This window comes from Thermobia domestica, chromosome 9 (genome assembly GCF_964235325.1).
Source record: "Thermobia domestica chromosome 9, izTheDome1.hap1.1, whole genome shotgun sequence".
In the NCBI taxonomy this organism is placed as follows: domain Eukaryota; kingdom Metazoa; phylum Arthropoda; class Insecta; order Zygentoma; family Lepismatidae; genus Thermobia; species Thermobia domestica.
In genome coordinates, this window is record NC_137462.1 from 50,259,880 (window position 1) to 50,331,968 (window position 72,089).

A 72,089-nucleotide genomic window follows, 5' to 3' on the forward strand; every position below is an offset into this window, starting at 1 on the left:
ATGTTATGACACATACCCTATTCTTCTTCTGTTATTCTCAGACATTTTTTTACGTTTCCCTTAACTTTTTTATTTATTTTTACTAATGCCTTCCTTGTAAATGTAAAGCTTATCAAATGGACTTCAAAACAATCTCTTTCCCTATGAATAGTTATTTTGGTTTATTTCGTGAAACCTCCATCTTCAACTGCAGGCAATATTCATGATTCTATACCATAATACTATTACTACTGATGCAAATATCACTTTTACTACTACTACTACTACTACTACTACTACGACGACGACGACGACTACGACTACGACTACGACTACTACTATTACTACTACTACTACTACTACTACTACTAATACTAATAATAATAATAATAATAATAATAATAATAATAATAATAATATGAATGTGTGTATGAATGTATACACAATGAACTAGTAATGCTTTCATATACAAGTTCTTAAGTAACGCTTGTACTTTGCGTTTTGTACAATTAATATATGGCTCCCAATAGAGTCACATTAAATCTACATCGTTGATATAGCTGTCACACGTTTTCTTATCAATGTTGTCAAGTCGAGTTATTTACGTAAAAGAGGTATTCAGCATTCTATATTAAAGCTTTACTGCAATCAAATTATATATATACATATTCTATATACGATCGTGTTTATAGACTTCATTTTACTAAAAAAAGGAACCAGAAAGGCTTCACAATGTAATTGACAAATACATCATTTTTTTTTAAATACAAAGATTATAGATCAGATTAATTTTGAATAAGAATTCACTTATATTAACATAGATAACAGTTATAATGAAAATATGTCTTAGTTTATGGATACTCATCATCTCGAAACTACTTTTATAGTTTTCTTTCTATTTTATCAACTTCTTAGTGTAAATATTCTTTTCATTCTGAAGGTATAATTCATTATTTCTTATGTTCATATATTTTTATTTTGTTTTTCAGAGAAAGGGTGTTCGAGAGAATTTTGTCTAAACCATCCTGAAAAAATGTGCTGGTTTAAATGCTACTGCTTACCATTTAAAGATCAACTGAATCTTTCTAAACACTATGAGTGCCTACCTTAACAAGTAACTGGTACAACGAAATAATTATTTACTGGTCATACTATATGTACTTATTGATCACAGTTGTATGAATGCAATCAAATACAGAAATATAGTCTACATGGTACCATTTATTTACATTTCAAAGAGTACGCACATAAATAATTCCAGCAAGTATTGAATAATACTTCACTATGAATCTAATCGTTTTTTATGTAAATTGAGTTATACACGGTAGTCGAATTTACTTTGAAAACTTGATAGAAAATAAATGTATCATTTGAGTTATGGATTATTACTAATATGATTATAAAAGTGAAGAAATAAATAATTAGAAGTGATTAACTATTTATTAAACATTTATGTACATTGACTGGTTGTAATTTAGAACTACTTTAACACCAAGGTTAAAATAGACCCACACCTACAGTTTAAAATATCTCGTGAAACATTGTAATATCTTCAAATAGTAATGATCTATACCAGAAATGCACCTTGCAATCCTTGCTCTACCCAGGAAACCATTCTGGTTTCACTTATATATGCAAGCCAATATTACCATTAATATCAGAATGGGTTGAATATATTATTTTTTTAGTTTCGAAAAATATTATAAATTATCGTTCATATGCCTATCATTTTGATTTTTAAAATCCCGAAGAAAATGAATGGTAAATGTTCAGCAATCAAACTGAGGACATTTTATTTTTACTATCTTTATCTCTAACAATTATACATTTTTCACGAAGAATCATTTGCAATAATGATTCCATACAAAATGTGTGCTATAATCCTACCAACTACTTCAACCTTTAATTCTCCGATTACTGTCAATCGTTCTAAAAGACAATGGGCTGCACAGAACGGAAAAGACAATCAATGATGGTTTGAAGTTGTAGAAGGGGGAAGGAGAAAATTAACCTTAAGTAACGTTATTCACTCCCAGAAATATCAGGTCTATCTATTTATTGTTTGCTAAGGAATAGTATGTATTTGCGCTTAATTAAAATAAATTTGTTCTGAAACAGTAAAACCTTATGAATTGTTCATTTACTACCTTGTTTCGACAATTCGCTTTTTCTCACATAGTGTGTTTATAAGTGACTGTTACAGCTTTAAAATTTATAGAAATCAATTTATTACCTTACTTGGATGAAACATATACCGTAAGTAGTGGCCACTTTCACATTTCTCATGCTTTTAATGCTGGTTAGTTTGTCAATCTTAAGGTGGAGCTAGAGCGTCAGTTTACTAGATGGTGCCTCGAAAGGAAAAGACTTCCAGTGTTCTTCGTTTTGAGGTCTACAAATCTGTGGTAACTTTCCATGAAAGTGGCAAAGGTGAAAAATACAATGCACGTGTCTGGGGAAGATGAGAAGGCCCATACACAGATAAAGCATCATCGCGACTCTCGATAAGAGAACTCGATAAAAAGGGCACGGTTATCTTTCTTGTTGCAAGAAACTGATCGATCAACAATTTCTAGGCATGCTGGAAACTTGGTTGTTAGACCGGTACAATACCAATCACCCTGATTACATTTTGGAACTAGACGATGATCCACCATACTTTCTCAGTGATATACGCGAGCTTCTTAACTACATTCATCATCACAGCTGGATTGGACGTGTTGTAAGAGAAGACAACAAACCTCTCCAGTGGCCATCTCATTAGCCAGATTTAACACTAGGATTTTTTTGTTTCTTTGTTTCTTAAAAACAGATTTAGTATTCCCAATGTGATGGTCTCATGAGGAAGTGTGTATTTCGATAACACATGCACTGGACACAATCACGGCGAACGACCCACCCCAAGTATCTGAAGAATTTGATTAACGTGTAGGTGTGCGACATATGACCAGGAGTGCTATATTTGAGGATTCTATTTAATGCAACAGAAACTTCGAGGCTTGATCACAGTGCTGCTGGTTATGCTGAAAGGTTTGACCACATAAGGTAATAAATAGATTATTACAATTTTTATTTCGCAACATTCAATTATAAATATGCTGTATATATGTTTACAATTTTTGTGTAGATGCATCTGATTTTTGGGTGGTGTGGGAGAGAATTTTCACCTGTGTTGCGTTTGTCCCTATGTGGTTCCCAGCCAACGCTAAGCTTGTTTCGTGGTGAAAACCATTAGAGGATTTACTTGTTTTTTATTCTATCCCACTTTCTTCATTTTACCTTTAGCATATGCGTATAATTGTGTGCGGTTCTCGTATCTAGAGGCCCGGCATAAATACATTTGTGTAACCCATATTGACTAAAATTAACATGATACATATCCACAATCGTAGTAGTGATTGCAAGGTTTGCGTTACCAACACAACGCAGGAAGTGCGAAACTCTGTTATAATTGCTATGCGCACTACCGCAAACTGAAACGTCAATTTTGCATTGTAGGGACGTAAACCGTTAGAAAATGTGAACCTACACTGAGAAAAAAAATGTAGGTGGCATACTTAAAAACGTAGGTTACATTCGTAATTCCTGTAGTTTCTGGACTTAACGTACAACCGTATATAACATCCTGCAGCAAACGTATAGCTGAAAAAGTATGTATTATACGTACTGTCTGCACAAGTGCAATGACGTCATTCGTGTGACGTTATCTGCAGTAACAAGTATATACGGAGGTAATATCTAGCTTTGTGACGTCAGGGTCGTATGTAGCATGTGGGTTAATAATGACGACATACACTGACTATCAGGACGGAGCATGATTTCAAGAAGTATGCAATATACGTTCTGTACGTATATTTCTTGCGTTCAACCCCGAGACAGCATCTATATTGTACTTGTGCCCCATACGTACGACTAGATACAGTATACGTATTGTACGTATGTATTATACAGATTTTCCTTATGTCGCACACAGCTTGTCCAGATACAGCATACAGAATATCCGTATGCACCATACAGAGTGCATATATGTAGCTTACAGACTGTCTGCATGCAGCATATAGATTATACGTATGTCGCGTACAGGTTGACCATATGTAATGTATAGATTGGATGTATATAGCTAATAGGTTGTCCATATGAAATATACAGATTTTACCTGTATCGAATACGTATTGCCTTCTTGTAATGTATGGATCGGACATATGCAGGATCTAGAGTGTACGTATAGTGCACCATTATTAAAGTGCTGCAACATACTGCAAAGTGCATGATACATTCTTACTGTAATGTTGTCAAATATTGTTTTACTCTGTATGAAAACAAAAATAGCTTAAAACAGTGACGACGCTAGAGGGGGGGCAAGGGGGGCGAGCGCCCCCCTAGTAGCTACTTCTGCCCCCCTGACTGCCACCTAGACTGCCCCCCAGACTCCTACAATCTTTAAACATTCTACATGTAGTATTTTATATCAGTATCATAACCAATCTCATTGACAAATTGTAGTCTACTTTCCATGCATTTACTATGTGCCAGATTAGTCCTCAGGTTTCTTCTTTGCGCGTCTGGGTATGCACGCATATTTCTGTTTTCTAATTTAGCGCCTTTTGAGGTAAATTTTAGTTATACTTCTTTCTTATGATTTTTAATTATTGTGCCTAGCGAACAATAGTAGATTTGGTCGACTTGTTTTCTTCTCATTGGATCAACTTCGATTGGAAACAAAAGAAGGGTAAAACCAGTTACGTAACTTGTTTGCATTTATCCAAGGTTGAAGTTTTCAGTTTCATATTTTGTTTTATTTCAAGGTTCTATAGGCCCTACTTCTTTTTTCTGAAACATTATTCTCGGCTTTCAATATTCAGAGGATGTGCTTATAACACCTTAGTTTGCAACTACCAGGGCTTAATTTTTTGAAGAGGATAAAAAAAGTTGTGTTTTCCCTTCCTGCAAATGATAATAATAATTTATGGAATTAAATTGATTCCCAATAAAACGTATTGTCAGAGTGCTGATCTTTAGTTAGTAATTGGTTTATACTAGTGCTCCCTTACTTATTTTATTTGAAAGTTCTGACGTGACGTCTACCATATTGACTAGGAACTGCTGAAAAATTCGTAGCCCAACCCAGAAGGAGTGCACGTGGAATGGTGAAGTTTTACTTCTTCTACACTTCCCCCGAGAGTCAATATACTACCTTGTGCAGTGCTCCAATTTTTGCAGAAAAGTTTAAAAATCTGAAGATTTCCTCGCACCACTGTTCGTAGCACTACCCCTATCAGATCTAAAATGGTATCATTTCACGTGTTATTTAAGTTTGGGGAAATAAGTACACGTAATAGTTAGACGGAGCTAAATCTGCGGAATAAGAATAATGATCTAGACATTGAAATCCTAGATTATGCAATGTTAGTTGTGTTCGCAGGGGCTTGATGGACAGGTGTATTCTCCTGAAGGAACAGAATTCCTTTCTTTTCATTTTCCGCGGCGTTGAACTTTGAATTTTTCTTTCAGTTTTGTAAGTAATGTAGAGATTCTGGATTAAATATCTGACCATTGCGAAGGTAGTCTATGAGTAAGACTCCATACTTATCCCAGAAGAATGTTGAAAACAGTTTCTTAACCTACTTCTGTGTCTTGAACTTTTTGGGGCGATGGAGAAATGAGTGCTACTACTCCATTGACTGTTGTTTCGATTCAGGATGATAGTGGTACAGCCATATTTTATCTATGGTTACTATTCGTAAGCGAAATTGATCAGCATTACGGTCAAATTGGAAGAAGACTTCTGTTAATGCCGTCATTCTTTCATTCTCCTGACAGATATTTTGGGAACCCATTATGCCGAGAACTTACGCATACCCAAGCCATTCTGAATTATGCTACCGACGAGTTCCAAAGAAATGCCCAGAATCTCTGACACAAGTTTTGCTGAGAAGGTAAAAACTGAGAAAGCGGGGTGCAGCCAGACCTCAGACTATAATAAGTATATCGTGAGTTTACTGTACACTTTAAAACTATATAAATAATAGCTTAAATTATTTTTGTCACTCAAAAACTGGAGTGGCCTAGGCCCTCCGGCCCCGGGCTATATTCACCACTGGCTGAAATGCTGCAATTTTCAAGAATAATGTCACAAATTGCATCCATGATTTCGGGAAGAGTCATTGCTTTTATTCATCCTGGATGTAAAGCATAATTTATTGAGAAATCGCCACGTTTATACTAAGCCACTTACTTCTTCATTACTGTATAACGGAGGAGGGTCCCGTGGTGTTTCACTGATTTCCTAATTAATTTACTTCGGTGACTTTCCTTGGTGGAACAAAAATGTTATAACAGCTAGGATCTGGATGTTTGTGAAATTATCTGTTTGGGCACAAATGATCACTTCAGAGGCCTGAGAAACAATAAGAATTTCATTATTAATATGAAAATTTATATTTGTACATACAGAGATATGTTTTTCTAAACTACGGTTTCATTTTTCTACCTAGTATCTACACTCCAGTATTGGACTGCGACATTTTCAGCAGCTTCTCGTAAATTCTCTCTCTCTCTCTCTCTCTATATATATATATATATATATATATATATATAATATACAGGGGTGCCCACAAGGGGGGGCTATGACGCAAACTGCATCATTGAAATATTTGGGGGGGTTAAAAATCTATATAAATATGTTTGAGGGGGTGTAAAAATTAATCGAAAAGATTTTTTTTTCATGAAAGAACACCTACGGATAGACAATTGAGGGGGGTGCGTCATGGAGTTAAGGGGAGGTGGGCACCACTGATATATATATATATATATATATATATATATATATATAAAGAGAGAGAGATATATACGTAGCATATAGTACTAGACGAATGTGTTACTTGTAGCATACGCGAAAGTAATTCAATTTATGTTTAGGCTTCAAAAGTTTCATTGAAAAATATTTCATGTTCAGACGTTACTCACTTGTTATTTACAAATTTTACTTGGAATAAGTTTAATTTATAATCATATAGGTCTAATATGAAAACAGCAACGAAATACACAATGCGTAAAATAAGTCAAACGTAATTAATATGTCATTTTTGGTATGGCAAATAGCTGCCCCCCCGAAAATGTATCTGCCCCTCCTTTGCCCCCCTAAGAACTTAAAGCTGGCGTCGTCACTGGCTTAAAATATGGTTGATCTCCTTTGTGCCAATAATAATAAAATTAACAATACTACACTTTTCAAATCTTAGTTTGGAGCAGTGAAACTGTCCAAAGAAATGTATTTACCTGCAGGGTGTCCTATAAGTTTGGGCTTCCTGCTAATTCGTTGGAAAGCTACTGCAAAGTCAAGTGTTGAAAAGTGACACAAGCGTTAATTTTAAAATTATGGGCACAACCACAAAGGAGGTTAACCATATATTAAACTATTTTCGTTTCCATACAGAGTAAATCAATATGTGATATATTACTGTAAGAATTTATCATATGGTTTGCAGTTAGTTAGTTGCAGCACCTCAATAATAATGCAAAATGCACAGCCTTATACAATCCTATATTCAAACTCAAACAAGATTTACGTACAATCATTTATTAAGCTGTTATCATCCATTGCTTGTACGATATAAAGATTATTTTACCTCATTCTTTTCCTTAATAGTATCTTCTACTAAAATGCAGTTGTTACCACAAGAGGCCTGAATAGAATTTTCCAGAAATAACTTCTCTGTACACTTTAATTAACAGGTTTTTTTTTAAATGTCGCAATAATTAAAAGTGTGGTGTCAGCCGGAAACGCATTCGCTTACAATATTATTCCTACTCAGTACTCGCCATTAAAAATGAAACACCAAGAAGGAGACTGGGTAGATGCGCCAAAGTTCCCAGGCCGATACCTAATAGTAAGTGCAGAATACTCTTAAACGTTCGCTGTATTCGCTGTGTGACAACGTGGTGACAGCGGAGGCGTTGTGCAGCCATCGACTAAACATATTTATTCTTCCCTGCTATAGACATTCTGCAAATTTGGACTTTCCTGGATGCATCCTTCTTAGTGCAACATTTTAAGGAAAGAGCAATTTAACAGTCTCATACATTGCTTAAAGAAAGAGCAATGATTCTCAGAATTACTCGGAAGATATATATACACAATAATTTAAAACGGTTATTTCAAACTTTGCAATTCAAAGCACGAAAAGAACTATAGATAAAGGAACACTGATTTTAGCCAAATAGTAATTAGTAAACTCAATCACACTCAGTACCATTAGTTGCTTGGTGTTATCCGTAAGTCAGAGATCACGGTATCTCATTTCGTGTAGATTTTTGCATTTGTTTAACGCTAAAAATGTATTTTATCGCTAATTGAACCCAGTACCATATATATACCGACAGGACGTACCTTAGTCACAAGGTGACATGAGTGAAACACTAAACTATTCGATTGACACCTGAGCCTTTTTAACACTAGAGAAAGTTACAAAGTGATTAAGTAAATACGGAACATAGTTCATACAAAGTATAGCGATGTATGAAGTCTCCGTTTCATACGACTTGGATAAAGGATACATCTGAAATAGCAACAAAGAAATATATAATGATTTCTCTGGATAATTTGGATTAGTCCAGAATTCGAACACACACACGCTGGTAAGTCCAACATTTTTTTTTTTTTAACTTCTTTCTTCGGATTCCCAATAAAGTTGACTACTGAAAAGCTGAGTTATAGATTCTGTATTAAAACAACACCTTCGCTAGACATGTTCAGTATACACATTGTCTTACATACAGAACAATACATTAGTTCTTAATGCATGTCTGAAATAATAGTGCTTCGTATAGAATTTTACTTCATCCAATCGCAATAGCAGAAAGATAAAAAATATTGATAGGGATAATGTTCTTATTACAGAGAAAAAGAATTAAAATGACTTAACATTAACAATCATTTTCTTTAAACAGAGATAATATTTTATTATAATTTATGGAAGAAAGAAATAATTTGTAGTACAGTATCTTTATTAGGGTTATTTATTCGTACAAAATAATGTAAGTACAACTGAGTCTGTCTTCAGAAAGGGCGTACTTTTAGCCACAACCTACACTGCTTCTTTTGACTGTCTTTCAAGCAGAATCCTGGTTTGATGCACGAAATACCTGCAACAAAAATCAGAAAATATTTAAAATGTTATATTCAGTGTGCTTAATTTGGTTGTACTTAACAATACAAAGTTTCTTAACATTTTTGAGATTAAATGGACAAAATCTGTTCGGTCAGGTATGGACTTTTGGGTTGCACGTAGAAAAACTATGAAGTGTTTATTGATGCTGAACAACAACTCAAAATGTATTACCATTCAAAAGTAAGTGGGTACCTCAATGGTGTTCGGGCTACCATGGGGTACCTAATGTCTGTATTTTTTAGATATATGAAAATATATGTCTCTAAAATGTAAGGAACTGACATCTGTTTACCGAAAACCTCAACTTTGTAAGCCTTATGGATATCGAGATATGGGAAAATAAAGAGCGACACTACAGAACTGTGGAGTTTGCGTACTAGATGGTGCAGTTTCGGAAACGTAATTACGAGGGCTTACAACAACCTCAAAAGTAGTTTCAATTAAATACACTACACACACGCCCTGATGGGGGTTTTCGGGTACCATGATATTCCCAGAACTCTCATTTCTAAATATTCTAAAATATGTCTTAATAACGTTTTAAAGAACGTTAGAGGTGTGTGTTTACCGAAACCGCAAGTCGGTACGCCTAACAGTTACCGAAATATGGTGAAATAAAAAGCGACACCATAGGTACGTGGAGCTTGCATATTAGACAGTACAATTTAGAAAATTAATTAAAATATGACTATCAAGATATTGTCAAATAAAGGGAGGATCCATATAGTTATGGGGTTTTCTTGTTAGGTGGTAAAATTTCCGAAACCGGTCATGTAAAGTTAATAAGCATCAGTAGCAATTTCATCTTAAAATAATTAGGTATTTCCATGGAGTTTAAGAACATCATGGGGTCTACCAAGATTAAATTTTAAAAGTTTTGTAAAATATATTTTGACATTTGTAAAGAGTATTAGAAATATGTATTTACCTAAAAGTTCCAGCTAGTACATCTAGCAGCTAGAGAGACACCATACAATAAAAGCGTATTAGATCTTGAAATTTCAGAAAACAATTATTGATCCTAACAAAAGTTAAATAAGATGGTACTTATATGGGTTAAGTGAGAACCTCAGACTCGTCAGTACAATTTCGATCGAAAGATTAATTCAGCTCTAAATTTTCTTTGGACAATTCCAAGCGTTCATCGGGCTCTGAAATAAAGTGAACATTTTTTGTCAATATCTAATATAGCAAGCGAGATATAAGGAATTATGTATTTTATGACGTCGTAAAAATAGAGACCCACATGGATTTGTACTTTTGAGTATTTGCTGTAAGAAGAAGAAATTTCAGAAAACAACCGTATATACCTTAATAGACAATTAAATGGGCGGGGGCACAGTGGCTTAGTGGTAGAGTGCTTACCTCTGGTGTATTGGGTTCTTGGTTCGATCCACGGCCAAGTCAGTTTGTAGTGGACATCGTATTCGTGGGTTTTCTCGGGGTACTCTCCTCCCACCTTTGCATTCCATCAATTCTGTCAACAACATTCACTTGCTTTAATCATAATCTCCCTGAGACTAAAATGCATAATCGTGGGTCGCTACACTGAAATATTTCCTTTTATTTAATTTTAAAATTAAATAGGGAGTTAAGTATGATCGTATTTCTATGGGTTAAGTGAATACTCCAATAGTTTCTGCAAAAAAAAAAAAAGAAAAAGAAAAAAAAAGATTAGTTAAATACCCTACCACTAAGCTACTGTGTCCCCGCCCACTGAATTGTCTATTAAGGTATATACAGTAGTTTTCTGAATTTTTTTCTTTTAGGAAAGACCCAAAAGTACAAATCCATAAAGATCTCTATTTTCACGTCATAAAATATATAATTCCTTATATCTTATTTACTATCTTAGATATTGACAGCGAATTTTCATTCTTTTGCACAGCTCGATGAACCCTTGGAATTGCCTGAAGAAAACCTAGGACTGAACTAATCTTTCGATCGAAATTGTACTGAGGTACTGATTTAACCCATAGAAGTACCATCTTATTTAATTTTGTTGCGACCAATAATTGTTTCCGAAATTTCAAGCTTTTATTTCACAGTGTTTCTCCAGATGTTAGATGTACTAGCTGGAAGTTTTGGGTAAATACATATTTCAAATACTGTTTACAAATGTCAGATTATATTTTCAAAAGCTTTTAAAATTTAATTTTGGTAGACTCCATGATGTTCTAACACCCCATGAAGATATCTAATTACTTTAAGATGAAATTGCTACTGGTGTTTATTAACTTTCCATGACCGATTTCGGAAATTTTAGCATCTAACACGAAAACCCCTTAACTGTGTTGGTCCTCCCTTTATTTGACAACATCTTGATAGCCGTTAGTCATATTTTAATTCAATTTCCGAATTGTAGCGTCAAGTATGCAAGCCCCACATACCTATAGTTTATTCCCCCCCCCCCCTAAAAAAATCAGTTCTTTACATTTTAGAGACATGTATTTCCATATATCTAAAATGCAGAAATTAGGTACCGCATTGGAACCCCATTGGAGTACTCACTTACTTTTGCATAGCAAGGTAAAAACGCCAGTGGTTCTCACTTTAAGTTTGAAAACATACTATTTTGTCTCTTCTCTGAGCATCGTGAATCTGTCGGAGCTGTACCATAGTTGGAAAGACTCACTGATCCTTCCTATAGTGACCATGTAGTCAGAATTCAAAAAGGAGTAGCCCTTGAAGGAAAAACAATATTTTAAAATCCTTGCACCAGTAGTCGTCACCTTAAAATCAAAATGTTCCAGTACTAGTCAGGATTTTCTACCAGTGTTCATCACTCAAATAACTTGACAATTTATTCAAAAACGCACTGTGTATCATTTTAGGGTTGAGAATACAATATAAAGTAGTAAGCTTAATAACTTTGCATCACTTTTAGCACTCAAGAAAGAAAATAAAAACGTTTTTACATACTTTTTAAAGCAATTTCAGAAAGAAAAATGTTAACTGAATACAAAAGTTAACTGTATATCACTTCCACGTTAAGAGTACAATATTAAATACTATGTTTAATAACTATACGTCACTTTAAACTCTCGAGAATGAACATAAACAATTGTACATACATTTTAAAAACAATCTGAGAAACAAAATAAGTTAACTGAATTCAAAATTTAATTATACATCACCTTAAGCTTAAGAATACACTATAAAATGCTGAGATTAATAAAAAATGAAATCTTTAAGTTTAACGTCCCACGGTTATGCCGGTTAGGATAAGGAGACGGTGATAATGAGAAATGAGTGAAATGGTGGAATGAACAAAGTGGGAGGAAACGGGAGAATCCCGAGAAAACCCACGAGCAAGGTGTTTGTCCACCACAAAGTCCACACGGCGCGAGTTGGGATCGAACCAGGGACCCCAAGCACCGGAGGTGAACGCTCTACCACTGAGCCACCGCCCCCCCTGAGATTAATAACAATGCATTACTGAAGAATGAAAACAAAAATGTTTTAGCTACCTATATTGTATTTACATGTTATTTCTCATTAACATTTTTTTTTTTTTTTGATAACTCATGATCAAGTCTAGGGATGCGCAAGAGAAAAGATTTGAGGTTGTCTCCTCTCGAAAAGGTGCCGCGAAAGTTGTCTCGTCTCGAAAACTGGATCCGTTTCTATTGGAAAAGCTCTATCTTGTCTCGAATTTCGTAACAAAAATTGTCTCGTCTTGTCTCGTGCGCATCCCTAATCAGGTCCATAGCCAAAAACTTCATTTCGGAGGGTGCTCGATAGGGCTTTGGGATATCCGAATTTAGATATAGATAATCGATGTCGACAAACTATCGAAACTTGTTCGAAATATCGAAAAATACAGCAATATCGAAATATAAACAATATCAAAAATCGAAAATATAGAAATATGAAAGAGATCAAAAATATGGATATATCGAACAAAAATGGATATATGATCTTGGAATACGATTTGGTGGAATAATGAGGGAGAAAAATAATCATTGATTAAATATTAAATTGAAAAGAAATAAGAGCCTGACGCTCAAATACTTATCTATCCGGCACCCATCTTGATCCCCATAAAATATCATGAAGTGCTTCATTGATTCTAAACCCAATAATAGTAATTTAACAATAAACACAATAAATAATTTACTACGCACCTTGAAATGTAGAAATTAATGATTGTAATCCCCAGCTTTCCAATAGACCTTTGATTTCTCCAAATGAAGATTCGGATATCTTGTTTCTTCTCAAGCAATAATGGGTTACAATAATCAGTTGCAGTCCAAAGCCAAGTCACTAAGTTAAGCATAAAAATAAAAGAATTCATTAGTTAGATGCATACAAAATCCTACGCATGTAAATCCGAATCTACTTGTATTAAATTGTAAATTTAAACAAACTAAATTATACTACAGTTATAGTGACATCAAACATACATTAAATAAGGTATACAGGGTGTCTCAAAAGTCCCCTGACATAGGCAGAGCCGTAGCTAGAGATTTCGGCGCCCGGGGCGGAGCAGAATTCGGCGCCCCCTACACTAAGCAAAACAGCTTTTTTTGTTATGCTATGTTGAATTTTTATTAATCTTCTTGGAAAGACCATTGCAAGAACCAAACGCGATCATTATGTACCTTTTTCAAATAAGAGCTGTTTTCAAGAGTGTTATTTTGGACTTTTTTGTTAAACTTGTTAAAATTACCTTTGGTTGTATACAAATTCACTAGGAGAACAGTTATCGAAAGTTACTAGGCCTACTATTTACAACGCTTCGTACTAACGATAAGAAATGAAATTTCAATACATTTAGACTATGTTCTTTTAATTGTTCGAAATGAGTGACAGTATTAATTGCCAGTAATAATTGTAAACTATTTAATTTTATTCTGTATGTGACGACATCAATAGCATTTTAATTTCCATCTTTTTACGGTAAAAAATATTTTGTGAAATGTAATGAAAATTCAGAAGGAGCCTTCTTTGTGAATTTCTGAATATTGATCGATATAGGTGAAGAATATGTTCAATGTTTGTACTTAAAATCCAAAATACAGGGTTTTCATAAAGTCTGGACGGATTTAATTTGCTTATAATTTTCATAAAAATGCTCATATGCTCATAATGAAATCAAATAAAGTGCAAACGGTAGCGGAAGGATTAAATTTTTAGTTGGCAACACTGTTAGATAAGCGGCAACTCTGAACACGTTGAGAGAGAGAGAGGGAGGGCAAGGGTCAGTTTCTTACCAAATTCCATCCATTGTTGTTTCAATGTTGACTGTTAAAAGTAAGTTGTAAGCTGTATTGGTGTGTGTGTCTTTTGAAGAAATAAATAAATGAAAAACTCCTCTGAGATGACTATTTTTTTTACCGTATCAATGTGTGGACGTAAATGTACCGTAATATGTGGACGTAAATGGCGCCCAGTTGGAGGTGTGGCGGTGAATGAACTGAGCTGGTGCAGATTACAGGTAAAAATTTAATCCTTCCGCTACCGTTAGCACTTTATTTGATTCATATGAGAAAATTATAAGGAAATTAAATCCGTCCAGACTTTATGAAAACCCTGTATATATTTGACTACTACATATACCTGAAATTAAAGTAATTATTTAGTACTTAATTTCTTAATGAATGAAAGTTCCGAATTTAAGGTACTTATTATTAATTGACATATTAAAATACACTAACACGTACATATATAAAGAATGTGTGTATGTAGATAGATAAAAACATCACACAACTAGACACGTATGCACAAAATAATATGCTGGCCATACAAAAAGTTGATGGAAAAATGACCCCAATAAATTCCTCCAAATTGGAAGCATTGTCAATGGAATTTTAAAATAAATCATAGGTAGTGACTAGTGTCTGAAAAAGTCGAACTTCGTTGGGCTAAGTTCTGATCCCTTAAGCCCCTATTCTACAACTGCTTGAAGTTCGAAAATGTTATTGTTCCCCTTGTTTACCTTTATTTTTAATACTCCACGCAAACAGCATCTTGAATGTCCCTTCACTCTTCTCACTTTCATACCTTCGTTCTCACCGTCGCACCAAAGTGGGTCCAAACGCGGCAATTCTGAGCAAAAACTCGAAAACTGAAGTAAAAGATTGACTCGATATGATTTGTTATAATGAAAGCTTAATAGTGTACACATAAGATAGTGTGCAGGAAAAGAAGTGATAGCAGTTTATAATGAACTCATGGGACGTGTATATGTGGTTATCCGCCGAAGCCGGAGAGGCGCTGCTTAGTGACAGAAGATAGGAAATTGACTTTGAATGCGACTATTCCTACATTGCGTGTAGATATTCAGTGGCTGGTAAACATGGTGACACGACCGACATGTATGTATCGTTTTGTATATTTAGAATGTTGATGTGATGTGTAGTCAATAGTCATATTTGCAATGATGCTAATATCATTATCATATCCCTATGATAATCTCCTACTTAATATCATATTTGGAAAATGCTGTGATACTGAAAGCATATAAACTATGGTCAAACGATAGAATGGCATTTTAGTAGAAAATATGGCATAATAAGTATGTGATTTTTTAATATGTCGTAGCGGAAATATTGTTCTTACTGTATGCAAAGAGAAAACCTGCACATATTCGCACTTTTGGGAAATATAGCGCATGAAAATGTTTGAAGAAAACCGCATTCTGGATGCAATGATGCTTTTGAATTGAGCTGGGATGAATGTGAGAGTAAGTGTTAGATTATTAGACGTGTGATCCCCATGCACGCAGTGACTAAGTTGAATATAGGTCGATTCTGAGAATTTTGCCCCCAGACCTCGTTGGGGGTTTCGCCTCCAGGACCCATCTTGTTTCCAACATCTAGTCATACTTCTCTGGCATTCACCAACAGAACTAAACTCTAGTCAAATATATTTGATTAATGGTGGTGACATTTTGAAACGCCAATGCTAAACAATCTATGGACCATAACGTAGAATCATATTAAAAATGGTGTTGATCAATTTAGTATTGTGTTTTTTGTGATGCGTGCACAGAAATGACATTGGAATCAACTGTAATGAGCCTCCGCTCGCTCCAGCTGAGAATGTTCCAATCAAGCCCTGAAATGAGCTCACGTAATGCACGATGCAATATATAAAACAACCTGGACAGGTTACTGATGCTTGTAAATCATAATATGTTTAATATATCTGATAATATATTCATATCGAGAACTTCTGATGAGATAATTTTTATGTATTGAAGCGTCCTTGCATCTTCATTGTCATAACAAATCCTCCACAACTTTGAAATAATTTTGAGAAGCAAGAACTTTTCTTCAATTTTATTACTCTTCAGTTGTAAAATGAAGAAGTACACTTTTTCCTTTCATGCGTAAGAATATAAGCCAATCATAAATTGCCAAATGAAAGCATATTGCCCACGCGTTTCTTTATGCCAATCACATAATCTGTTATATAATTTAGGCGCGAATATAAGGAATAGACCTATTTCATTTTATGATGTAAAACTCTATGCTTTTGATGAAATAATGTCCAAATAACATTATTGTAGCCACTGCACACACCAAACTAATTTGTTTTCTTTCAATTTTCTGCTTCATATTGCGAATTCTTATTTTTTCCAAAAATTCAGTGCTTTGGCCACTGTGCCAAGAATTCAGTGCCCCACTGTGCGTCGTGATTAATTCGATTGGGTAGATAAAAAAAAAAACGTTTTGAACTAAGCAAACTCATCACTGTTTAAACGCCGACTTTGATCGTTTCTGATTTTAAAAATGCTCCTGCATCAGTGGCGTATTTAAGGGGGCTTCGGGGCTTAACCCCCCCGAAATCTTACTTACTATAGTAAAGTATATGAAATATCTTGCAGAATTTTCACATTTTCAGGCAAAGCCCTTCCCCCCGAAAGTTAGCAAAGCCCCTCCCGAAACAAAATCGTAAATACGCCACTATCCTGCATACACTATAAGTCATTACTCGGGACCTTGTATACCACATGTCATTAAGAAATCATCTATAATAAACTCTTTAAGTAATAAGTGAAAACTTGTTGTGACTTATTTAAACTCTTGGATTGCGAGCGAAGCGAGCAAGAAAATTTTTAAGAAATCTGCGTATTTCATTGATAACCGACAGCAATATTGATCTAATAGGGCGCCAATACTTTCTGGGGGCGACTCGTATTTTACTCATGTCCAACACCACTTTTTCTTTCTCCTTGCTCGTTCGGCGCCCCCTTGCTATCAGCGCCCGGGGCGGGCGCCCCGCTGCCCCCCCCTTAGCTACGGCTCTGGACATAGGGTAACTCTGTTATTATCAGAGTTACAACAGAATGTAGGAGGGAAAAGCATATCCAATTATGATGTTTTCAATCTAAAGTGAAGGAATTTTTAAAATCGGATGACCCGTTTGCGCTGTACACTCTCTATGCGCCCAATGTGAAATGAAAATGCAACGTTGCCATTTACCTGGACCCACAACAGAAGTGAGTGAAGTTACTGTCTTTTACGCTAACATGTCGATGGCCAGCCCCCGTTTCAAACAGTAACTTCATTCACTTATGTCGTGGGTCCAGGTAAATGACAACGTTGCATTTTCATTTAAAATTGGGTGCATAAAGAGTATACAGCACATTCATCTTGTCCGATTTTTTAAAAAAGTGTTCACTTTAGATTGAAAACGTCATATTTCGAGATGTTTTTCCTCTTACATTTGGTCGTAACTCTGATAATAACAGAGTTACCCTATGTCAGGGAACGTTTGAGACATCCTGTATACATCATAAGAGGTTCCTTTCTTAATTCTACACGGATGTGGTTTCATTGAATGTGAGGTGGGTGATACACATGAGGCCTTTTGGGAGTACGTCACACGGACGACCGTAATTTTGTGTTCAAAATTTTTATGAACTGGTGGGATATGTGATACATATGGTCACGGGCTAGAATTTTCTCAGTATGTCAAATATGCAATCAGATTTCATGCAGCTTAATTTGGTGAAAAGCTATTGCCAATTGAACGTTACATTTACCTCTTTCTTGCAGATGTTGAACCATGCCGTTAGCACGTGAGGAATGGATCGAAATAATCAAACTGTGGGGCGGGAGGAGTATATGTGCAGTGGTTGCCGATTGCAGAGTCATCCACAATGTGACTCTGTGTCACATGTTTCAGGGTCACAGTAATTAACTAAATTTGAGAAGACGGGCACATTCGTGAACATACATCGTAGCGGTTCAAACTCGCGGGACCTTATTCCTTCCCCATTTTGAACCGGTACATGAAAATGCCATTTACTCCATGTTTGCCTGCGCCGATTTTGAAAATTCCTTCACTAATCGATTTCTCCCGTTGAGTACTACAAGAACCAGTTAAAATCTCACGGGCCCTTTATTCTTCCCCATTTCGAACCGGTACATGAAAGTGCGATTTTTTTTTCATGCTTGCCTGCGCCGATTTTGAAAATTCCTTCACTAGTCGATTTCTCTCGACGAGTACTACAAGAATCAGTTAAAATCTCGCGGTCCTTTTTTCTTCCCATTTTGAACCGGTACCTGAAAATGCGATTTTCTTCATGTTTGCCTGTGCCGATTTTGAAAATTCTTTCAGTAATCTATTTCTGTCTTCGAGTACTACAAGAATCAGTTAAAATCTCGCGGGCCCTTTTTTCTTCCCCATTTTGAACCGGTACATGAAAATGCGATTTTCTTCATGCATGCCTGCGCCGATTTTGAACATTCCTTCACTAATCGATTTCTCTCGTCGAGTACTACAAGAATCAGTTAAAATCTCGCGGTCCTTTTTTCTTCCCCATTTTGAACCGGTACATGAAAATGCAATTTTCTTCATGCTTGCCTGCGCCGATTTTGAAAATTCCTTCACTAGTCGATTTCTCTCGACGAGTACTACAAGAATCAGTTAAAATCTCGCGGGCCCTATTTTCTTCCCATTTTGAACCGGTACCTGAAAATGCGATTTTCTTCATGTTTGCCTGTGCCGATTTTGAAAGTTCTTTCAGTAATCTATTTCTGTCGTCGAGTACTACAAGAATCAGTTAAAATCTCGCGGGCCCTTTTTTCTTCCCCATTTTGAACCGGTACATGAAAGTGGGATTTTTTTTCATGCTTGCCTGCGCCGATTTTGAACATTCCTTCACTAATCGATTTCTCTCGTCGAGTACTACAAGAATCAGTTAAAATCTCGCGGTCCTTTTTTCTTCTCATTTTGAACCGGTACCTGAAAATGCGATTTTCTTCATGTTTGCCTGTGCCGATTTTGAAAATTCTTTCAGTAATCTATTTCTGTCGTCGAGTACTACAAGAATCAGTTAAAATCTCGCGGACCCTTTTTTCTTCCCCATGCCAATATTTTTTTTGTATATTTTGAATGTATTCAAGTATGGAACAAAAGTATTATATAATTCCCTTAGTAGGCTTCTGAACTTAATATTTTTCAACTTAAATTTTATTTATTTTAATTATTTATTTTCTTGTGACTCAATATTTAATTGCAATCGTTCATTGGGGAGAAGGGTGGCCATTCTCAAATATATAAATATAGTATTCTTAAAATTTATATGTTCTCGTACTATTAGTTTCTTCCACTAGACCTGGAAATTGCAAAATTAATACCTGGAAAACCTGCAAAATTCAGGGAAATTGAGTTCCATATTTATGTATGAACACTGCTATTTACATTTTTTTTTTCGAATAGGGAGAACTGTACGAAAGGGTGGTTTGAGAATAGTATAACAGTAGGTTTCTGGGAGTGTTGTTCGAAATGAAATCTTTAAGTTTTACGTCCCACTATTATGCTGGCTAGGCTCAAGATGACGGGGTGTTGTTCGGTGGGGGTCAATGTTGCCAATTTTGGGTAAAGTCGCTAAATAAGGGGAATTCGACCTCAACGATAGCGCAGGGTGACCATAAAATTTTCAGTTAAAAACGGGACAGGTTCTTGCAACACTAGACTTTTAGATCTACCTTTGTTCTTATCAGTGCCTTGATATCAGAGTTCCCCCTCTCTCTCTTCGTTACAGAGCGGGTACTTATGAAAAAGGAAAGACACGTTGAAGTTTGTTTAACACACAACCAACTGCTAAAACCTCTGCTGCCTTTCGAGCAGTACTGCGAACTATAGAGTATGTTTAATATAGGGATTTTCAGTTCAATTTTTGCCGCTTTGTTATTATTAATACTTTTAAAAGGAGTAAAGGTACTGGGTTTGTTATTTACTTCTTTCATTTACATAAAACGGGACGAATACTACTTTTTTCCATCTACTGACGGGACGGCCCCGACACGCCCCTAAAACGGGACTGTCCCGGTCAAAACGGGACGTATGGTCGCCCTACGATAACGACAAAAAAAATTCCGATTGGAGACTTTTTTGGGTGATTTTTAAATAACGATTTACCTACTTACACATTTAGCGACTTTTTGCTGCAAACAAAATGTTCATCTGTAGAGAAGCATTATTAGTTCAAAACAGTTTTTACGTTCTTTTTTTCTGTTTGTTTGTTTTAATCAGCGCAAGTGATGAAGAGTTTGGAAATACAGCGTACTCACTACTCCACAATCCTGCATTGTTATGTTACCCTTGCCCTCTAACGAAGAATAACTACAAACTTGATGTCCTTTAGTTCGCAGAGTTTCCGTTGAGAGACACACGTAATACATCATTACCGATAGCAACAAGATTAGCTATAGATGCGTGAAAAAAGGCGAAGAAGGTGTTTGTTATATTTGTCCTCTGGGGTCTTTTAATTATTCTGCACTTTTTCTTTTACAAAAAATTGCTTAACGAAAGTACTGTAGTGTTAATTATTTCGGAACTATTTTGACCACAACATGAACAAAAGTACCCGAAACAACCTGAAATGATCCCTGAATTAAAGGATTGGTTGCGCCCTGTTTACAAAGATGTGAATAGAACCAGCGGCGCAAATCTGTCTTCAACATTGGGGGGGAGGGGGGTAAGACCGTTACCATACCTTTTTTGGCGATGTCCAAAATACTTATGAAGTTGAAAAACAATGTTGTGGAGGATCAGAGTTGTCTTTAGCGTTAGGAGGCTGCAGATTTGAGGCTTATTCTGGGGGACATCTCACGTTCCTTTGTAGCAATCGGACAAAAATCATCAAATTTCTCCCAAAAAACACATTTCAAATCGGATTATTTGGGAGAAGTCCCCCTCAGTTCCAAGATTGGAGGGGACATGTATCCGTCATCCCCCCCCTGGATTTGCGCCAGTGAGTAGAACATATTGTTTAGTTTACATCTACAACTTTTATAATGCTTATAGACAATGAATTTCTCGATTATTTCTTATAGCGACTTTTCACCCAAAATTGGAGTCGTCACCTCTCGTTTCGCAAACTTATTGCCAACATTTTAGAAACTGGTTGCGGGGAGAGCTACAATGGATGATTCAAGTTATTTCGTCGCTTCCGCTGTGAACCTAAGTACAAGATTCCAAAAGTCACATTTTTTTGGTTCCAAACAATATGTCTGCTGGGTGAAAGCATAGACTGGAATGTGTTGCCTTTCCTACCTTATCTTTAATCCCATAGTAGCTCCTTTCCCAAAGTTAAAAAAATGCAATTCTTCCTTTCTTAATAGTACTTATGACCCAAAGTATTACGTAAGCATTGTATGTTACTTATGTAGCTCACAGAGCCGCAGCTATGGGCGAGCAAGCAAAGCACGTGTCCCGGGCGCGTGGTTGGAGGGGCGCCTAAAAAAGAGGTTATATATTAGTACTTTTCCTGGCGGTATTTAATACTTTTCATCAGAGTGCGAAATCATGAAATCAAAGTGAGAGATAAAAATGAAATGAAATCTTTGAGTTTTACGTCCCACGGTTATGCCGGTTAGGCTAAAGGAGACGGTGATTATGAGAAATGAATGAAATGGTGGAATGAAGTAAGTGGGAGGAAATGGGAGAACCCCGAGAAAATCCACGCACACGGTGTTTGTCCACCACAAGGTTCACTTGGCGGGGCTAGGATCGAATCCGTGATCCCAAGCACCAGAGGTGAACGCTCTACCACTGAGCCACCGCGGCCCTAAAAGTGAGAGGAGACTGGAGGAGTGAAGAGAGAGAGAGAGAGAGAGAGAGAGAAGAAAACGCTCGCACTTTTACACTTCAAAGTAAATTAAGTCATTTATTTTTTCTGTCCCCCTCCTCCCCCTCCCCTAAGTTCTGTCAAAGTAAATAGCTAAAAACACTCCCAGGCCAGAACCGCATCTACGTTGGAAATTTGATCGAGATCGGTCGGTCGGTGCAAGAGATTAAGAAAAAATGAAATGAAACCTTTGAGTTTTACGTCCCACAGTTATGCCGGTTAGGCTAAGGGAGACGCTGATGATGAGCAATGAATTAAATGGTGGAATAAAGTAAGTAGGAGGAAATGGGAGAACCCCGAGAAAACCCACGCACACGGTGTTTGTCCACCACAAGGTTCACTTGGCGGGGCTAGGATCGAATCCGGGACCCCAAGCACCAGAGGTGAACGCTCTACCACTGAGCCACCGCGGCCCCCGGCCGGGAATCGAACCCGGGTGTCCCACGCCAAAGGCGTGTTCATTAACCACTTAGCCACGAGGGAGCTCATCTGTGAGGCAGTGTAAACCCCCCAAAAAAGAAAGAAAATAAACGCACACTGGATGTTTGCGCAATTGAGGATCAAAACATTCTCAATGGAGTATGAGAAATAGTAAACGTCAATCAATGTGTGCTTTTGCTTATTCATTACTTCGTTAATACTTAATTCCTTCTAGAAATAGTGAAACAATACTATGAAGAAACACTAATTAAACTAATAACAATTACGTTGTATTTCTTACCATACCGTTTTTACCACCCATAGAATTTCAATCTAGCACTATACTGCATTAGTCACGCCGTAACGAAAGCTGAAATTCAAAGACCTGGCACTCGTTAACTGTTGAAGCTGTGTTGTAGCTACCTGTATATCACGCGGCCTGCGTTGGTACTCCTCAACATAAATACGTCACAGCCCAAAGCCAGGAAACATCACAAACAGAAGACAGGGGCACAAGCAGTGCCTGACACTTCACGAACTCAAACCCACCAAGACTCAACTCAACATGACCTTCAATTACGTTCTAGAAACCAAACCAGTGCTAAGGCACAAACTCACCAACTTCCTATATGAAAACACAAGAAAAAAATCTAACGTTTTGGTTCCAAAGTGATGACATAACAATAATACTAAAAAGGTTTTAATTTTCAGTAACCCAAACATTAATTAACTAGGGAACATAACAAAGCAAAAATAAATAAATAAAAATAAATTAAATTAAAAAATAAAAACCTGACAAGTAAGCTCTCCCTGACTACTTTTTTGTTTTAAATTTCAGTGAGGCTGTAAAATATGTCAATATCTTCGTTATATATATATATATATATATATATATATATATATATATATATATATATATATATATATTTCATTGTAAACAAGTTCTTTAAACAAAAGAAAGCTCTGAGAGCGCTTACCTCTGACGCGGTAGGTCCCTGGTTCGATTCCTGCTCCCGACAAATAGGCTTTTGGTGAACACTGTAGTTGTGGTTATTCTTTAGACTTTCCAGTTTCCTTACATTTTCTTGATTCCACCATTATCATGTATCTCATCGTCACCTTCTCTCTTACATTGATGTACAATCATGGGGCGTTAAACTAAAAGAAAAAAAATCTTGCAAATATCCTAGTAAAAATGAGTTTTCTAAACTACACTAGTGGCCCCGCGTAGCGTATTCGCTAACGCTCTCGCCTTCGGTGCGAACGGTCCCGGGTTCGATCCCGGTGGGGGAACTCGGTCGAAAAAGTATCAAAAGATTTTTAGTCCAGCCATCCTGAATGAGGTTTCCTTGGCTTTTCCTCATTCACAGCAGGCAAATGCCGGAGTGGTACCTAACATATAGGTCCCAGGCCGTTTTCTTCCTTTAGTTATGCAATTATGTTAAGCAGCCCTGTAGTAAAACTGCTCCAAGTAATAAATCGTCACATATAAAACGGAATGAATAAACACATAACATTCATTTTGCTACCTTGAAATGAAAAATGTTTCAAAACATTAATATTCAAAGATTTCTCAAAATTCAGATTCACCCATTCCATTGTCCTCAATCATTAACGAGTTTTACAATAGTAAGAATTGTATTCATAAACTACATTACTTACTTAGTACTATATTAAAGCAAGTTACACTAAAAGAATATATAATTAATGGAATATTTAACTAAAGTAATAGTTAACTAGTGTACTTACCCAAGCACTTGTTTCCTTCCTCTCTTCTTTTCCGTTTGTAAACAACCTCGTTTGGCAAGCAAAAGACGGTAGTTCAATGACGTCAGCCATGGCGAAAGAAAGAGGTGTCTATAGGCGGCCTGGATCTCACACACAGATGGACGTATTTAACATATAGCTGAAGTATTTAACATACGTATACGTATGTAAAATACGGAAGATTGTTAGATGTCAGACATCCTCCAGCGACATGATGTAATATCTAAGCGGGTAAAAGGCAGTACCTATGTAGTATATGGATAAAGTACGCTCCGTACAGATTTCCTTAGTAAACATAACGAATCCTTGTATTTGTACAATATACCGCTGTCCGGATAATGGATTTTTCTCAGTGTATGTAAGGGAATACAGCATTCATAATGCAGAAAGTTGGTGGTAAAGCATACAAACATGTGTAACATATAATATAAGATCATAATAACATAATAATAATGAATTGATTATTATATAGTGGAAATTGATATACAAATTGCATTATGTTATTTTTGCTTATAGAATGTATGATAATGAATGTCCAAAAGGTTAACGTTCAAAGAAAATTACGTAGCAAGTAGATGAAGTCAGGGCAATGAAAAGATTTTCTTAGGTACCTTGCAAAAGAAAATAAAGGGTACGCGTCCCCGCAGTAAACTTTTTCGTTCCCCATTCCTTAAACAAACCGGCAACAATAAACTTAACCTTGAGAACTATTTTAGGATAAACGAGTTACATCGTTAGGATAGTATTGTATAGTATATCCTATATAGTGTTAGGGTATTAAAATAATGAAAATCTTTAGATACATTTTTTGTGAAAATGACGTATATCGAGTTTCACCTTTCAGTAAACTATCATTAGCTTATTAAGAGTGTATTTAAGTACACTGTAAAAATGAAACAGCATTTAAACACTTGTAGTACAAATTTTGAGGGTGAAATATATCAAGTGAGTGTTTATAAAATGTACCTCACGTATCTAAAACCATTCCTTCTCCTAAACATTACATAGTGTAACATATTTAAAACATTTCTCTTTGGAAAACAGTTCGAAATCGAAGAAATGACACCATTTTGTACATTTTGTAGATATGTGACTGACATACTTAGACAACACAGTATCTACAGTATCTTTTGCAGTGTAGTAATTTATGGCAGATTCTTTTCATCGGAAGGATATTTTATCCGTCACCACCTGAGAGAGGGCTCCCAGGAGTCTGACCTGGATTCGCTCTGGTTTAGATTGGAAAATGTGAGACGTGTGGTAAAGCCTAAAGAAATTAACGTTAACTTCAATACAACGAGTTTTCTGAAATATCATTATTTTAGCCTTTTTTCAGGATCTTTCGGATGTAGCCTTAACATAGCGTTTCATGGGGTTATCTTAAAAAAAAAAAAAAAAACTCAACTAAATTATTTTTGAAAGTTACCTATATTGCGCATATGTTTTTCAAAAAAAATGTAATTTTGTCAATTAGTGTATATGGTACTTTTTTAAGACAAGGCCAGAAAACAGAATTGAAGCATATTAAATGTATTTCAATAAATCAACTTATAGTCAAATTCCAAGAATTCGAATTGTATTTAGGTTCCCTTGCCCAAAATAATGCGCATTTTTCAGACCTTTTAGTATCGCGTTTTCTGTGTTCCGCACAATCCTTGTCTTAGACTGTGTAGAAACAAAATTTAAACTGACATCACCTGTTCAAAACCGCTACTGAATATTAGTCATAACATGTTCAAAGACTATATATACTCTCATTGCTCTCACTTTTTAAAAGAATATATCACTATAGCAGAAACACATTAGACCTCATTCTTAAAACACCTTTCCCTGGATCTAATTGTGTTTATTACTCATTTTCAATACATCTTAACTTTTCTTAAATAAAAGTTTGTTTCTCCTTTGTCCTGAAGATTGTCCCTACGCCGTAATAATTGGCAAAATTATTTAATATTAAAAAGAATTGTTTACATCTTGGAGGCAGCTATTCTACTTAATTTTGCTTGAAGATTGTGTGTTCGTTTTTGTATCCAAAGAAGCATATTTCCATTCCAAGCCCTATTTATATCACATTATCTGAATTTTTAAAGATAAATTTGCAAATGTTACAGAGAAATTGACTGTCATTTGCTCAGTATCAATAAACTTTTATATCGAAGCTTTTATATCCCTTGATATTCTCTCTCAAAGTGGAGGAACAATTTTGGAGAATTATTTTAAAAGCTTGAAAATATACAAGTACACGTTTTGTTAAAAATATTCTTCCTGAAATAAAAACTTTCTTTCCGTTCCTACAATTTAAGAAGAATATATTCACAAATTCTAGATCAATTTATAAGATAAATAGTAGTCGCAATTTAAGTTTGATCACTAGGATTAAAATGAAACCTTTAAATTTAATAAATGAAAATATGCAATTAAGCCGGAGGTTGAAAATGGGTCTCTACTATACATTGTCTTTAAGCGAGCCAAGGGCGCGGTGGCTCAATGGTAGAGTATTCTCCTCAAATGCTTGAGGTCCACAGCTCGCCCCTTGTGGACTTTGAGTTGAGTTGATTTTAGTTTAGCGTCCCTTTCAGTAGCGAGGCTATATGAGATCTGGACCTACAGATTAACGTGGAATCCGAACCACATGAGCTCCGCCAGGAGTCGAACCCGGGTCTCCCAGGCCAAAGGCGCGTACGCTAACCGCTTAGCCACGAGGGAGCTCTCCCTTGTGGACTTTGTGGTGCACAAACACCGTGCTCGTGTGTTTTCTCGGGGTTCTTCCGTTTCCTACCACTTTCTTCAGTCCAATGTTTCATTCATTTCACATCATCATTTTCTCCTTTAGCTTAACCAACATAGCGTGGAACCTAAAATTGAAAGATTTCATTTCATTTCATTTTCTTTAACGGGTCCCATACGTTCTTAAGGACAATGCTTACTCAAGACCTAAAACCAGGTTGGGTATATCACAGGTGACATCAGTACAGTTAGGCAGAACCCATCACGATTATAAATAGATCAACGTTTACATTATCAATTTGCCTATTTGAGAGTTTAGATAACATAAAACTTCTGACACCTAGCATTTGCTATAAATGTGCATTCCAGAATTCTAGATTAGGTTTGTAGTATCGGAAAATGGATTGTGTGTGTTGAGACTTCTGACTGTTGAATCATTCAATAAGTGAATAAACACTACAAAAGACATGAATCCAAAGACGTTGTGGTCAAAACACGCCAAATAATGAAGAACATTTATAAGAAAATTTAACACTTCAGAACATTATTTTAAAATATTAAATTAGAGCATTTTAAATGTTTCTCTTTAATGGAAAAGTAAAAAAGATTGCCCTCTTTCCTGCAACTATCGTGAGTTCTTCACAAAATAATCTATAATTCTAAGTTTGACAGGACTTTTTTAAGTTCAATAATGGGATCTATACAGAAAAGCAATGAGTTACGTAAATTTAACATACATAAATTTATAATTATGTGGTAAATTTCAGATGCTGGGGTAGATTTTCACAATGATGATTCTATTAATTTCTTGATTATGTATTGTTGAACTGTAAATAATTATCTTATTTTTTAATTACCATTGGGGTTGTAACTTTATAACATTTTGTACCTTATTTTAAAGCCTATTACGGAACTGTGTTTTTATCGCATTGCGGTATAACTAAACATTATTATATTCTTATAACCTTGCAATAAATATTAAGTTATGCAAAACAATTCGACGTAAATAAACCTTGGACTGACACGAGGAGCTCTCGATTTATCTATTCACATAAGTGGAGGATTGTATGTACGTATTAAAAATAATACAACTTAAATTTGAAGAAAGTTGTGTTCCTTTTCTTCTGTCTAAAGGGGTTCTTTATCTTACTAAGACACTCTTCCTTTTACATCATTTTCAAAATAGTCTTTGCAGGAGTAAGTTACGAGAAAAAAATGAATTGTCAAATTGATACACTACTTGTCCGAACATAGTCAAAATTTATCGAAGTGAATTTTACCTCTTCCGTTCTCAAAATAAAAAAGTGGTTAGCAAGTACGTTTGTCTGTATGTGTATATAACCAGGGTACAAACATACTATTCAAAATGTTCTCAAACAATACCTGCAGTAAGTTACACAAGCTACAAATATTTCAAGGTGTTCCTGAGACTTAGTAATGCAGTATCTGTTTCTCATTCAAGTGGTTAAATACCAGGGGTGGATAACTTAACGTAACTGTAACGTAACGAAAATAGTTCTCTGTAACAAAATTATTGGTTATTTAATGTAGGTAGGTACAAGGTATAACACCAATTTTTGATACGACACCGTAAAAATATTCGAGCATGTAAGGTTATTGTACCGTAACTAATTGAAGGAACAAATCTGTTTCGGGTCTTCCTTGTCACGCTTGGTGGGGGAAAGTCGACAACGGATACCAGCTGAATGAGATTCTTTCCTCTGCGGGTATCTAATGGAACGAAAATGTGTGGAACAGAAGCTATTTCGTTACAAATACTATTTGCCACATGAGTAACACAGTTGATCAGACAGGTTTGGTAAAGGTATTGTGTTCATCAGTTACAGATCTTATCAGCTCTTTGGAGACTTCCTCGGACATGGTATCTATTGTATTATTCTTCAGAGGGTCACATTGAATTTCGTTCTTCAGGTGGTGAAGCAGAATGAATATTTCACTTTCATATGTTGTTATTGCAAATATGAAGTAGAGACAGGGAGAAAAAACATATCGATTTCTGTGAATATCATAGGAGGAAGTCAGTCACATACAAGGGAAAAGGTAGCTGGAAGGGGATAGCAGGGTCAGGGGGAAGCACAGAGTGAGACAAAAGTAGCAAAGGGGAAAGAAAATAGACAATCTCTTTCATTCTTCATCTTGCTTTGTTTTCATAGCGCTCTTCGCTGTCCACAACAAGAGTAGGATTAATTTATGTAAGAACTGTTCCATGAATGGTGGGAGCAAGCCTGTGAAAATCATATTATTATTATTATTAAAACAAAGCCCACAAAATAGCTAGGAAATTGTGTGATGCATGGCCACGTCATTGGCTATCAATCTGCATTATTTTTGGAATATTTCACCGTTGTTTGCTGATTCTTAATCCACACACATCCCCAATTTGTTCACTATATTGAATCAAACTATATTATTATTATTATTATTATTATTATTATTATTATTATTATTATTATGTCTAGCGAGCATAGCCTAGTGACTAGCGTTCTTCTTTCGCAAAAGGGAAATCCTGGGTTCAAAGCTTGTGGCCTGCTACCCTGACCGGTTTTACCAGCTTTTTTCGTTGTTGCACAAAGTGAATGTCGGGATGTTATCTTTAAGCATAAATCCTGCCTGGTTTTCTCCTTTCCTTTTTCCATTATTGATGTTAAAATATTCTGTTGTAAATTGGCCTTAGAAGCTGCATTTGAAATATTTTACATAAATAAATGAATGTTTAAAGCACGCCAGGCACGCGCCCAGAATTTTTTTTTTTTTGGAGGGATCCGAAGATTTTTGCAGGTCTAATACGTATATGTAGTATTTAACCTGTGTTATTCAACACCCGAAAAGACAAGTAATTGTTAATTAGTGCCGCTTATTAAACATGATAGAGCTAAAGATATTAAAATGTTTATGCTATGTCAATCATTTCGATGACAAAGAAGTATACTTATAGTAAGAAAGTTCACAAATGTTCCTCGACTTGCGAAGTTTTGTGGGGAGGAATCTGAATCCTGTGGATCCTCACATAGGCCTTGGTTTCAATTCCCAGTGGGAGCTAAAGTACTTTTCCGGCGTTGATTCAGTATCTTGAGACAATGGAAAAGCTTACGGTAGACTAGCGGAGTCCGGTTACGTGCTATGTGCCTTCCTTTTACTTAAGGAATAATGCTGTTGTTTGAGGTTGCAATTCATCAAGTATAAAAGGGGGAAGGGAGTTAGTAAAATCAATCTCATGTTTAAAGTTTACACATGTAGGCCACATGGAAGACAATATTTAAATATACACTATGTAAAATATTTATAAGTCAAAACTTGCTGTATATTTTCGGGTCGCGCACATAAGCTCACCGGCATTAAGCTCACCTATGTTAATGCAAAAGCGGACAAAAGCTCCCCGGGCATAAGCTCACCACTAATAATATATTTGTATTATAAGATAATTTACGAAATAAAGAATACAATAATGATAAGTAATTACATTTATAGATTAACTAATTTAATTGCAAAGGAAAATAAACCTGAATAAAATAAATAAGCAATGGAAATTTGACAGACGGAAAATATGACAGAAATGAAACTAAACTTTGAATATTAGTATGAAGTAGATTTTTAATATTAAAATATAAACTGAAAACAGATCTGGACAAACAAAAGAATACTACTTCCTCTTACTGAAGAAAGCAATCCAACTCCCTCCCCTGTGCTGATACTTTCGTGCAGGAAATTTTGCAGCACACAAATATCGGTAAACAAAACTTTGGTGAAAGGATATCTCCTTGTTATTTTTTTCCACACTGGCTGAAGTATCTCAGGTATATCTCATTTTGCTTTAGAAAAACGTATGCTGGGTATGAAGATTTATTAAAATATAGACTTTGACTAGTAGTAGGCCTAAGTCAGTAGAAAATAGCCCGGATATTTAAATGTGGGCTTTGACTACTAGTAGCACTAGTTCCTCAATAGTAAGTAGGCTATATAACTAATGTCATATAGGAGTTATCAGACATCAGAATAAAATATTAAGATGTTGCAGAATTCAAATCTTAAGGCTGTCATCATACTTGCAGACCAATACTCATCAAATGAATCTCTTCCTTATTTACTAAGAACAAAACAACTTATGAACAATAAAAAAAACAAAGAAAAAGAAAGCTTAGTGTTAGGAAATAAGAAAGAGATTTATTTGAGTGTTGGTCAGCAAGCACGACGCCAGCACAAAGAAGCAAGGCCTAAATACATCTGAGTATGATAAATTCGTAAAAAAAAAAGTTACAAAGTAGAACCACGAATCCTCTTAGCAAGCAAATTCTATTATGTAAGTATCCATGCCTAATCATGAAATTATTTTAATGGAGTTGATAAATTGTCAGGCTTATAAGAAAAATTTGGTTCCAAAATTTCCAGTGCCAAATTAGGCCTACAGTCACCCATGCTTAATACATTAAACTTGCAACATCCCTATTTTATTGATATCTGATAGCTGCTATACGACATTAGTAGCTCTACTTTCTACTGAGTTATTAGGCCTATTTGTAATTGTAGTCAAAGGCTAGATGTTTATATCCAGGGCATTTTATTACAAGTTTCTCAAAGTCTGCCTACGTTTAATATAACGCAACTCCGCAATGTTCTTATTATTTTTTATACCTGATAAATGATATAAGCTCCATTTTCTGCTTAGGAAGTAGCCAAAGCCTAAATTTCAATATTTGGTGAATTTTATTACTCAAGGGAGATTATGTTTGCTATTGGTGAGCTTTTGTCCGCCCCTGTAATGTAAGGCTGCCGGTGAGCTTATTTATTTATTTGCCATCAACACCACAGGCATAAGCCCAATTATAGTGTTGGTGTATTACATAATACATTTACAATAGTTTTCTTAAACATAGAGTTCATATTACATATGTTAATTTCTTTGTGTTCGATACACACTTTGTTATAAGTAAAACACATTCTATGATGTGATGCACATTATATGATATACATTTCCTTTGACCCTTTTCCGTCATCCCCATGGCTTGGGATTAAAATTTTCAAGAACGAGCGGTGAATTTAACCCTCTCATGTAGTATGGATTACCCTCTTCCCCCTCGATTTAAAAAATATTTTTCTCGATAATATCAGATAACTGTAAGAGGTGATTTCCTCACATCAAAGTAAGAGAAAAAGTTCATATGGACTTATGGCGAAAAGTGCATAGTTTCTGAGCTAGGGCTGTCCAAAATTGCCAAAAAGGTAAATTTCAACAGGCCCTATTTCGAATTTCAGAAACTGTGGATGGTGGTCCTTATCAGCGTAAAGAAAGCCACGTATACACAATCCAAAAGTGCATATTTAACCTATTTTCAATAAGTGTACAGGGTATTCCCTATAGGGTGTAATTCTCAGATATGCTCTCAATAGAATTTTCAGATATACCTGGATTTCAAGGAGGTCCAAAGGAGGCAGGAGGTAAGCCTTGACAACAATGGACATCCAATGCTTCGGAGGGGAGTCGGAAGTGTTAAGAACCGGCAGCTCCATGTTCTTTGTGTGTGTGTGTGTGTTTGTGTGTGTGTGTGTTCAGAATAACGTGTGATGCGATGTATTTCGTCATGGCATAATTCACTTTTTCTCCACTTACAAGCGTGAAAGAAAACATCGCATCATGCGTTTTCCCGAGTATGAGAGACCGTGCTGCTGACGATCCTTAACACTCCAACATTACGCCAAATGATTTCGTGTTCACTGCTATCAAGGCTTATCATTTGCCTACTTTGGACCAATCATAAAGTCAGAGCATATCTCAAAATTCGGTTGATGTCATGCATGTTTAGGACTTCTGCACTTTAGGACTTCTGCCTTTTAGGACTTCTGCCGTTTAGGACTTCTGCCGCGATATGATTTTTAGGACTTGTGCCTTTTAGGACTTCTGCCATTTAGGACTTGTGCCGCGAAATAATTTTTAGGACTTGTGCATTTTAGGTCTAATGCCGTTTAGGACTTCTGCCTTTTAGTACTTCTGCCGCGTCCCCGTCCCCCCTTGACGATCAGGTATACACTGGTTAAAATGGGCTTCAATTCTGCTTTACACTGGATAAAGCTGCAAGCTATGGTTTAGCCCCTTCCTTGTTCATATCCTGGAACCGCCACTCTATCTATCTATCTATCTATCTATCTACCTATATATATATATATATATATATATATATATATATATATATATATATATATATATATATATATATATATACAGGGCCGGATTTAGGGACTGCAAAGGTGCACTTCCCCCTTTGTTGTAAATATACACTATCTAAAATGAGAAGCGAGCAGTGAGAATAGCAACACATTCCGAAACTTTTTGCCATCATGTTTCTGTTTGGGGCTTAAAAGAAAGCAGAGCTTTGCAAAAGCATGATTTTCTGAAGGTTGAAGGAAAAGAATTCACCAAGCAAAATAATATAACTTTTGTCAAGTAGGAAAACATAAGGCAAGAGGAGAGAAGGACATTTTTGTCCTGCATTCCACTTGCGTCCCTGTTTAAAATATTTCGGCCAGTAGTTACTGAAAAAGAAGATACAACGTACAAGACAAGTCGAGTCGAGACTGTCGACGACCGAACCCAGACATAATATATAATGATCTTTATTCCTTAAGCGATACTTGGAAACCAAATTTGATTTAAATCTGGCCAATAGTTACCGAGAAATAAAGTGCAACATACAAACAGAGCCGAACCGAGCCTGTCCTTTGCCGAGTTGGCCACCAAGTATACAGATGTTTATTCTTTGGATAATGAGCTATCTGCACACCAAATTTCGATTATATTTGGCCAGTAGTTACGGAGAAATAAAATAGAACATACAAGGCAAGCCGAGCAGAGCCTATCGCCGACCAAGCTCGGCCATCACATGTAGTGATCTTTATTCCTTAGATGATTGGGTACTTGTACATCTAATTTGGTTTAAATTTAGATGGTAGTTACCGAGGAATAAAGTACTACATACACACATACTTAATTACATCTGGAGTAAAACTACAAGCTCCCTTATGCTTACTAAGGAAACTAAAAAGAAAAGTTCTAACATTACAAATGGAACATACTTCATGTAAGCAGAATCCACGTTCAACATTACAACACTAATGGGGAGAGCTTGAGGCGGGTGAGCCCCCCTGACTACGCCACTGCACTTTTGAGACACTTGAGAGCTATCCGAATGGAGAAAACGGCTTTCATCTACCGCTCTTGCTCTATGTAGACCAATATTTATTGAAACGAGAAATTATAGTTGAATGAACCACTTCCGGTTTTAGTAGAGAGTTAATAATAGAGATTAAATATGTTCTTACGAAACAGAAACCCGGATCTTAATACGTATTACGTTTTTCGATCTATGATGATCAATGATCAAACCGGAAATGGTTTATTTAAACCACTTTCGGTTTGAGAAGACTATTTTAATAACAAACTCACTTCCTAATTCTTGACTCTTTGTATTTTTACCAAATTTGGTTATGATCCATGAAATACTTTATTTATTTATTTATTTTTGTCACACACTGACACACGCGAATATGGTAAATATATAATGGAATTTTGATAAACCAAACTCTAGTTATTAAAAAAAAAAACTTACAACGAAAACTTTATTTTTGCCATCCCTGCACACAATTAATCCGTTCTAACCACAGAAACATCGTACTGTGTGCGTTTTTGTGATAAATATTATGAAATGAAAAGAAATCTATCCTTCCAGAAAACAAAAGAAATAGGCAAATATATAAGAAACATTTAGACTTTTTTTTTGGTTGTACATTTGTGAGTGGAAGAGATTAAAGCTACTGCTTCGAAGGAGAATCCATCCGTTTCAACCAACAAAAGATGTAGAAAAGCAATTGGAAAACATTCCATACTGAGGTTTCAAAGATCATTGTCTTTGTTCTACGAAGTATTTTGTTGACACGTGAATCATACCAACTTACGCCGAAAAAGCACATTCAGATAGTTGTGTCGTAAAATTGTGGGAAATCAGTGGGAAGTGGGAGTGGAAAGGAAGACTGCTCAAGGCATAAATGATTATGAAACTGGAGGGGTAGACACGGGTTTCACTTTTCAAATTATCATAATACATCCCTCCTTAGCATTTGTTCTTCAAAGAATGTCATCCATAGTAATTCATGAGGTTTGCAATTGGTCTTTTGACTCTTTACCTGCAGTAACTCAATACGGAAGAATGCATTACAATTAATTCAAGTAATTAGGTGCAAAATTGTGACAGTCATCTGAATTGTATTACTCTTTGACAACAAAATTACCAGTTCTTAAATGCAGTATTTTCTAAGATATTTATGAATTAAATTTTACATGTTATCTTATGAAGATTCTGAAGCCTCTGATGATGGGAAGACATCCCCTTAAGCTGTAGGTCATGTCTGACAGTGGCGTAGTCAGGGAGGATCACCCGGCTCAAGCCCCCCTCCCCCACCATTAATATTGCGATGTTGAAAGTGGATTCCGCTTACATATAGTATGTTCTATTTGTGATCCTGATGTTAGGACTTTTCTTTTTAGTTCCCGGCGTAAGCTGACCGGATGTTGTACTTTTACTCCAGCTGTACTATCATATTTTGTTTGTACTGTAATTATGTGTGTGTGTATGTAGTACTTTATTCCTCGGTAACTATCGGCTAAATTTAAACCAAACTTGATGCGAAAATACCCAATCATCTAAGGAATAAAGATCACTACATGTGATGGCCGAGCTCGGCCGGCGATAGGCTCGGCTCGGCTTGCCTTGTATGTTCTATTTTATTTCTCCGTAACTACTGGCTGAATATAATCGAAATATGGTGCGCAGATAGCCCATTGTCCAAAGAATAAAGATCGCTATACTTTACAAAGCGACAGGGCAAAGGACAGGTTCGCCTTTACAACAACACAAGAACTACGAATATATTTTGTTTGACGGAAGGGGAATGGGCTGAAGTATAATCTTGGATGTAAGAATGTGTTCATTTGGCCCTGTACATTGTCAGTTATTCGCTTCAAACGCCATATTTCTTACCTTTTCATGCCGGCATTTGTAATGACTTCTATATATTGATTTGCTATATATTACAGGCACGCCACGAAACCTCAAGTCTGAATCCAGCAACAAGATCATATAGTTTTTTTCTTTCTTTCTTTTTTCTTTTTTTCTTTTCTTTTTTTTTTTTTGCAAGATATAATTTATGCAAATGTCTATCGCCAAACTGAAATATTCAGTCATCATTGGCGATCTGGCGATCGAAAATTCCAACCTGGCGACCAATTTGGTACATGGTTTTGTTTTATATTACTTAGGCACCAGACAAGGGTTGGAAAAAATAGTTTTATTTTTCTAAAAAAAAGAACAAAACATGTGTTTAAAACATAAAAAAATAGATGTTCAAAACGTTTTAAACATGTTTTAAAACACAGACGAAAAAAAAAAACATGTCAAACATTTTGAACAGTTTAAAACACGATTTTTAACATGTTTCAAAATCATGTAATAACTTATTTCTTAGGACTTTTTGCTCTTTACTAGCAACCGACCTTCTCATTTATTTTTTCCTGATTAATAACACTGTGCTGGGTACAGAATATTTCAGTATAGATCAGTAATTCTCAACTTATTTCATATTCCAACCCCTTTTTATTACACCCTCTTGCCAGTGATTCTCATAAGTACTTTCTTGGTTGTAATTAGCTTTTTAGGTAGATTTTAAAATCTACCTACTGTGGAGATTTCACACAATCTATCAATATGCATGGTGAAAGAAAAGTCCTCACCGCCCTTGTGCGTTGAGAACGGGTTGAGGGAGAATGATGAAACTTTTAAGTGGTCTGACACATCAGATAGTGCTATCAAGCATCATGGCTGCCATCTTTGATTGGAATTCAACATTTCAAATACAAATGGAGTCATGTTACGTGTTTTAAGGCTAGAACTTTACCAGAAATACGCTTGTGCGGTTACTTTAGCCTTAAAACAAGTCACTTCGGAGTTACTGCTTCTGAAAATTTCCTAATTATGCTCTTAGGGGCTAAGATCGCGTTTCATGGAGGCGGGTGTGATTTTTAATTGCAAAAATTTGATTACTATTTCAGAACACACATACTAATAAAATTATCTTAAAATAATAAATTTTCGAAAAGTAATGATAGTTTGAAGCACACTTCATGTTGTGCTAACTTTAGAATATTTTCTGCAAGCCTATGTAATTGGTTGTTTTTTAAGTCAATAATTCATTGAAGAAAAGTAATATTTGAGGCGTTCAGAGCACTATGGATCCAAGTCCATTTTCAATAAGGTTTAGGTTTGCTCAGCAAATGAATTCTATTTCCAAACGTAATATTTTCGCAGTCAAGAGTCCGCAATAAGTATAACTAAAACCACATTAAAGGCCGTGGGATAGTTTCATATGACAGCCGCTAGATAGGGGCGTCAATCGGGCAGGAGGGCATCCGCCCTCACCCCACTCTGAATTTCAGACTTTGGGGGCAGTAAGGCAGTTTTAAAAACCTTTCGATAAGCAAGATCCAACAAAATAAGTTTGAGGTCCTTACATCGAATAAATAAGGAGGAAATACAGATGATCGAAACTGGAAAGTTGTTCCAAATGATGTCGTTTTTTCTTCCCGTAAAACTAATGTTAAGCGATTCCAAGTTGTACGGAGACTGACAAGGTACATTCGCAAAGTGTCCCCTCGGGATTCGTGTAACATTGATTCAAATGCAAAGTTCTCCGTGGCCCAATGTGTATTGTTCTAATTTAAGCGGCCCATACCGGTAATTTCCATATTTATGGGCCTTCATATATCCGGAATTCAATCATACACTACTATAACACTCGGACACAAAGTTGCTTTTAGTTTCTTTAGATTTCACTGGACATGAATATGGGCATATGCAGAACAAATTGAATCAAGTACTCCTTCTCTGACATATGTTACCCACCTTGGCCGCCATCTTGGATTTAACTTTCGGTTTTTCAAATGGCAATAGGTTCAAATGATACATCAAATTAATGTAAACTTTTCTCGGAATTTCATTGGTGTACTGAGTTTTATCGTAGCTTGTATACCATTAAATGTCAAGCACTTCATATTGAACCAAATAGAAAGTTGTGCAGGGCCCCGTGTGTATATGCAATCTTTTGTGTGTTATCGTTGATGAAATATTCTCTGAACTTATATACATGCAGACACACAGATGTCAATACGGAAATGGTAGGTCTTCACCCAAATCTGGCCGTATCTGGATCTACATTAGGCATTTTGACAGTAATACAATACTTCCTTATTATAGTATAACATGGAAGTAATAACAATCACTCATGGAAATGTAATAAGATTATGACACCTATGTTGTAAGGAGTTTACCAGTTAGAAATTGTTTTGATTTGTCAACATCAAAAACGTAAGCGTAACTGATATTAACCTGCAATGTCTATTCGCAAAGTGGCTGGAGGGAATGAACATGTAATACCTTCCGATGTAACACTTGCACCTATTTCCATTTGAAAAACCAAAATTAAAATCTAATATGGCGGATCTAAGATGGCGGCCGGGATGGGTAACATGTGTCAGAAGCAGTACTTGATCCAATTTGTTTTTCATATGCCCATATTCATGTCCACTTAGTAACATCTAAAGAAACTAAAATGAATTTTGTGTCCGAGCGTTATGGTAGTGTATGATAGAATTCTGGATATATGAAGGCCCATAAATATGCCAATTACCGGCATGGGCAGCTAAATTTAGTACAATACACATTAGACAGCAGAGAACTTTGTATTTAAATCAATTTTACAAGTAGTACAACCTTCGACTATGACACTTTCTCGCAAGTTAACTTACAAGCATTTAAACAATACAATGAACATTAAAAATCAAAGGGAGAAAAAGAGACAAAATAAACTGTAGATTAGCACATTGCCACGAGAAGTCAAAACATTCACATGAGAAGAAAATAGTCTTCTGAATGGGTAGCACTTTTTGACAATTTTCTCTCTCTGGCATTTTTTTTTTTTTACAAAATAAGATAAAATATAAATATGTTTAAAGGTGGAAAGGTGCACGTGCACCCCCTTCCTTGTAAATATACACTACCTAAAGTGAGAAGCTAGGAGTGAAAATAGCAACACTTTCCGAAATTTTCCTCTGTCATGTTTCGATTTGGGCTTAAATCAAAGGGAAGTTTTGCAAAATCGATAGTTTAAGTCAATTTTCTAAAAGTTCAACAAAAGAATTCACCGAGAACAGATACTTAGGATTTCCAGGACATTTCCTTATTCACACCACAGGTGCCTAAAGGCATTTAAAAAATCCAATTCAATTCAAATGTAGGCATACTGGTAGTTATTGGTGCACCCCTCAGAAGATCCTTTCTACCAAATCTTGTGTGTTGGTTCCCCTTGATGAATTTCTCGCTACGCCACTGATGTCTGATATGTATTTGATTTATAAAATAAATTGCTTCCAAGCAAATGAAATGTCTTTCCTGCTTCCCGGGGGGGCAGTATATGTGTAACTTTGGTGTATGTAGCTCCGGGTTCGATCCTTGTTGGGAAGTGAGCTCGAGCTTCAACCACATTGGTCAGTGCAAGACTGTTGTAAAATAAACATATATGGAGACGCCCGGCAGTGAGCTCCTTCATGCCTAAGCGCTTAGCGTACGGGTTCGATTCCCGGCGTGAGCACGTGTGGTTTCGATTCCATGTTAATCAGTAGGTCCCGTCTCATAAAGCCTCGCTGCCGAAAAGGACGTTAAACTCCAAATCAACTCAACTATCGGCAGTGTCATCACAAGAAGTAAAAATCTTATCAATAAGCTTACATTAAAAACTTCACTCTTTGATCATTTCTCTTTTTCCTCTTTTTAAATACAGAGCAATCAAAGTAATGCTATTCTCAAAGGACATGTGCCTGAGGGCCTAATTTGTTTACTGAATCTTAAGTATGAGGAAAAAGAAAACAGACTGAAAAACGTGGAATTTATTTACTAGTATAATGAAGATTCTTTTAAAGCCAACCTTAGACTCCCTGTCGCCAAGGATGTTTAAACGTTACTCAAGCGTAACTCCAAGACCATCAGAATTGAAGAAGATGAAATACAGGTACAAAAGGTAACCGATAAAGAAAAGAGAAACTTAGAAATGGTACTCATCATAACAAAAATATGTCTACTTACACAAAAATGTTCTGCAGAATTTCAATACGTTTCATATCGCTAAAATCAAGGAACAAAACCCTTTGGGTTCGAGAGAACTGGTATTCAGTGGAACCAGTTTTATCTTAACAATCTCAAGCAGGTACGACATACGTGGGTATTTCGAGTAACGCTAATCCCTTGGTGACCGTAACTACAATACCAAAATGCAGAATGTTCCATTGAGTAACGTTACTCAGCGTAACATAATTCAGAGCGTACCATTTTAAAAGTTACACTGACCAATAACGTTATTAACTAGGTGCAGAAATGGGTTACAAAATAGTAACCGTAACACATAACAAATTGTAAATATAGCACATTTCGTTAAGTTATCCACCCTTGTTAAATACCTTAAACAAGAATTTTTGAAATGATCGAAGAAATGTAAAAAAGATTGTGATATGGTCAGTAATTAGATTTGTTCAGGGACACAACATGAGAATGGTTCAGGGACACAACATTTTTGAACTGTCCCTAATGGGGATTTTTTTTACGAAAGAAACACATCATACTGAGTTAGCGGTTGGTTTATGTTTGGCTACACTATATGTAGTTCCTGAGATATAAGGTGTACAAGAAAATTTATGATTGAATGAATTATATTAGATTTTTCGTATCAGTGGCCATAAAATTTGGAACTGTCCCTAAATCGAGTTTTCATATTTTCTACAGAATAAACACATTATTCCGAGTTAAGTGATGATCCCAGTTTGGCTACAGTATATGTAGTTCTCAAAATATGGGTTGTACAAGAAAATGTTTGATTATATAAAATATATTTAATTGTTTTTATCAGGGGCCATAACATTTTGGAACGGTCCCAAAATCAAATTTTCATATTTTTAACGGAATAAGAACGTCATTCTGAGTAAATTGTTAGTTTCGGTTTGGCTACACTATATATTTTTCGCAGAATATGGGGGATATAAGACAAATTTTAATTCTATGAAATATATTGAATTTTGTTGAGCAAGTGCCATAAAATTTTTGAATGGTTCCTAAATCAAGTTTCCACATTTTTTTACGGAATAAGCATATCATACGGAGTGAGTTGTTAGCTTTGATTTAGTCTCGAGATATAAGGCCTACAAGGAGATTTTTGCCTGAATTATATTGGATCTTTTGATCCAAAAATTGTTTTATGCATAGATGTCCTGTATACATGCTAAATATCTTGGAATGTGTATCTAAAAAAACGCTTTTATATGTAAATATTCCTTAATGTTTGAAATTAAAAACTCTTTTTACGTCTATTGTTGAATGCAGAGAAGACAGTAAGTTCATTGACTAGTTGCTACTTGTCACTGAAAATGAAATAAAATGAAACTTTGAGTTTTACCTCCCGCAGTCTAGTTGTCACTGAGTAGCGGAATGTTTTATTTATAAAATGGCGTAGAGCAAGTGCTCGATACTCAGTTTACTCATGAGCAAATGCTCAGAAGCAAGTACTCAATTTTATTTATACGACAAAATAATACAAGTGGATATTAATGATGCTAAAAAATACTCTCTTAATAATTTAAAACTTGATTAAAGTCAACAACTTGAGTCTTACAAATTCAATTCACACTGAATTTTTGACTCAGACTTCAAATTCTTCATTAATTAAATTGACAAAGTGTTATTTCGTAATTCAAAATTTAATAGAAATACTGGTGACTTTGCTGCAATATCGCAAAACTTCCGCCACGAAAAATCAAAAAAAGATAATTACTAGAATAGAATTAAGATCGATAGGAATTACCCGAGAACCTTCCCTGAATTTACACATTCAAAGCGGTAAGTTAGAAGGCCGATTCACTAATTGAAAACCCGATTTGAGTTAATCCAATTTAAAGCTGAAGGTGACACCTATCCTAAACACGATCAAAATGGAGCATATAATTAAAAATTGTAAACTTAATCCTTTAATCAACAAGGAACCTATTGAAAAGTAGCAATCATTTAAGCGAAAGCTATGGACACTTTATTGCCCCAAGAAAAAAAATATAGAAGAAAGACCCAATGGAAACCAGTTTTAAACGTATTTCCATTTTGCTCTTACCAAGTCTCTTAAGCAGGAACTCTATGAGCTGCTAATTATTTTTGTGATAGTCACGCCTGGTTAGAATAAATGGCTCTCAACGCTTCAAAACAGCAGAACAACGAAATAACGCAGATTTCCAGCCAACCACTCCAACTTTCCATATATATATGCATAACGAAGAAACAACGTTGCCAAAATCTTCCGACTTGATGTAAGATATAAGATCGTTCAGTATTTTTATTCCATTCTTCCGCAGTGTAGACAACTTTTTTCATTCATCGCCATTCAATTATTGGGCACAAGACAACTCGGCAGAAACACTTTCCCGTCTACGAACTTTGCAGATACTACGAATTACGTCACGCTCTTTTGATATTCGCACAACTTTACCTTGACTCTTAAAGAAACCTGTAGTCTTTGAAAAGAACTATTTAGAAAGAACATAAATACTAATTTTTGCATTATCAAACTCGTAGTGCAACTTGCACTTGACGGCACGTTTGATAATTGTACCACTTTGTCCCTACCAGGACGACAGAAAGAAGTCAATTTTCGAGGGCTGCATGTTGCAGGTTTTGGTTACAATGTTTAATATCTACACCATCATAGGCACCACAATAGGAAACTATAAAATGGTATAAAGCTGCTTTTCAACCCACATTTAACCACTATTTTATTCCACAGACTATATACTATATGAGAGACGTCACAAAAGCCTGAGCATCGTGTATAGTTCATAAATGACGAAACATATTCAAATTATGTTTTCATATTTGATATGAGGACACTGAATAGTATATGTAAAGAAAGCGTGATCTGGGCGTTAAAAGTTCTGTTTTTTATTATGTAACTAACTTATGCAAAATTGATAAAAATAGTAAATGTATAATATTCATTTCTTATTATGATAAACTTCACATAGAAGTCTATGGCTACAACTACTCAGAAAAAAACAACTGTTTAATATAGTAAAGATTACATAGATCTTCCACCATAGTCAGCACGATAACATGTAAATATATTACCATACACACCCACGAACACATATAATTTACAAACAATTTAATCTCACGCCAGGGGCCCTTTTCATAAACGAATAAAGCATAATATCATTAATACAAGTATTGGCTGAAAATTTATTTTAGAAGTCTTGTAGTGAATAGCCAGCAGTAAGGCATGCTGAGTAGATAAACCAGTAGTTTCCACGAAACTTAGACAAATAACCTCGAATGCGTCTATTATTCTATCTATAGAATAAACAGTTCCGTTTTAGAAAATGTATATGATACAATATATAAGTGGAAGCACGTAGCCCGTAGCTATTCATATATACACCATTACTATTACATGAAACCCCAATGTTCACAGGGTGTACAAAAGGGAACACTATTTATAATTAGAGCCGCAGGAGTGTATAAATAAAATGAGATAATTCATCTACAGCATATACATCTATGAAATGGTCATCAGTTAAATACTCTTTTAATACCTTGCAGATTTCAAGAGTATTTTACATTTTCAAATAAATATATATTTTACTCTGGAAAACGATTTCCAGCTCAAAAGACATTCCACCGTGAATCATATCTGTTACAGTTGTTGGTACTGCATGGTGAAAATGGACTTGTAATCTTAAACTATCCTTGCGTTGTGGTCTAGTATAAAATGAAGAACTCGTACTAAAATTTGGAGTTATATCTAACACCATTTGAGTATAACGATTAGGATATCCGGCAAGTGAAATAATTTTTCCTTGAGCAGAAAAATAAATACCAGAACCTGTAAATAAAGAAGAAAATGCTTGTATGTATAACGTATTGTAACAATTTCACTGTAGGGTTAATATGGAAAAGTAGTTCTTTCAACATACAACGTCATACTGAAATGCTTAAAATGAAAATTATTTGTCTGATATGTACCGTTGAAACCTATATTAGTAAGGAACCCAATAAAAATACATTTAGGCACTATGCTGAAACCATATATGGAAGATTGGTGTCCATAAAGCCCAGTAAGGAAGTCTCTGTCTTCAATTCAACCCTTATTAGCGGGAAGTTTGAATTTAGAATTGTGTTATACTTTATTTTGTGCTATTTTTGAACTACACATCAACCTTTCCAAAAGCAGTGCTGCATCTGTAATTACTACTTTGCCCTTAGTTCCAGCCTCGGACAATATATAGATTTCTTTTACAATCAACTTAATAAGCATTTTATTTAGTTGCGTGTTCTGTCAGTCTTGGTAAAGGAATGTTGAGAGAAAGTTATAATCTGTTGACAAAAGGAAACTGTTGCTATAAGCATCACTGTCAGTTTTATAGCCTTGTTTTTTTTTTTTTTTAATTGGAGAAGCGATTGACTTTTTCTGCTTTTGTGGCAATTCGTTCTTGTTCCAGATAAGGGTCATGACATCCTGCATTTTGTTTCATATTTTTCTTCCAGCGAATATTAACTCAAATGGGATCTGGTCTATCAGCAAATTTGTGTTTCTTATTTTCTTTATAGTGCATTCGACTTTACCTCTGTTATGTCCTAGAACATACGGTTCATTTGCGTGTATTTCACTTTTATTGACAAACAAGAATTTTTGGCTGTGAGTTAACCCTCGAGTAGTCGCGCCGCGGTCAAAAGCACCGCAGGGAAATTATTTTTGATCGTGTGCCCATACTGTTTGTCCGACAGACTCCTCCGTCTAGCTAATCTTCCCCCTCACCTTCCCGAACATTCCTGCTCAATCACTCCGTTTTCCGTTGTTTAGTTTAACTACTAAGGATTGTTTAGTGATTCTGCGGTGCTTTCCACCGCGCGCGACTAACCGTGTAATGTTTTTTCTCAGTGTTTCGGTCTGCACGTGACCTTTGCTTTGGAGATGTTTTAAGCTTTATAAACATAAATATTATTTTAATGGACGGAAGAGAGGTCGACACAGTTAACAAACTGATACCAAGTGTGAAAAAAGAGGAAATTAGAAATGAAGAGCTTAAAAGAACGGAGGGAAATGTTAGGAATGGACTATTTGGATAAATCAGCCGACATGATCTAGTGGAAGCTTTGTCTGAGGAAGATCATAAAAAAATGTAGAAGTAAGTGAACACGAAAGATGAAGTGAGGAGTCTGCGAGCAAGTCTGAAGATCTTAAACCCAGAAATGACCAGCGATTCCCTGAATGTAGTCAGAGCAGGAGAGGACGAAATAAGCGACGACGAGTGTAGAAAAGTGTAAATTTGAAAATAACATAAAATAATCCAATGTAGTGGTTAATAGGTGAAGTTTCAAAATAACAGGACCGTAAAATAATTCAATGCAAATTTGATTTGATTTCAATTTAGCGCCCCTTTCAGCATCAAGGCTATGTAAGACGTAGACCTATTTCTTAACGTGGGATCCGAACCACATAAGCACCCACAGGGAATCGAACAAGGAAGTCCAACGCCAAATGCGTGTATTCTAACCGCTTAGCTACGAGTGAGTTCTAATTGAATGTAAAGTGCTCTGTGAAGCTTTGTTTTAGTGTTATGTTTATATAGTATTTATTTTACTAATTTGCTATTGCATTTCTAATTTTAGACGAACCAAAGAGTTGACAAAAACCAAAGATCGTCATCAGATTTAGAATTTTCAATAAAACCAGTGCGTAGCTATCTATCTAAAGAAATATGTAACGAAAAAAAAAAACAATTTATTCCAAATAAGAAATAAAAAACAGTACATGTCTAATTGTAGGTTCCTCTAATAGTTATTACTGTATATATTATACTGTAACTTATTATAATAATAAAAATGTTATTCCCTCTTAATCAGAAAATATACAAAATTACGTTTCTAATACAAGAAAAATGTTTAAAACGATATTTGCAACACATTATGTTCGTGCGGTCCTTTTGACCGCGCGCGACTACTCGCGTTACTTTTTCAGCGCGACTTCTCGAGGGTTAAATAAACTGTCAAAGGAATGTTTCTATCTATGCAAGATGTTATCCCTTCATTCTGCTATCTTTAATATATCAAAACGAGATTGATAGCCTTCCTAAATTCGCTAGTACATTTACATTTGTCAGAAATATATTTTTCTTAGTATTATCTTAAATTGTCATGAGTCAGATTGACAGAAATGAGTCAGTTCAAAGGAACCATTAATGAAACACAAATCAAGATGTGGGGCACAACTATATTCGAATTCAGTTACATTTTTCTAACAACTTTACAAAAGAAAATTCACTATTTCCGTGCATCGGAAATTTGTAAATAAAGTGCCACAAGTGGCATGTGAGTCGTTCTTACAAAAAATATAATACATAGAATTTGTTGCTTAAGAGAGCTTTTCAAACCCAGAAAATGTATAAATAAATAATAGGCTATATTCCAATGGAAATAATATCAAGTATAAAAATACTATAAACGGACGACATACACTTAGGATTATAAACAAATAGCTTCCTTATCTCGAAATATAAGCGAGAGTTAATAATCAAGCATGGAAGTTTGTTCAATTTGTTGCAATCTATCTATTAATATATGTGTTCTTCAGGCAGTGATTCAGAAACCAAATGGATAAAAATTAACAGTTAAATTTAACTTTTCCTATATCGAATTTTCCATACTATTGTTTGTTCATCAGTCGTAAGTTAATGGATATATTATTTATTTCTCATTTAAACTCTACTCCGAATATTATTCATGGTTAATTTATAATAACTGTTGCGAATATTCAGATGGCATATCTTGATTCTATTAACAAGATATCCATCGCATAAGGCTATTAAAACTACGTACTTTTCTTGATATTTATCTGTTTCTTATTATATTGAAAACTACACTGTTATACCGTGACAAAATATGTAGTGTCCTTAGAAATATTGTGAGAAAATTTTAAATGTGTTAAGCTTTTAAGATCGTCGTAAGATTGCTCAAAAATAAACTCTTATATATATCTATCCTCTAAGAGTCAAATAAAACGTGAAAGAATAACACAATTCAAATTATAATTGTAAATAACTAAAATTGCTTTAAAAACGTGGCCATACATAGGAGTAAGCTAGTATAAAAAGGAATAGTATTCGTTTTCGTCTTTTAATTGAGGCAATCTTGACTTTCTGGTAAGTTCGAAATTATGTATTTGTCCTCATAGCAGCTTCCGTTAATTATAACTTAGATTCTACCCTAATCTTACAATTAAAAATGATAATAATTCTTTTAAGAAAGTTTCAATTGTGTTAAACATCTAAGTACGGTAATAAGTAGACGTCCTTTATTCGATTGTACTATATTCATAGTTTGTACATAATATGTTGATATTTTCCATGTTGAGACAGATATGCCAGATGGAGGAAGCATTTCGGAGATTTTTGTAAATTTAATTTTCCTTTGTGTGACTGTTCAGACAAATCAAAATATACTGGGTTATTTCTATCCAGTCACGTCTGAGGATGACCTCCATTGGTTAATAAACTATATGAAGAAGGGAGAAAGGAAACTGCCTCAGACGTGCATGTTAAATACTAATCTATTATTTGTTTGATGTAAATGAGGAAAGCCCATGGAAATTCTCCACTCTCGATGACTTGTTTGAGAAAGCTTCTGCAATTCTTCAACCAAGACTCTTTTCCGGGAAAGGAAACTTATTAATGAAACTAGTAACAAGTTGTATTTTATCCCGAAATATAAGCCTCGGAGGACCTCGCGCCCCATATTCACCTTATGTTTAGTGAAACAATTTGAAAATTTAAAGTGAACCCAGATTAAGCATTATTTTATCATGAAAAGGAATGGATGACCTTGTTTAGGGTCAATAGAGAACAATTTTCCTCATTGAGGAAGGTAAAAGCATGCAAATTGAATGTGATATTCGTAATGCATATCGAAACGTATTAGAAGTGTCCATTTGAGTACTACAAAATTAAATATATTTACTTCAGTTACAATGTTTATGCACTGATTAGTAGTTAAGTGACAAACACTGATGTTGGTATACTATTCAGATAAAATTGTTAGGGTGGGCCGAAAAAAACCTTTTTATTTTTTTAAGTCGCTATAGCGCGGAAGAGTTGCCTTTGGTACTGATTAAAAAAAAAAAGAAAGAAATTGAAATCGGTTAACATCTTCCGTTCGCGCATCACAGTTAAAGTTTGCCAAAAGTGACGAAAATCTTGTGATTTTTAATTTATTTTGTCTTATAAAAAATAATAATTAATCGATTCCATAATTTACTCTCCATTATATAAATTGTATTAAACTATAACAAATAGTTATTGTATTTTTTAAATTCACAATATATCTGAAAATTATTTTCCAAAAAAATAATATTTTTCATTTGTATAACACAGTTTGGATTATTTCAGTTAAATGACTTGTTAAAAAGCAAAATGAGCATTGTAAAACCGTTCACGCCACTTTTTTATTTTTTAAATTGCACTTATAATATAAACAATTTCATCTCCAGCTCTTCGCCCATTCGTAAACAGGAATGACCCAGAACACACCACGAGGAGGTGGCTGCAATTCGAGTTCCACCCACACCCATCCCAATTAACCATCCAATGCAGGTGTATTTTACATATTTTAGTTAGTCCTTGATTTTTCTGGATATTTTCACTTATTTTAGAAATGAGGGTTCAATTTGAAATAAGATTTTTGGCTGAAGTATGGCATAATTGCAGAGTTGCCCTGGTATATCCATCTCTTGACTGAGCACCACATACTTTGCCAGATGCGTCTGCTACCAGTTTCACATGTCTTTCGACAGCTTGTGTGTGGCAAGGGAATCCTCTTACAACTTCCCAATCAGGTACCATGCCACTCTGTATAAAGAAATCTGATTTCATCATCACTGATTCGACGCAACAACGGAGGAGAAGATACTTTGCAGGTCAACGAGTTAATCATTTCAGTATAATATTTCGCACCAAAATTAAGTTTGGGTGGTATGAAGTTTCTTATTGTCTTTCCTTAAGTTTTAGCCTGTCTTGCCTTTATTATTCGTCTAAGAGAAAGTTCTATAATATATTTCTTTCGTCCGTTATCATACCCGAGCAAGTTTCCTGGATGGGCAAAAAATGCGTTTCTCTGACTTATAGGCTCTACCACTTGCTGAAGAGTTTCAGGAAGGAATCTTGTTGTAGTAATTGCTTCAGAAAGATGATTTTAACCATCTGAAAAAGAATTTCTTGTTTTGAATTTAAACCACAAATGCACGTACTAACGCAATATAAAAAGTACCAATTCTTTAAGACCTTCTGAGAGATTTTCAATACAGATGTACAACCTAAGAATTGTGTTAGCGGTTGTCAGCCATCTTGAGTGCGACATAGGGACAGGGTCTCGATAGGACATTTTTTTGGACATTCCCCTGGATTTACTGATCTTGAAATATAAAAAACTGTACTGCTGGTCTTTGCTGAGAATTTGACGGTCTACTTCAGGAATTATGCAGTGAACTCTTTCAAATTTAATTACAGGTAATGTTTCACACCCATTAAGCAGTTGACCGATGGGCGCACTAAAGGTTTTAGGACATGTTGTTTACCCATCAACGTGTTGAAATAGTTCTCGGAGAGGAAACTGATTAAAAGGAAGAACACACACAGCCCACTGCAATGGTCTACCTATATGAAGTTCAATTTCCCGAATTACACCATTCATCCATCCTGTATTGGTAACAGTACCTTACAGCGAGCAACATCTAATTCGTCCAAAGAAATGCCAACTTCATTCAAGTAGGAAATTATGCTGGAAGGAATATCAGTAGAAGATTCCGACGATGGAGAAAAGTGACCAATATATCTTAACTCGGGTTTTTGAATTAGTGTAGTGCTCCTCTTTCTTATCTACTAAATAACTTAGAATCGCGTTATTCAACTACCAAGGTAGGTTTAAACTGCAAAGATCTCCGGATATGACTTTTCTCTCCTCGTATTTTTTTATCGACCATATGAGAATAGTCCATGCCTGTCATCATTCCAATGTCTTGCAGAACGCTGGAAGCAAATGCAGCAGTAGCAAGATCACCAAACCTATCACTATTCAACGCCGTTGTCTTCAGTTTTGTTCTCATTTGCCATTCTATTGATCCAATCTTTCCCAAACCACACTTCCTTTGAAACTAGAGGAATCGTAACTCAAGGGCTGGTATGTTCTTAGACAAATCTTCTGTCTTATCACACATACAGTTCAAAATGATAGGAAATTTGTATGCTGCCACATCAAATAACGACAATGATCTTTGCTAGAAGTTTGGATCCTTCTTTGCAAATGTTGGCTTGTTCAAATCGCGACCCTACGACTTTCTCAGTTTATAGTAACTGTCATTATACGCAACAACAAGCTGCACGATCTTGTACTCAGTAACGGTAGGAATGGACGCTCTATCATAAATGTTTTTTTTTTATTTTTCTTGCTACTATCCGAGCAACTTTTGAAAAGATCCCTTTTGCATTGTTTGTTTGTAGGTATAATTGTAGTCTTTCGTGAAAACAACACCGAATTACGTATGCAGTTAAGTTAGTGGCAAATCACTGTGATGCCCAAATAGAGGACACTCAAAATTTTGCTTCGTAACCATCTTCAAAGCGGTCGTTGTAGCGAACCAAAGGTAATCGCTGGGAATGCAACAAAAATACTAAGCAATATAATTCAAGATTATAAAGAACAACTAATACAAATGTAAGAACACTGCTAACACTGAAGAGGGCTTCTGCACAAAGCCACAGTTAATCACTAAGTGAGTAAATGACGAGGATGTGACGGACACTGAATGCGTATCAAAACTTGCAGCGTTCAGCATTCAGCAACAAGGCTCGAACACTCTCAAAGTCAAGCTATCTTGCAGAAGGGGAGGGGAAGTGGGTCTAAATCCAGTAAATTGCTGGACTGCGGTGAAATATTTCCCTGTCAATCTACTTGTTTTCTAAACTAATATGTGCACAACTAATATGTGCAAATCATTTAACTAATATGTACAAAATTACCCCAGATATAAAGTATGAAAAATGCTTTTTTGTAAAAAAAAAAAAAATCAGTAAAATTGTGCAATTGGAAAACATAAAAAAGAACAACACACTGTAACTATTTACAAAAGTCGACCTCATAATCTTTATTCTGTGCTACTATTTCTCCATAAGCAAAGGGTTGAACTTGCTGAAAAAACTGTCGTTTTCAGCAATGAATTACAATGTGACCGTGTGTCATACTAGCACCACATCTACCCACAACCAGTATTGAGTTGTTGCTCTCTAGCCGTTCCAGCCTTACTGTTACTAGATCAAATATCTAGGGCCGCTAATACTAAGCGGGACTATCGCCAATCCTTTATCCTTCCATTTAATACATTTCTTTCAAATGTGATTTCTTACTCTAACTGAAACATTTTAATGAAGATTAGTTTAAAAATAATATTCAAAATATTGAAATATGTAGGTACATTAATGCTAGAATTATAGTCATTATATTTCATTGGTTATGTGGTTAAGGCTATCAAGTTGAAAGCTAGAATAGCATACGCACTTCTTCTCAATTGCGAATGCACATTAATGGCCAAGAGATTAGAAAACTGGCAATAGGTCAACCGGACTAAGCATATGCTACAATATATCAAAAATTGTCTGGAGTACAAAGGTAAATTTCTATCCGATATATATTAGTCCAGTAAAGATAGCCCATTTTTCTGCCAAGAAAGGAACAAATTAGTAACAAGCTGAAAATTGGTAGGGAAGTAGGGGGATGTGTCAGGAATAACATACTAAAAGTCCCCTAAAATCCCACTGCAGCTTTTCCCGCAATTTCGAAACATGTCCGCCATCTTTAGACGACGACAAGGAATTTCTGGAAATCGTCACCCTTTATGTTTATTCCTCTAGCCACAGTTCTAATTATCACAAAGCCATGAATCATATATGGTTGGAAAGCTTGAAAGACAGAAAATCTAAGTAAATAACATATATGTCCATCGTGCTAAATTTCTAGAAGAAAAGGAAGAAGAAAACAGCTTTTTTTATTTAAAAAAGATATATTTTCAGAAATCATGAGAAGTTTGCAACACTGACAGTTATTGCACACCAACGAAACACCACCAACAGATGTCCTTGATATTTATCTCAATCATAGCCAACAATGACACAAATCGGTGCAATACAAGCCGAGAAAAAAATATAACTTATGTTACTTCCTGACCTCTTTGTACAAAAGTGCATAAGGTGACATACACTTTCACGGTTCTAGTCACCTTCTTTAATCACATAGGACCAAGAGTTATATATCATTGGAAATCTTAAGAAACATAAATTCGAACGAGTTAACACTTATACTAATCAAGCCCAAGTTGTGGAAGAAGCGCAAAACTCAAAATTTCGGGACAAAACGTGATTTTCGCAATAAATTCTTTAAAACTTGCAACACTGACAATTATCGTATGTTAACAAAACTCAGTTACCATTTTCACTATCATCATTGTTAATTTACTCTTAAAATGGACAGCGTTTTTCCCAATGGAGTAAGCTTTTATGATATATAGTTTTACATCACTTAAATACAGCACAAAAATCATTTATTGACAGCATTAGAAAGTAGCAGAAATTGGTAGTCTTCCTATTCATAGGAAAATCGTAATTCACACAATAAAAATAACTCTCAACTACAATAGTCATTTGAATGTAATTTTTTTAAAAATGTCTTGTTTATAACTAGAATGCAATTTTCCTCCTAGTATTCTTCAAATCAACTTAATATTTACATTACACGTTAGTATGCACTTTAAGAACATTCGAACTTATTTTATTAGAAATCGATGAGGTTACCATTATCTCGTTCATCTCTATGGTCTTCATCATTTGGTTTTGTATTCATACATCCAATTCCTCGACACTGACATAAATTAGAACATACAATTCCTGCTTTCCGGCAACCGTACATGCTTTCACAGCCCTTTTTACATTTACAGGATATTACACGGAGCGGGTTCTTTGGTCATTCTTGCTGGTACGAGGATACCTCCTAATGTTGTCCATCCATATTCAGTCGCTCGCAAATCATTTCCACGGCACAATTGAACTTGATGGTATGGTGTTTCGCAGCATCAGTGGTGGGTGGCAATTTTGCCAATTGTATTTCGTTCTGAATGGAGAGCAACTTACTGCAGGGATGTATGAATGATATTGGAATTCATCCAGTAAGGTTTCTATTGCTGGGGAATCGTAGTGTGTTAGTAGAAATAATGTGCCAGCTTCATAGATTGCACACTAGCATTATCATGGTTCAAACCTTCAAGTGATCGGCATAAATTTTCCCGTTTTTGAAGTAATCAGAATAGCTTTTGTCGTAATAGTAATCTTTCCCTGTCGATACAAACCACATGATGTGTCGCATCTAGTTAAAGCATGGTAGTTGAGCAAACCAGTTAGTATATTTGCCTGTGTATCTTACAACTTCTTAGTACTAAATTCGTTACTCACGTCTTGTAGACGTCCAAGCTTTCGAAATGTGATGTCGTACTGATTATTACCTTGTTCAAGCAAAATGATTAAAATGTCAACATCATCGCGTCAACATCATGTCAACATTTTCACGACGTGCTTACAAGGATTTAAAGTCTTGGCTACAGCGTTTTAGCTATAAGTGCATCGGCATCACTTCTTGCTTGCTGAGTTTGAATTCCAGCTTGTGTCAAATGAACCATCAACTCACGGGCGAAACAATCCTTATTTTTGAAATTACCTAAGAATTTATCTTTTTTGTTAATAATGTGGTTTCATTTGTGAATAACACCAAAGCTGATTGAACCTTGACTCACGTTGCTCCCGCTCAGCGGCTTTTGTACAGTTTTCAGTGCAATACCCATAAAAAAATAATTGTTACTTTCGTTCCTGAGTTTGTGAGTACATAGGACACATAAGAGTTGTGCACGTCAAGGTATGTTCCATATTGTGGGCAAACAACATGATGTAGAAGCCAGCCTCCATCTATAACATACACAGTGTTTTCAAATTGAGTTTTAAAATTTGTCCGATATTCAAACATGTCGTACAAAGCGGACTTTTTCGTTTTTCTCATGGACATTTCTGTGAAGAGAGAAAGTGAATAGGGTGCAAGCTCGTAAGCAAAACACTGCTGGAGTTCTTTTTCGGACTTCTACTCATATGATTCAGTTGAAGTATGATGTTTACAGCCAGTGGCTCATCACGGATACGCATCTTTTTGTTCAAGTTTCACATTTCCAAAAGTCCGTCCAAACAATCCTTCCTTAGCAACCAATCCGATTTCCTTAGATTTATCACTTGACCATTTCATTACCTACCATGCCAGAGCTTAGGGACGCGAGCTCCGGATATGAAGGGAATGGAGAATGCTGTCAAAACCAACGCGAGAATTTCTTTAGATGTAATATATCACGCGATTGACTGCTTTAGTACAGGTCCACATGCCGACCAGTGTGAAGTTCTTGCCTATCTTTGTTTCATAATTTTTCAAGACATTCTCGTAAGTGGCACGCTGCTGGCATACTTGACACACACCTAGATATTCAGTTATGCCTCTCCTATGGGTCAGTCCACCGCTGCTCTTCATTGCTCTCGCTAAAACCTGCTCAATCGTAATATCAGACCATATGCCACTCCAAAATATATCTTTTCTACGAATAGTGAAGTAACCGTCTCCTGTAAATAACTGGAACTCATGAAGATCCATTTCATCCTCCAACCGCAACATTTCTTGTAAGTACAGATGTGGGTACTTGGCATACAAAAGATGCTCAGCTGCATAGAAGTATGGTAACATTTCTCACATGCAGTGAAGATGAAGATTCAAATCTCCACTTCTTTCGAACTAAAAGATGCATTCTGCGGCAGCGTCAATGAATAACTTTAGGTCATTTGCAATCTTGATTGACTATGTTTGAATGTTGAACCACTACATCAGTATCGATATCTTCTTCAGTCATCAGAGGAATACAAACATCCCGCAATTGACGCTCAAACTCCTCAGTGAGGTCTGATTCATTAAATAAACAGTATATGTTGCAATTGCTAACTGTGTTTAAAAAAATAGCTCACAAAGCACGAGCAATAAGAATGGCCTGGCTTTATCTGTGGCATGGAGTCACTAGCATACACACAAGACCAAAGTTCTTCAATGCCACTACCTTTCATTATATATGCAACTGTTTCCATAAATGACATTACAGTGTGGAAATCCCCCAAGTCTAACAATCACTGACGGTAATTCACCAGAATTTCTACATGCTGCTACAATGTCACATGCTTTAGAGTACAAAGGTTGATTCAACGTGACTAAGCACGCTTTTTTGCTTCTTTTCTGCACATTCTTTGCTGGCAAACATAAGCGCCGAGTATACAGCATCCATGCTTATTGGCTGAAGATTGATAAAAGGTTGAATTACTACTTAATATGCTTGGTACTTATAGTTGTTGCTTCTCACCAGCTGCATAAATCCATTCCAATTCGGTCAAGTTGGTGTCTTCAACCACTTGAGAATCATCCATGTTACATCGTACAGAAGGTGGATTTCAGCTTGGATATTTAGAACACGAAGGTATCTTATATCTTCAATGATTAAATCCGAAAGACCATTACTTTGCGTGTGTACGTTAAAAGTGGTATATTCCATTCATTCTTTGACAGTGTACGTTTTTTGAGCCCAGGTATTGCTCAATGATATGCGAGCGACTGAATATGAATGGACAACATTGGACGTATCAGCAGGAATGACTAAGGAACCGCTCCGTGTAATATCCTGTAAATGTAAAAAGGGCTGTAAAAGTATGTACGGTTGTCGGAAAGCATGAGTTGTGTGCTCTAATTTATGTCAGTGTCGAGGAATCGGATGCATGAATGCAAAACCAAATGATGAAAACCATAGAGATGAACGAGATAGTGGTAACCTCATCGATTTCTAATAAAATAAGTTCGAATGTTCTTAAAGTGCATACTAACGTGTAATGTAAATATTAAGTTGATTTGAAGAATACTAGGAGGAAAATTGCATTCTAGTTATAAACAAGACATTTTTAAAAAAATTACATTCAAATGACTATTGTAGTTGAGAGTTACTTTTATTGTGTGAATTACGATTTTCCTATGAATAGGAAGACTACCAATTTCTGCTACTTTCTAATGCTGTCAATAAATGATTTTTGTGCTATATTTAAGTGATGTAAAACTATATATCATAAAAGCTTACTCCATTGGGAAAAACGCTGTCCATTTTAAGAGTAAATTAACAATGATGATAGTGAAAACGGTAACTGAGTTTTGTTAACATACGATAATTGTCAGTGTTGCAAGTTTTAAAGAATTTATTGCGAAAATCACGTTTTGTCCCGAAATTTTGAGTTTTGCGCTTCTTCCACAAATTGGGCTTGATTAGTATAAGTGTTAACTCGTTCGAATTTATGTTTCTTAAGATTTCCAATGATATATAACTCTTGGTCCTATGTGATTAAAGAAGGTGACTAGAACCGTGAAAGTGTATGTCACCTTATGCACTTTTGTACAAAGAGGTCAGGATGTAACATAAGTTATACTTTTTTCTCGGCTTGTATTGCACCGATTTGTGTCATTGTTGGCTATGATTGAGATAAATATCAAGGACATCTGTTGGTGGTGTTTCGTTGGTGTGCAATAACTGTCAGTGTTGCAAACTTCTCATGATTTCTGAAAATATACCTTTTTTAAATAAAAATAGCTGTTTTCTTCTTCCTTTTCTTCTAGAAATTTAGCACGATGGGCATATATGTTATTTACTTAGATTTTCTGTCTTTCAAGCTTTTCAACCATATATGATTCATGGCTTTGTGATAGTTAAAACTGTGGCTACAGGAATAAACATAAAGGGTGACGATTTCCATAAATTCCTTGTCGTCGTCTAAAGATGGCGGACATTTTTCAAAATTGCGGGAAAAGCTACAGTGGGATTTTAGGGGACTTTTAGTATGTTATTCCTGACACATCCCCCTACTTCCCTACCAATTTTCAGCTTGTTACTAATTTGTTCCTTTCTCAATCCTATCTTTACTGGACTAATATATAATATGTTCTGAACAATTATACTTACAAATTAAAATATTGATTTCTTTATTACATTTTGTAGCAACATGTGATGCAGGTAAGACTATTAAGTTAAGCCGATATTATTTGTCAATATTAATAATTTTAAAACTAATTTTACAATGAAATTTACGTTCTAACTAAACACATAGAAAATAAACAATTTTATAAGTTACTAAATAACAGGAAAGAATAAGAATGAGTCAGATTAACTTTTAGTGATCGATATTTTCTGTAATCTGTACTGCATTTCTTACCGCAGTCAGTAAGTTCTAATCTTAGTTTCAGAGAAAACACACTTTATTTCTGTTCTATGAAACTCAGAAAAAATAAATTTTCAATACCTATTTCGTGCTGCTGCTGGCATTAAATATCACTGAACTTCTGCAATTTACATGATATGAAGCTAAAAGTTCTGCAATTAGCACTTATTGAATTTTAAGATAAAATTATCAAAGAATTATTCAGGGCGTTGTTCATACAGACTGAATTAATAGTTGTATCACAAAGTTTGTTACCATACATGGAGAAGGTTGTTGTTGATAGACTTTTAAATTGAAGAAATACATTAATATATTTAAATGTTTTTAAATTCTTTAGAGGAAAACTGACATTAGTATCATGTGACATTCTATACAAAATTCACTTCTATTTCAAAAGTAGAAAAAATGAAACATGAAACATGCTGCATAAATTTAACTTTATTTGGACAGAAGAATAAATTGAATGATGTGCCAGGTTTCATAAATGGTGTGTTTGAAGACAGAGATATTTTCTTTGAAAATGTATAGGCAATAGAGGATTAGAAAGAGACTGAAAGAAGTTCTGCAACAGTGAAAATCTACTGGTGCAGAAGATCAAATCTTTGTAAAAATAAAAATGTAGATCTTAGCCTGTAATAGGGCGCATGGTGTACAATGCTCCGCAGCAAATACTTTTAGTATTGTATGAGACACAATGCGGCACCCCCGCCGCTCACCTCTCACCTATCTACCCCCACTAACCCTCTACCTGACCCTTAGAGAGAAAACCAATTTGACGCTCAGCTTTGGCTAGGTTAGACGTTTTAGAAAGCAGTGTTGTCTTTTGTACGCCGCTTGCCCTATTGTGTGAGATTTTGTGCGGACACTTGTACGCCACGCGCCCTACACCGGCATTGTTTTTACAAACATTTAAGTACTTGTTTTAGTGAAATCGTCTTGTTTTGCGTTTCATGTCGCCGTGTGTTGTGTGTTTGTAATGTATTATAATTAGAATCTGTAAATAGACCTATTACTTTGTAGAATTTTGTGGTAAAGATATTTTGGCTACAATGGAAAATGAAGAAAGAAATCGTTTGCTTTCTTTACTTGATAGCGTTAAAAAGAAATCGAAGAAGAAGAAAGAAATGCTGAACCTGGTATAGAGATTTTGCGTAGACATTTGTTTGCAAATAACGAAGATGATAGTAGAAGTAATGAACCTGCTCAAGAAGATGTCATCGAACGGGAAGGATCTGATTAGTCGGAAGGTGAATTGGAAAACAGTGATCACGATACGGAGTCAGAAATGTCTGCTAATGAAGACACTGTAGTACAAGATGATAGTGATAGAACAGTAAAACCGGAATGTATTAATTGAAAAAGATAAGGAAAATCAATGAATGCTTACATGAACGATGCTAATTTACATGGATGAGTGCGAAGATAAAATATTATTCAAGCGGAAAGAATTTAGTGCGTCTTCCTACACCAAAAGGTGAAGCTTTGGCAATGAAAACCCCATACGAAACTTGGAAGCTACTTTTTCCTGACTTGCTCATTGACAAAATTGTTGAGTACACCAATGTTTGGATACGGACAAATAGAACAAATTATGCTCGTGAAAGAGACGCTAAAGAAACTGACCGATTAGAAATCCATGCTGTTATGGGTTTGTTATTTCTTGCCGGTGTGCTGCGGTCCTCGCACACACGTATGGAAGATCTATGGGCAAACGATGGACTAGGAATTGAGTACCTTCGTTCCACAATGTCAGTCAAACGTTCCATTTTATATTCATTTCTTGTACTAAAGTCAAGTTTTTCTAACGTTTAGTTTTTTTTACCTGTAACTGCTTAAAATGATAAGATTGAATAGATTTTGTTTAAAAAATTGTCAAATTTGAATTTTTTAACATATAAATTGTTAAAAAACAACGTAGGACTGAAAAATTACAGTAAATATGTATTTAGAGACCAAATGAGTGTATGTGGTACTTTGTGCGCCACGCGCCCTATTACGTAACTTTTCCTTAGGCGCGCTATTAAGGGTTAGGCAAAATATTTCGGATATCACCTTTTCCTCCGAAAATAATATTTTAATAGAGCAAAGTCCTATATTCTGGAAATGAAAAGAGTACTGAACGTAACTTACTCTGGAATGAAGAACTGATTCAACCAACAATAACAAGACACTGGTCCGAACAAAACTATGAGATACAAATATTTTACATCATTGATTACAAAGAGCAATATTTTGAAGCTCAATACATATACTGAACACTTAGTACGGAAGAAGAGCTGTGTGGTATTTCATATACTCCTGAGAGGCTTGAACAAAAAAATAACGGTTTGTTTCAAGAGTAAATTTCAAATACATAAAGTAAGCAATAAACAAGGTATATTAGTTTATTCATATGAAATATCGTCTGTTAAAGTAAATTTTACCATTGAGAAAGATGATTCACTTCCTATGGAATCAAAAGTGGAGAAGAGTTTCCTGTAACTACAAAAATACTATTTTTACTGAAGCTCAAGAATCTAAGCTACAGCAGCATTTAATTGTCAATCACAATCTTTGAGAGCATTGCATATTTCATCGGCTACAATTATTCTTTCGAAACCTTTTTACTAGTTCATAGCACCCAGCAGTGAACGTTACTTTTAAATAAAAATATAATTGTAAACCCTAAAGTGCATGTAAAATAAGAGACAAAACATTATTAAATCTTTGCGTAAAAAGCATGGCAGGAAGATATTAGGAAACTTGTAGATACTAAACTTCTGACACATTCAGTACGATAAAATTGTGGTGATGTGTGTGAGAGACCCGCAAACTTAATTTAATAAAGTTAGATGTTCGGACATTTTAATTTTGGTCAACTTGCTTGCTAGTCGTGTATTCGTTATTTCGTTTCTGAATCCTTTGGGAGTTGTGTGCAAGCGAGCCATTTCCTTTTGTACAACTTACTAGTACTGTCCTGCTATAAAGTATCACTTTATGGCTCTTTATGCTTTCTTTTTTAATTTTTTGGAAGAACTTCGAGTAGCCTTCTTCAGGAATTTTGTATGAAACTTCTTGAATAAATGAAGCATATATATATGGAGAGAGAGAGAGAAAGATTGGATGTAAGCAGTGGCGCATGTAGGCAGGGGTAAGGTGTCATTTCTCTTCCGAAAAAATTCCCCACATATAATGTACATTTAGAAATAATCCGTTTTGGGTACATTATTGCTGTTAGGACTTAAGGTGCTTTGGCCTTTACTAATGTTCAAATTATTTGCTAAGAAAGGTCAAACGTTCTTTTAAAATATCATACTTAATGAATGAAACACAGAACAACATGTTTATAACAATTTCCTCATATGCTGTATATATTGGAAAATTTATATTTCTGACCTGACCGTACGTTTGAGTCAAAGCAGCCGTTAAAAATTCAGGAATGAAGTTTTTTCAATTGTTACGCAAAAAATACTTCACTGTGGACCAATTCAAGCAAAAACACAACTACATGTCTAACCCGAATATTTCGAAATGCCGTAGAAAAAAAAAAAGGTTTAAGGATAATGCTGTAAAGAAAAACAGATCTTTCCTTATGTTTGCTCTTGGATAGTTAATGTACAAACGTACAAATTCTCTCACGGGCACGAGAGTTAAAATATATATCCAGTATTTGTTTTTGTGAAATTGAGAGGAGACGGTTAATGAAACTATTAGGATACTAATACGTTCCAAGTCATTGTTGGGTATTTCAAGTAATCCCGATAATTTCAGCACGATACTAATACTTTGTGGAACACATCAAAAGAATCCAAAATTTGTGAACGTCTTTGTTTCTTCTTTTCTAAAGTGTCTTTTAAAAAAGACAGGAAGGAAAATGTAAATTTCTCTTTCGATTATGCATATGAATTATATAAAAAAGAAATAGTCATTAACGATTGGTTGCAAATCCCAAGTAACTTCTGATTTCATACCAGTTCAAACAAGTGAATACATGGATATTGTTCGTTATCACCGAACAGAACGGATGTTGTTCTCAAAATGTTTATCACATGACCTTGCGATGCAAAGTGGAGAAACTTTTGTGCTTTTTTGTTACAAACTAGCGATAACAAAACTTCCCCTTTTAATACAAAATCAGGATATCAACCTTCAGATAATGACTATTTGCTACGGCTTATTTCACACTGGGGAGCTTATTTCGATACTATCGGTTACCTCATTGATAAATTTTGATAAAGAAATATAGAATATTATAATTCAAAGCGGGGTATTGGGTGCATGAATACTCGACAAAAGAAATAGCAGCAACACTCTTGGTAAAGAATATTTGATGCTCTAGCTAATAACTGGAATATTCTTGTTTCTCGAATGATAAGACACATTCAAATTTGACATGTGTGATTTGATTTGATTCAAATAACATTGACACTAATATTGGTAAAGAAATAGGGTTGAATTTACTATTGCAGTGCTTGGTTTCCACTCATCCACTTGTTAAGACTTCGCTAAACTTTTGACAGACAAATAAACCTTAAGATTATATATATTTCATTATACGTTCGAAAATCTGAAACACATCAAATTTTAAGTTTATTAGAGGCCGTGATTTCTCAAAAAAATACCGTCTGTACTACTCAAAAATATATATCTGCCTATTCTGAACATTCCTGTATGTCGTTTATGAAACCAATATAGAATTTTGTTAAGAAGAAAATGCGCAATAGAACGGGAAACACAAGCTTTCAAAAGTATGAGTTACTGATCATACACTTCTCGTCAACAAATAAGAAAGAAACTTATTACATAGAACCTCCAACAGAAAATTGAATGTTTAAAACGAGGATAGTGATATTCTTACAAGGGAATTTACACAATTCGATAGTTTGAAAGGCCTATGATTCCTGAATAGTTTGAAGCAAATTAAGACGAAGAAATAGCCAATAACGATTGTGAAAAAAAGAAGACAAAATTATGATAATAATGAAGCTTACAGGGTCGATAGTGTCAAAAGCAATTAGTGAGATTAATGATGCAACGAATACAATTAAAATTTTTATTTCCCTTATAGTTAGTTAGGTGGTATATAAATCCATCCTAGTCCATTAGTTAATGAAAATAACATATTAAAACTCTCATTAAATTATAGTCTTGAAGCAAAAATCCAATTATAGCGAACATTTTTAAATTGTATGGTTGATTTCAAGCATTCAAGAACATGCACAATAAAATACTCATTTGTGGAATGTGAATAGCGACAAACATTAAGCCATTACTCGAAAAGTTGACATACAATATTTTCATCGTTTGAGCATATATTTCAAAATAACAAATTAACACCCTAGCATTATATGAATGAGAATAGTGATCAAATGTCTCAATGGATAATATATCAGGAACCCATTTTGATGTCGGCATATCTCGTACTCAAATCATTGATATTATTTGAGACTATGGCCGGTAACTACACAACGTTCGCCAAGTTTTGTGTCAAAACCTCATACAAATTCATCTTCAATATTTGCATTTACTTAAGAGTTTGTCAAACATACAGGAAATACGTATAAATTAATAACATCAAGATTTTTACATATAATAATCACAGCCGTAGGTAGAGATTTCGGTGCCCGGGGCGATGAAAAATTCAGTGCCCCCTGTACTCACCACACAAAACTCTTGCCTCTATTTTTCTAAATATAAGAGAAGCAGCTTTTGTTTATGCATTGCAGAATTTTTGTCAAACTGCTTGGACAGACCATTGCAACATCGAAAAACGATCATTGTTGTTCTTTTACAAGCAAGAATACTTTTCAAGAGACCTTTTAGACTAAAACTTCACAGAACTACCTTTGGTTATAAACAAATCCACTTGGAGAACAGTTATTAAAATTTACTCCTACTTACGTTTCATACTATTAATAAGAAACATAATTTCAATACATTAGAAAGCATTTGCTTCTAAAATTTTCAAAATAGATGATAGCATTAATTTATAGTAATAACTGTAAACTTTTTAAAATTTTATTCTGTATATGACCACAGAAATAGCATTTTAATTCTGATTAGGATAATACCACAAATTAAACGGACTGAATTTGTTAATGATAGAGTATGGAGGTGGTGTGATGTTATTGTTTTAAATGTTCATACCCCAACACAAGATAACGATGACGATGTAGAAGATAATGTTTACAAAGAAGAGTAGAACGGATATTTGTCCAACTTACGCGATACCATATGAAAATTATATTAGGGGATTTCAATGCGAAAGGGAAACCAAGTCTACATAACGAACGTAATGACAACGGCGTTAGAATCGTGACCTTAGTAACAGCCAAAAACCTTATCGTGAAGAGAACAAAATTCTCTCATCGCCATGTTCATAAATACACAAGGACCTAGCCTGATAGAAGAACATACAAATAAATCGACCATGTTTTAGTAGATAGAAAAAAAAACAGTCTAGCATAATTGATGTTCGATCGTTCAGAATACCTGACTGTGACACTGATCACTATCTGGGAGCAGCAATAATAAGACAAACATTATAGTTGTGAAAAGGAAATATTGAACATCTAAAAATGAAGAAGTTTAGTTTATACAAATTGGATGAGAACCAGGCTAGATGGTATACCCGATTGAAGAGTCAACATATTCTCGATTTTAGAAGGTTTCGAGAGCACTAGTGTTCAGGGTACTTGGATTCAAATTAGAGATAGCTGTATAATTGCAGCAAGAGAACAATGGGCACGAGGAAATACGTAGAAACAAACCATGGTTAAACCAGGAATGCATTAAAGTAGCGGAGAAGGGGAAGCAGGCGAAATTGCTTTGAATACAAAATTCAAAAGATAGAACTACACAAAATTTCGTTGGCATCTAATGGGACACTTCCAAAATGTATAGGTCAAAGGAACGCAATTTTTTTGAAAACTAAAATTAATTAACGTGAAGGTAATAGTAAAAAAGTAGAGACATGTATAAAGGCGTCATCGAATTTTTAAAAGTTTATCAACCTCCCGGGTATAATTTAAAGAGATATGAGGGAAAAATTCTCACCGACTCAGATGGCATCTTGAATAGATGGAAAGATTTTTTTCATTATTTGCTTAACACGCAGCTAAAACCTAATGTTCCTGGGGAAAGGGAAATGCACACTGCAACACAATCACTCTAAAGAAATTAAAGAAACACAAATCTCCTGGTATACACGAAGTTCCGGCTGAGATAATTTTAGCTGGAGGCGATAAGCTTGGAGTAAGATACACAAACTCATTCTCGTTATCTGGAATAAGGAGGAATTACCGCTAGAGTTGAAAGAACGGATCATTGTTTCATTTTACAAGAAAAGCGATAAAGAAGATTGTATTAATTATTGAGGCATTTTTTTCCTATCAACATCCTATAAAATTCTCTCAAACATTTTACAAGAAAAGCGATAAAGAAGATTGTAATAATTATTGAGGCATTTTTTTCCTGTCAACATCCTATAAAATTCTCTCAAATTCTCATATACATGAAATTAGCAAGATTGAACCTATTCGCAGATGAAATTATTGGATATTATCAGTGTGGATTTAAAAGACATCAATCAACTATCGATCAGATATCCACCATTTGACAAATACTCGAAAGGAAATGGGAATAAAATCCCCCAGTACATCAATTATTTATTGATTTTACAAAGGGTTACAAATCTTTTAGCAAAGAAACATTGTACAATATTGATGCAGAATTTGGAATACGGAAAATGTTAGAATAATTAAGAAATGTTTAAATTAATTGAAGTTCGAGTGGGAAAAGCTCGAGTAGGAAAAAACTTGTCCTCGAGCTTCCACGTCGAGAATGGCCTGAAACAAGGAAATGCGTTGTCGACATTCAACTTCATTATGCTGTATGCTATAAAGAAAATCAAAATTGCAGAAAGGAAATAGAGCTAAGGGGTGTTCACTAGGAAATGGTGTATGCGTATGATGTAAATCTGATAGAAGACAGGGTAACAATAGAAATAAATGTACAGGCCTTATTAAACGCTTGCACTTTCTTTTATGTGAAGAAGTGAATAATTAGAAACGCATTTCTGACTGTAAAACAGGAATATTAACGACTCATTATACATGAATTTGGCCTTTTGTTCCCTTGTTAATACAGTTTTCAAATTTGAGAAAAAAACATTGATGTAGATATGTATTAAAACTCTCTGGAGAACTCATAAAATTTGTAAAATTTCCATTGTGTCTGAATCAGTGAAACACTAGAACAAAAATGTTACTTATGCCGTTGATAATAAATGTTCCTCTTTTGGTCATCTATATAATAATTGGTTGTGAAATATGGCTAATAAACTTGAAGTCAGTTTCTACGTTTAGCTTATAAACATTTTCAAATTAAGAGGTATATGGACATTGATATTATAGGCATGTATGGTTGAATAAGATTAGCTTATAGATTGTAGAAGTATGGTCTTGAAATAAATGTTTTCTTTTCTTTAAGATATCCTGGGACAAAAATGAGGATATTTACATTTTTCATGCTGCTTCTTTCATGCTTAATGCACCAATTATACTCACGGTCTCCAGAAGGTATGTTAATATAAGCATTATTTTATGTTTACATATCACAAGTAGAAGCACGTCATTTTGTGCCCCTGTGTAATCGGCCTTATCGAAAAAGTATCTAAATGAATGATCTCTAAATTTTGGCAATCAGCATATCGGATAACACCATTAAACTTCGGTAGAAATACCTAAACTCACGCCTTACATTTTGAAAATTAGTAAACCAATACTTGATATGACAATTGTTTTTATTACCACGAGTAAAAGTACAATCAAATTTACAATTTTACATCCTGCAATATTAGACAAAAAACAATTCAAATAAGGTTGTTGGGTGATAACTACGTAATTCTTTCTAGAGATTAAAATACAAAAAATGCCCATTCCTTTGCTATGAATAAACAATCTGATAAATTACACTCTTTAGTGTCTACACAGGAATTGATATCATCATGAAATCAGAAAGAGATATTAATTTATATTACACATGCCATTAAGAAATCAATGTTTGCCATATATTGATTTTATTTCACAGTTTAAATATTTTGAACATCTCTCATTTTTATATTATCCGTTTCAGCGTTATATGCACTTTTGTTAGTTTTCAATTTTAATTTACCTACTTAAATTTTATAAAAAATATCGTATCTTGCCGGGAGATTTGACTCTCATTTTTGATTAGGAAGAATTTATTTATCCTCTAAATCATGAAATTCTAATTTTTTCATAAGTGTCTTTTTATTATGTGACATCTAAACACAAAAGCAGACAAGAATATTACAATACTACAATTTAAGAAAGTAAAAGCAGGATATGTAGTGCGCGAAGTTTCATTTGGGGAAACTATTGTATCAATAAAAACATGTTATATGTTTCAAATACAACAAATAGTAAAAATAAGTATCTTTTGCATCCATTGATATATTTTAAGAAATTTTAAACTGTCTTTGTGGAAAAATAAAATATAAATGAAAATGATGTAAAACATATGTATATATATATATATATAGATGAAATACCCTGATAATCTTTCAATAAGCTCTATTAGCACACCATATCTCTCTGTGGGTTGATATTTGCGTAAACTTTGAATCATATCTCTAGATATAGGATTTGAGTGAAGAACATTTGCCTTTTAAGAACAAATTAAATTTAAAAGTTTTCTTTTGGATTAGAAAGTATTTGAAAAGTAGACCATAACATATTACACCAGCGATTATAATATATAGAGTATTCATGCACTGTTAACAAAGTCTCCTAACTTGATAATTGTCTTCGTGAAGTGAATACTGGGAAGATAATGAGAAATGGTTTACTTTCGTTAATATAAATTGTAGTAAAGTATAAAAATAGTTACAGTGTATTGTTTTGTTTTGTTTTCTAATTGCACAACTTTATTGGAAACTTTTTTTTTTTACAAAAAAGTACTTTTTCATTCTTTTGTCTGGTAATTTTGACCATATGAGTTAAATGACTGGTTTAGAAAACAAGAAGATTGACGGAAATATTTTACCGCAATCCGACAATTTACTGGATTTAATCCCACTTCCGCTACCTTTCTGAAAGAGAACTTGACTTTGAGAGCCTTCGAGCATTAATGCTGAATGCTGAATACTGCATTTTTTGATACGCATTCCCTGTCAGTCATGTCCTCGTCATTTCCTCACTTAGTGATTAAGTTTGGCGTTGTTCAGAACTCCTCTTCAGTGTTAGCTGTGTTATTACATTTGTATTAGTTTTCTTTATAATCTTGAATTATAGTGCTTAGTATTTTTGTTGCATTCCGTGCGGTGATCTTTCCTAGCGCTACAATGGCAGCTTCAAAGTTGATTGCGAAGCAAAATTTTGAGTGTCCTCTTTTTGGTCATACCAGTGATTTGCCACTAACTTAACTGCCTGCATATGAAGATGTACTTCGGTGTTGTTTTCACGAAAGACTACATTTGTACCCACAAACAAAAAATGCAAAAGTGATCTTTTCAAAAGTTGCTGGGATAGCAGCAGGAAAAATAAAAAAAAAACATTTAAGATAGAGCGTCCATTCCTACCGTTAGACTACAGGAACTTGCAGCTTCTTGTTTCGTATCATGACAGTTACTATAAACTGATAAATTCGTACGGTCGTGATTTGAAAAAGTCAACAATTGCAAAGAGCTTTGCGAACTTCTAGAAAAGACCATTATCGTTATTTGATGAGGCAATATGCAAATGTCCTTTCATTTTGAACTGTGCGTGTGATAAGACAGAAGATTTGTGTGAATGTTTAATTTCTACCAAGTGCAAGTGTGAAAAGTCTAAGAAGATACCTGCCTTAGAGTTACGATACCTCCCTGAAACTCTTCGGCAAGTGGTAGAGCGTATAGTTGAGAGAAATTCATGTTTTGCCAATACAGAAAACTTGCTCTTGGCTATGATAGCGGAAGAAAAGGAATACATTAGAGAACTTGCTCTTTGACGAATAATAAAGGCAGGACAGGCAAAAACCAAAGGAAAGACAATATGGAACTTCATACCACCCAAACTCAATTTTGGTGCGAAAGATTATACTGAAATATTGACTGGTTAACCTTCGTACTACCGTGGGGTCCTATATGACCCCAAGCTAAGTTTTACAGTGTGTAACTCGCGTAATATATTACATTAAAAAATGAAAAACATTGGATTTTGATGTTTGCTTTGGAACTTCACTTTGGTACATTGTGATATTTTTTGTGTGTATGTGAGCGCAAGTTTCTCTACTTCCTGCACCGAGTACCATTGGGGTCATATAGGACCCCAGCAATTATTAATAACTTTTGTATTTTTCCGATACATGCTACTGATTATTCGGAGTGAAATTTGACACAAGTCACTCTTCAATTGTTTTCTCGAATGTATGAGAAGCACCATGGCATCAAAAAATATATCTTGCGAACATGTAGGAAAAAAATTGCATAAAGAAATCACTGATTCTGACTTTTCGCCAGAAGATCCTGCAAGTGATGATGTTTCATCTAGTGACGATTGTGAAATAGATGAAATTTTGGACTATAATGATATAGATGAATATGATTCAGATTCATATCTAGATTCTGAAGATGAGTATGCTTGAAAGAAGCAAAAATGATACTTCAACATCTGCACTTACAAGTAAGTATATTCTAATGGACTTCTACATTTGTTGCATTTGTATTTTTGTCAATCATTGTTGTCAATTGATTTTTTTATTTTATGGAAATGGTAAAATACAGTCCGATATACTTTCATGTAGTATAAAAATATAAAATAATGATTTGCTTTGTTTTGAGTTTGACGTCACTCGATTATGCTGTGTAGAGTATAGGAGACGTAGGCGTACTGAGTGTAGGGGAATCCGAACCAATTTCTTCCTTCAACTGTACTACTACCAGGAATAGAACCCGGCCCTGTGTCAAAGGTAAGTGTGGTAGCCTCTAGATCCAGCGGTGTCCTGAAAATAATAAGAAATAGATCCTAGTTGAAATCGTAGCCTTGCAATATCTGCTGTATTTCTTGTCCCGATCTATTAGTTCTCTGAACTTTCATGAAAGACACATTTCAGAATTGTTCTTTCATTTGATCATATGATTTCCATTTTCGTTATTTCCTTTTCCCATCCTTATTCAATATTGTAGAAAAAGAATTGGAAAACAGTCCACGGTTATTCCACCTAGGCTAAAGATGACGATAATGAGAATAAATTAAATGACTGATAGAAAAAGGTGGGAGAAAACGGGTGAACCCCAAGAAAACCCATGCACACTGTGTTTATTCACCACAAATTACACTTGGCGCGAGCTGGGATTGAACCAGGAATCTCAGGCACTAGAGATGAAGGTGCTACCAATGAGCCGCCGCGGCACATTATTCAATGTTGTGTTTCTGAATAATCCACTAAAATTGTTCCTAATGAGCACGATCAACAACTATGATAAACATATTTCTATCCTTGTTCTGATTTAGATTCTGATTTCTGTTATTCATCTTATGTTATTGCAATGTTCATTTTCCCTTTCTTTTATCTTATGAATCCGCATTTTATTTTCAAGTCGAAGAATGGAGAATAAATCTACAATAGTAATCCACTAAGTACTTCTCAGGACTCAGTTTCCGTCTCTAAGACTCCGTTTTGCCAAGACTGGAAACAGGAGTACGGAAACAGGAAACTGGAACACGCCATAGTATCAGGAATGTGGATACGGTTCAATCTCCTTTCGAGCACTTTATTAGACCCAATATTCTTGAAACTATTTTAAAATGGACAAACAAGGATATACATGAATCAAATACGGCGCGTGTATTATACTCATAAGCAAACTAAAGACAAATCAATTGCTGCGTAGTAATCGTGGTTAGTGGTTCGACCAGTAATCTGAAGCTAGTCGAATCAAATCGGATCAACAAACGACCAGTACAGTTTTTTACTTTAGAATTTTGATGGCGATTGATCGGCGATAACACACGTTTTTATTTTCTTCTGATATTTGAATATTCGGATGTTTCAATTCATACTCTTTTACATATGGATATAAATGGGCGTATGTTGATAAGAGTGAACATCAGTGTTTCATATTGCTTCTTATACTGGCGGAAGAAAAAAAAACACAATGAATGTATTACACATTTGTGGAATAAAGAAGATGAAAGGCCTATTTCCAACAAATCAATGTGGAGAAATAGATTTACGCAGATATCTCGATGCTTCCGGTTCAATGACACTCAGCAACGAGGCAGAAATCATAGACAAATTATTTCCAATTAGAGACACTTTTGATGCATGTGTAAGTATGTTACAGGAAGCATATATAGCGGGTATCATTACTATTGATGAACAATTAGTGTCATTTTGAGGAAGCTGACCCCTCCGTCATTAGCTTCAGTGCTCTCAACGTTTTCATCATTTTGTTTTCACTCAATCCTGAATGGAACAGTAAAAGTAATTACAGATGGAGAATATTTCTTCTTGAACTAGCTAAGTCTCTAACTACACAAAACCGACTTCGGCGTTGAGAGTTCCGGTGTATATCTTCAGAAGAATAAATATCGTAAACGTGGTCGTTGTCATTTGTCAGGGAATTATTTGTAGCCAGGGAAGCCAGGGAATTTCCCCCTTCTAAGTTTTGACTTCCCTGTCTCTAGATTTAAATCAGTCTTCCCAGCCTGGGAAGATATATTCCCCCTTTCTTAGGCTATACAATCTGTTTTAAAGTAGAATAATTCATTTTTTCAGTATGTTTATTGTCGCGAGCTGTGTCTCGCTTGTAAAACCTTTAAACAGTTTTCTTGAGAAGTACCAGCAAATAAGATTGCCATTCTGTCAGGTCTAGAAGATAACATACGGTCTTGCTTTCCTAACGAAACATTCAGTAGGGTCGAGGTTTTGCTACAATCCAAGTGGCCAGAAGAATTGTCTGCAAGAATGTTATACGGCGATAAAGAAGTAATGGAAAATAAAATAAAATAAAATAAAATAAAATAAAATTTTCCTCTGATAATTCAGCCAAAATTCTGCAGCATTCCGAGAGAACCAAATCTACAAAATCTTAACATGAAATCATTGTTCTTCAAGTTTCTTCTGCATACTGTGGGAGAGGCTTTTCCAGCTTAAACTTACAGCCCACTGACGCTAGAAACCGTTTATCTGTAAAAACCCTCGAATCTACCAGACATTACGAGACTTCTTTCAATGCAGAAAAGTATGTCATCAGCTGGATAAAAAGTGAACATCATGCTGCTACCGACAAATCAACTGGGGAAAAGACGGTATCCGATTTAAACCAATCTCCTATTGCTTCACTATTCTAAAGTGAGGTACGGTGTGACAGTACTATTAATTCTACTGGTAC